The following is a 72,089-nucleotide window of genomic DNA, read 5'->3' on the forward strand; positions in this document are numbered from 1 at the left end:
AAGAAAGAGGGGGTTATGGAGAGAACACATTAAAGACAGGAAAAAGGGGAGATAGAAAGAACTACAATCTCCTCAGCCACCACTACTTCGGGAAAGTCTGTCTGACCATTTCCTAACACCAAACCCTAATAGAAACTTCCAGAATTTTATTTCATGTTCCTCTAGCCTTCAAAAATTATCTCAGTAACAACTCATAAGACTTGTCCTTTTCAGTTTGATCATTTAAACTCGACAGACAGCGATGGTTCCCCCGGTAGTCCTCATTTTGGGGAATAAGCCAGTTTGAGGCACGCTGTGTATTCTGCCAGAAAAATTGGACCAGCAGCATTAAAAAAGCAAATGTTAAGGCAATTATATTATTTACTATCATCACCAAGAAAATTATGATAATAGGTGTCATTAATTGAGCAATTTACTATCCATTACGAGTTGTATGAATTATTTCACATGCATTACATCATTTAATCCTTTCTGTCAGCCTGCCTCAAATCAGTTTGCTTTTTTTATTTTTGTTTTGTGTATATATATATATATATATATATATATATATATATATATATGCACACACACACTTTTTTATTAAAGAACCCATCCTGGCTTTTTGGAACAACACACAACTTATCACACTGTTTATTTATGAGGAAGACCCATCTCTTGGCTAGAAGGCTGAACATATGACCCAAGGATGGTTAATGAGAACTCTATGACAATGATTAGTTTAGAAATTAACATGTGGCTACAGCCTGGCCAGTGTGACAGAATCCGGGGACTTCTCTTGAAACTATTCAACTGAGTGAACAGTCCTCAGGTCACCTGTGGATCTAAAGTCATTTCCTTCCTCTCTATCTCCTTATACCCCTCTTCTGCCCCTCTTAGTCATACAGTCAGACTAGCAGCTAGCTTATTCACCATGAAGACAACTATGGATGAGTCATTTTTGTATGCAAATGAAATATTTCAAAGCTTTAATATACTTATTTTGAAAAGGTGGTGAGCCCTGGGATACATAAGAGTGAAGTATTATTAAAGCGTAGAAGCAATTCTAGAAGAGTCAGAAAGAATGATTAGAGTTTAAGTGGCTATTATTAACATTTAATTTACAGAGGTGGATAAGCCACTCACCACTGATATTAAAGAGCCATTACTAAGAATGAACATATGTGCACATTACATCTAAATGGCTCCTCCACCTCGCTTTGGAGAGCCTCTAGAAACCACTTCTATCTACAAGAGTGTTAATTGTGTACCTCCAATAATCATTCATGCTGAAATTCTTCCAATCAAATGACCTGTTATATTTGGGGATTTAATAATGGCTTGATGACTTTTAATATCAGAAGAAAATAATGAATCACCTGTGCTTATGTGTATCAAGAAGAAAAAAGTGTTCTAACTGACACAAAAGGAAAGTAAAAGAAAAAAATCATGTAGTAAACTTCATATTTTATATAAGACCAACAACAACAAAACTCTAACCAGTATTTTGTTCCAAAATTTGAGGATATGTGCACACACAGAGACAAGACTGCATCAACAAATTTCAGATTTTGACTTAGTATGAAAAAAATGTCGTGGTCTAAAAATTATTTCAAGCTGAAGATACCAAAGTGAACAAAAATACTTCACATTTATATTCCACCTCTCAACACTTGCGCAAATACACAGAACCCAAAATATCTTTTGCAATTATCTTAATTACTGTTACCTTTGATTTATCTTACAAGGGTAATGCATTTGAAATTGTAATTTCTCATTAATGCCAGCTAGATTTTACTGGATTTTAAAAACATTACTTCTTTGTTGGTTGGTCTGATATTTTAAATATGTGTGATTCAATGAATAAGAGATGTTAAAATAACCAGTTTTCACCTCAAAGGATGTTTTTGTAGGGCCATGATTTTGTAATGCTAATAATTATTAAATTACGTTAAAGATAGATGCATTTTCCCACAGGATATTGGTATATATTGGTAGGGTAATCAATATGCTAAATATTGATCCAAACTCAAGGTGACTTCTTAATGCTTTGTACTTTCTATATGTTGGAAGTATTTCTCCAGATAGAACAGATAGAATAATGGGATGTGCATCAGCAAGAGAATCTGGAAAATCTCATTTTTATTTAAGATCTGTACCGACACTGCTATGTGAATTTTGGCATGTTGTTTAACCTCTCTGGGGTTCTATCTCCAAGTTGAGAATGTTTTTATTTTCATTATAGATATCCTTATATGAGAACCGAATGGAATAATAAATATGAAAGGCAGTAAAAATCACAAAATGCTAAATTACCAGGTAGCCCTGTCCATCATTTAGCAATTGCAAATTTAATGAGAAACTACTAAATATACAGAGACAATTTAGAAAACATACTCAAATTTGAGAATGGGAGAGGTACATAGAATATACCAACAGCTATAAGAACAGTTTAGTTCAAAAGTTACAGGAGCTTAGAGGAGGGAAAAGATGATTTTGAGTAGGAAAAAGGGATAAGAAGAGAAGAACAAAGCAAAACAACTTGAAACGGGTCTTGGGAAATATTAGGACCAGGACTTCAGACGAGAAGACATATGGCAGGTGGAGAAGGAGGTTACAGGTTTACAGAGATAGGAAGATCACACAACATTCTTTCACCTCTTTAATCAACTGAGGGTATCACCTAAAACTTCTGAAATAAAAGGAGAAGAAGAAGGAGGAGGATAAGAAATAGGATGATAAAATATACTTTACTGAATAACTAATACCCATAAGACCTTAAGTGTTTTTATCTAGTACCCTAACTTGATGATAAAAGTATTATCGTCATATATTAATCTATGGGTTAAAAATTGAAAATATGCCAAGAATTACCTGAACCTAAGATCATGCCCCTCTACCAAATTTTACCTCGTTATACTCTTTTGCAAGTAGATTGTAGTTCATTTTATTTTCGTAAACCTTTTTTTTTACATTGCTGTTTTATGTGGTTGACTGATGACTGCAGAGATATGCTCAAACGGAAAGTAGCAAGCTGACCAGAGCGGTCCTTCTTCAGTAAATTAAATCATGAATCAGGGTTTAGAAATGAACACTCACATGCACTATCCACTCCTCAAAAGACTAAGTGGCTAATGTAGATGGAAAAGCTCTCACATCTTGAGAAGGACGAACATAGGACTCCCCTTCCACCTGCCCCTAGAAGCCTAGGTATTTGGGAAATCCTCCATCTGTCTTCTCACACTCAGGTCCCTGCTCATTCCCAAACCTGCCCATATGTTGTCAGTGAGCCACCAGAGCATATGTGAGAGAAGCATAAGCTTTAATTCAGACAAATGTAAGGGAAAGTCATAATTCTAGTTACTAGCTGTATGACCTGAGTCACAATGCAGAAGATGGAGATAAAAATACCAAAGAATCATTTGAAGCTTTCATAAATAGGAATATGTGTACCGCTTAGCCTTAAGCCTGGCATACAAGTACTCCAAAGTGGCAACTATTTGTGTAATATGGTTGTTCATGTTTTATATCCACGTCAGTACCATCTCCTACAATATGCACCTAAAGCAATTGATTTGTGCATCAGTGACACCCATTATTGTTTCATATCTATTCAGTAATCATTTCCAGAGTACCCTACGTGTTAGGCACTGTATTGGGTCCTAGAGAGGAAAAGGATATAAAGAGATGAGTAAAACAAAGTCCCTACCCTTAAGAACCTCACAGGATGGTGAGGAGTAGACAGAATTCTAAATAAATGACTGGAATATAAATTGGGATAAGAACATGGAGGAAACGTGTGTCTAATTTCTGCTTCAGAAAATTAATAAAAGCTTCAACGAGAAGTGACATTTCAGGTGAAGCTAGATATCCACTTAGAATTCCTCTACTAGCTAGGACAAAGGGGGAAGGATTCTCAAGATAGAAAGAATAGTATCTATTAAGCAAAGATGTGGGAACAGCAAAGAATTTTAGGGAAACTCAAAGACATTTGGAATCATTGGAGCAGCAGTCACATATACAGAAGGGTAAAGAAATGAGAGGATGGGGTGCCCAGGTGGCTCAGTCAGTTAAGCGTCAGACTGATTTTGACTCAGGTCATGACCTCAGGGTTGTGAGATCTTGTCTGTGTCAGGTTTGCGTTGAGCATGGAGCCTGCTTAAGATTCTCTCTCTCCCTCTGCACCCCACCCCAACTCACATTCTCTCTAAGGGAGAAAGGGAGGAAGGGAGGGAGGGAGAGAGGGAGGGAGGGAGGGAGGGAGGGAGGGAGGGAGGGAGGAAGGAAGGAAGGAAGGAAGGAAGGAAGGAAGGAAGGAAGGAAGGAAGAATGGGAAGATAGTTATGCTTGAGCCTTGAGCTCCGGATTGCAAAAAGGCCTCTTGTGCCACAATGAACATAGGAAAAACAAAAACTATTTCTAAGTTAATGTTGGCCACAGTGTGAAGGCTGGATTGGTCTGGGGAGAGACTGGCATCAAGGAGATTAGTTAGAGAAAAATGATGGATTCAAGACAGTAGTGGAAACAAAGAAAAGCAACACTGAGCGGTATTTAGGGATATAATCAATGCAGGCTGATGACTGGATATGAGGCAAGAGAAAGAAGAAAATGTTAAGATTTCTAGTCTTAGCAACTATGCATACGATGAAATAAAGAATGGAACCAAAAAATACGAAGAGAGGATGAGTTATTTGGAGTTCTGTTAGCCTTCTTCCCAGTTTTTCCTGGCCTCTAGCCCAATTCATATTAATAAAAAGGATCTGGACTTCTTGTTATATATTTCTTGAATGTAAATCATGTCTAACTTAAGCTGGTAGCCTTCTACATTATACTAAGATCTAATTAACGTCCCACAATTAAATATGTGATAGCTCTTACTATTAGACCCTAGTTTTTAACTACCCATGCAAGGATACTGGCTTTAATTCATATGCAACAAGATTTGTATAACTTGCCCAAAAAAGACCTTGAATCCTTTTCCTGCTGATCCTCCAAATGACCCAGTGAGCTGGATAAGAGGACCTAAAGCCCCCATCGGAGGGTGGATTAAGAGATTTAGTTCTGCTGAAAAAAACAGGAAGGCAGACACTGGCTTCTGGGGTACAGTCACACTTTCTGACTGGAACATCAAGGGACCCAAAATGCAGCCTCACAGACATACGGGACTTTTGGAGACAAACTGCAGAGATAATACATCAGACTATCTCCATACTGTGTAATGTCACATTTGTGCAAGTCAGTAAGGAACTGCCAGGCTCCCCAGGGACCTCCCTGATGACTCAATAGTATGACAATTGTCAGTACAGGAAGCTGGCGTTCCCTACTATAATTTTTAAAAGTCATATCAATGGAATTCAATTATGGATAATAAACATTTATTAATTATCTCTTAGAATCACTGTGACAGAAATAGCTAATTACCAACCCAATATCTATTCTTGCTTCTACTTTAAGAACAGAACCCTGATTTATTGAGACCAGCAAGATGCCAATGTTTTTCCATTCTCTAATGAAACTACGAATGGCCAATGAGATCTAAAAGGAAGTCATTGAGTGGGGCATCTGGGGAAACTCTTTAGAGGAGGCTATGTGGAAAAGGAGCCCTTTTGCCTTCCCTCCATTCCTCTTTCCTGCTTCTTCTTTTTTTTTTTTTTTTTTTTTTTTTTGAGATTTTATTTATTTATTTGACAGGGAGAGAGACAGCCAGTGAGAGAGGAAACACAAGCAGGGGGAGTGGGAGAGGAAGAAGCAGGCTCCCAGCGGAAGAGCCTAATGTAGGGCCCGATCCCAGACCGCTGGGATCAGGCGTGACCCTGAGCCAAAGGCAGACGCTTAAAGACTGAGCCACCCAGGCACCCCTCCTCTTTCCTGCTTCTTAGACTCTATCTGTAAGGGCCAGAGTTCAAGAATGGAAATATATGCTAATCCTTGCAGAGCAAAAAGAAAGAAGGAGCTCAAGTCCTCCAAAGCGGCCTGCTTCAGCCTACTGCTGACCTTAGTGTACGTGATAAAAATATATAACACTAATTCATATAAACTAATGTTATTTGGAGTTTCTGATGTGTACAAACAGACATAATTAACATGTACTAGAGGCAGCCAGATGCTTAGAGCTAGGGAAAGCAAAGATAAGTAAAATTTATAAATGGTATGAGAGATTATAGGAGAGAGGCTAGAATTCTAAAAACAGTATTTTTTGGTTCCTCCCAAATAGTCAAATGTAACTGAAAAATGAATGAGGAAGGAAGTTACATTTGTAGTTACCACAATGCTAAGTATAAGGAGTGAGCACTCCACCACATACACTTGAGTGATCAGTCACGGGGTCTTATAAAGCCCTGTATTTTTCTAGGTACCAGTGGGAAAGAGACACCTGATTCTTACTCCCAAACAGTTTATAAACCAGACGGGGAGACAGACTGGTACTTAATAATAAACAGCATATATTACGGCCATTACAAGTACGGCTATGCAGCTTTCGAGTTGACAAATATTCTCCCTGGGAAGAGAGACATGAGTGAGAAATGATACTACAAGACTTTAAAACCTAGGTTCCTAGGGAGAAGAAAGATATAATTCAAGCGGTATTATAATTTAGTAGACTTGCATGAATTCATTAGCCATGGTTTCAACTTTTTTTTATAAGTAACTTCATGATGGGTAGAAATGTATCTCCTAAAATTCTTATGTTGAAGTCTTCACCCTCAGCAACTCAGAATACGCTCTTATTGAGAAAGAGGGTTGTTGCGGATATGATGAGCAAAGTTAAAATGAGGTTATACCAGAGCAGAGTGAGTGTCTAATCCAATATGACCGGTGCCCTTATAAATAGAGGGCAAATTTGGACACATTACACACACAGGAAGAACATCATGTGAAGATGAAGGAGACACGACTTCTTGCCTAGATATGTCAAAGATTGCAAGTAACCACCAAACTAAGATAGACGGAGATTCTTCCCACAGCCCTCAGAAGAAACCACGGCTAACACCTTAATAATCTCAGACTTCAGCCTCCCGAACTGTGAGAAAATAAATTTCTGTTAAGACACCCATTTTGAGGTACTTTGGTATGTTGGCAGACAAATACCAGCTTCAGTGGAATCTGTACATTTGCCAACATACTTTGTAACAACGTGCATTAATGGCTGACATTCTCAACAACTCAGCTAGTGAGTAGGCTCAAATGTTTTGGACTATTTCAACATAATGACACTTGAGAGTAAAAGGCAGGGGAATTTTGCTGTTTGAAAAGGATACAGCCCTCTTCAAAAATTGATAACAATCCGTGCTAGTGTGGGAGCTGAATAGAAAGTATAAAAGTTTAAAAAAAATTGGTGGTATTGTCTGAATCTGAGGGTTCATGAAGTTCTTAGGATACATTTTCAAAGACTAAGAAAGGGTTTTTTGTACAAAGCAAAGGAGATGAAATTCAGTAAATGACATAAAAATAAGCACTCTGAGGGGTTAAAGGCAGGAAATATCCATTGTGGGGTCAGGAAAGGAGGTGGCATTTGAGAACAGCTCAGAAAGACATTGCATCAGTCAGGGTCCAGTCAGGAAAACAGAAGCCATGACTGGTGCCTCAGACAGAGGGGATTAGATCCTGGGCATTGGTTACTCTGGTGCTGAGAGCTACAGAAGACCAGAAGGTCTTCTACACCATGCTGATATGATGCAGAGGTCAAAAGCTTTAAGAAGCAGTTACCATCCCCTGGGCTGACAGAAGAAATGGTGGTTGGATGTCTCACAGAGGGGGCCAAGGCACTGCAGGTACTGGACCACAGAAAGGCTTGGCCATTTTCTCAGGCCACCCAGAGGGGCACAGCTGGGTGCTGGAAGGACTGGGTGGTGGCTGTCTGGGACTCCTCCCACCTCAGGGGGAGTAAAGCTGGGTCAGAAAGTGTCCACAGAAGTTAGGGGCTGAAGCCAAAGTTTTCTCCTTCAGAAAAAAATAGATGTAGGGTGTGTGTGTGTGTGTGTGTGTGTGTGTGTGTGTGTGTGTATGGCAGGGGCAGGAGGTGGTACTTGGAGCTAAGAGTCTATAGGTGAAACAGGAAGAGATGGAAAGGTTTTGATGAAAAGAAGTCAGTCAGAGAAAGATAAATACCATATGATTTCACTCGTATGTAAAATTTAAGAAACAAAACAAATGGACGAAGGGAAAACAGACAAACCAAAAAAAAAAAAAAAATCAGGCTCTTAACTACGGAGAACAAACTGAGGGTTGCCAGAAGGGAGGTGGGTGGGGGGATAGGAGAAGAGGGTATGGGGATTAAGACCACACTCGTGATAAGCACTGAGTACTGTATGGAAGTGTCGAGTCACTGTACCGTACACCTGAAACTGATAAAACAGTGTATGTCAACTACACTAGAGTTAAAATAAAATAAAAAAAGAAACAGGGTTAAAGTGGTATTTGAAGTCTCTTGAAGTGCCTGGATATAGGCAAAATGTCTGGAATATATGGAAACGTCAGTCAAATATGCTGATTTCCTGATATATGTCAGGAATGAGTCTAGGTGCTGGCGGTATTAAGGTGGACAAAGGAGACAATAGTGATTAGTGGATTATGTAATTTAACTTGAGCATCGAATGTGTATTAGTGAAAGAAGTAGGAAATAAGACTAAAAAGGGAGGAGAGGCGCCTAGAACCGTATTCTGGATAGCCTAGGAACCATGAGGAGGGAAGTACACAGAATTCAATACACCATGGTTAATCTTCAGTGCTTTGTGGAAGTGGATCTCCATGTCTGTCAGTGGGTCAGTGGCGTTAAAGCAGAGTAAAACAGATTTACTGTTTCCTAAATAGTCAAATGTATTATTTTACCATCATCATCGTCATCACCATCGTCATCATCATCATCACCATCGCTATTATATTATGTATCCAGCACTTACTACATGCCAGGAATTGAGCACTTTTCTTACATCACATCAGTCCCCCCCGACAGCGCTTACAGAGTAGGTTCCATGGCTCCAATTTTATATGGAAAGAAAGTGAAGACCAAGAATATAAATTATTTGGTTGAAGGCATGTTGATTATAAGTGGCTGAACTTGGATTCCAACCCAAGTCTGACTCCAAATCCCTTTCTCTGAAGCATTATACTCTACTATGTCTCAGAAAAGTCATCCAGACTCACACACTCTTTCCAAATATTCAAGCCAGCAAGGTCACTTCAAGACTCAAGTACTGCCTGGCAGCTTGAGCCAGCCCTCCATACTCTTAGTTCAGCTCATTTATAATCCCCTCCAAGTATTACCTCCATTCGTCTCACTTTTAAGGTTTGTCCCAGCCCTCAGAGATGACAGGTGAATGATGGTAATGAGAATGTGGTAATATGAAGTTCATAAACAGGAGGGGTTGCCAGCAGTGGGCGTGAAGAGGTTCACAGAGGACGCATCTGGGAGAGAGCAGCCCCAGCTGTTTTAACATATGTGCAAATTACCAGCGTGCCCACACACCCATGCAGACCTGATCACAGTTGTTCAGAAGAAAGCACAATTAAACTCAGAAATGAAAACATACGGGCTACAGTTGCTTTTTTCCCAAGCCTTAATGGTTTGGCTCTTTATCTTACACATATAAACACAGTAAACAAAACCTCCAAATAAATAAGCAGCAGGTGCACCGGTATTATCTTGCCAAGATATTATGCAAGTGGTACACCCAGCAGAAGCACATATCCATTGGTTTCACTGAAGAACGTGGGAGGAGGCAGGCAATGTTGAGCCGGCAGGTTAAATTAAAACTCATCTGGCTTTCAGAAGTACCTGATTGCCCAGAGTTGGAAGGTGCCCAGGGGCACAAGAGGTGTAATTGCCCTGAAAGAAAATCCAGAGATTGTGAACTCTGGAAAGTTTAAGATTTAATGGGGAGTATCCAAACACATGCAAAACTATTTAGCAAAAGGGAAGCGACTGTAATAATCTTAACAACTTCTATCCAGCACTGCGCTGGGAGTTTTGCTTATAACGACACCTGATTATCTCACCAAACTTCTAGAATATGTACATCGCATGATTTTCCTGATACAGAAACTGAAATTTAGATATATAAAGTAACTTTACTACAATATGTTTTAGATATATATAGATAGATAGCTATTATACATAAGGAAAATAGATGCAGAAAAAGAATTTGAATCTAGAACTAGGTTAGTAATTCCTATAACAAACCGCCATATCTCACGTCTTAATTGCTAGAGATTCTTCCACTTTAAAGATTACTTATAAGCACATGCTTGTACCCTAAACCACCTCCACCTATTTCTAAAAGAGCCTGATATTTGTCAAAAATTCTGGCAAATATATGCGTTGGCGGTGCATGTATTATGACCACTTTGATATTATTTTACCAAAATCTGCTTTTTCTTTTTTTTTTTTTTTCAGATACATCAGCAAACCTTAGCTTGTTCTACCTAAAGAGTTTAAAGTACATTTACTATGGCTTCTTTTTTTATCCTGTATGGCGCTCAAACTCTAGGGTGAAAGAAATTTAAAGCACACACCCAGGGGATGCCATTTTGAAAATGTGTATGGGCTGTCATGTAGATAAGCCAATAAAACAATTTTGTCAAAATGGGTCTTAATGTCTTAATGTCTGCATTCTGATTCAGGCAATCACTTCATTTCTTATCTTCTTCCTTTTAAGCCTGTGCATACTTTATATATTAACAGTATTGAAAACTATATGGGTCCACTGGGATCTCTCCTCCTTCTGGGCCTTTGTGCCTTCCGTTCTTGGACTCCAAATCCAGTTTGATCTTCATCTCTTCGGTAAACCTTCTCTGCCTTCTCCAGCTGGATGAGGCATCCATTTCAGATGTTCCAAGAGCATCCTGGACAAGTTGCTATTAGCACTGTTTAGTTGTAACAATAATGGCGGTAGTACTAGTAACAGCAGTCGTGTTAATAGTGAAACTAACGCTAAACTTAGACTACCAGCAGCAATAGTAATTGTCATGAATTGACTGCCTCCTGCGTGTCAGGCACAGGATGAGGAGCTTTAAATATATTAACTCTAATCCATGTAAGTGCTATGGATTGGCATGAATTCATTACGCCCACTTCGCAAATTGAGGGAAACCTAATTTGTTTTCATTTCTCCATTATCGGTAGCTATCTCTCCATTACCATTTCTTATTTTCAGTCTTCATGCTGCCCTCTTTGCTTCCTTAAGTAATTTAGCTATCTATTTATATTTTATAGATTTTATTTTTATATATATTTCCCCCGAAGAACTGTGGGGTTTTTTTGTATTTGTTAGTTCACTATTTTTCTGATTTCTAAATCACTGATTTATGTTTTTTCTCCTATTAAATTGTATCCCTCTTCTTTCCTTAGGTTTGTTTCCTTTTTAACGGTTTGAGTCTAGATGCTTAATTCATCTGATTTTTCACATTCTCTTAATGTGAGTATTTAAGTCTATGAATTTCCCTGGAGCAGTGCCTAATTGGATCCCATACTACCTAAATCTGTATTTCATCAATTCTAAGACACAATTCTTCTTTTTTTTTTTTAGGATTTTATTTATTTATTTGAGAGAGAGAGCACAGAGGGAGAGTGAAAGGGAGAAGCAGACTCCCCACCGAGCAGAGGCCCTGATGCAGGGCTCCATCCCAGGACCCTGAGATTATGACCTGAGCTGAAGGCAGATGCTTAAATGAATGAGCCACTCCAGTGTCCTAAGACACAATTCTTTAAGGTTATTTCAACTTGTAACACTTCTTTGAAAATATTTATTCATTCATTCATTCATTCATTCATTCATTCATGAAAGAGAGCATGAGCCCGTGCGCAAGCTGGGGGAGGTTCAGAGGGAGAAGGAGAGAGAGAATCACCAGCAGATTCTGCGCTGAGCTTGGAGCCCATTGTGGGGCTCTATCTTAGGACCCTGAGATCATGACCTGAGCCAAAATCAAGAGTCAGATGCTTAACTGACTGAGCCACCCAGATACCCCTTTAACACTTCTTTGAATAATAGATGCCTTCATCAAAGGGTGAACATATGCATCTGTTAATACACTAAGCTCCATTTTGATCATACTCCAATGGTCATCAGCCAGGCTGGAGTCCTGAAATAGGAGCCCTTCAGAGGCCTGCACACGCTTAGGCATGTGTTCCTCCTGGTATCACTCCTGTTGAGTTACATGCATTAGTGGTATTCTAAGAGCTGAGTTCAGTTGCTGTTTCAAATGCTTTCATTTTGTCGATCGAAAACATTCTATGAACAATTTTTAAGAAGATCAAGAAAGCACTACCATCAACACTTTCCAAATGGGTATCAGTGGCTTGAAAGAAAATTCTAAAGGTAATAGTGACCACTCTCTGAAGTAATGCCCCATCACTAACGTACTTGATGGCACAGAAGAAAAGTTCTACGGAATAAAACAGAGTGGAGGCATAGCTTACTGGCCGAAACTGTCCTCTTCATGAATATAAAATAGCCATGTGCCCCACAACCGATATGATGAAGTTACATTTGAGTCTTTAAAATTATGACTTGCTAGAAATTTACAATATTGCTCTCATTTCCATTTGATCTGTGTGTCTTTAAGAAGGGATTTTTAAATCTCCAGGTTATACTGGCTTTTTCCTTTCCGGCTTTGCTTTTAATTTGCAGCTTCACTGTAGGGGGACCAGAGAATGTTAATGTTGTCTTCATTATTTATATATTTAAATAATCTAATGAACTTGTGTGTGTGTGTGTGTGTGTGTAGTTCTAAAAACAGCCAGTCTTGTCAAGGTTATAGGGACATTTGAAAAGAAGGTGGTTTCCATCTTTTGAGCGAACAGATCCTTTTTTTACTTTTAGGAGACCCTCAGGAAGCCTTTAATTTAAAATCGGACAATAAATAAAATAAAGTTCTGTAATCCTAGTAGAAGATAAAAAATTAGAGAAAGAGGGGACACCTGGGTGGCACAGCGGTTAAGCGTCTGCCTTCGGCTCAGGGCGTGATCCCGGAGTTCTGGGATCGAGCCCCGCATCAGGCTCATCCTCTGGGAGCCTGCTTCTTCCTCTCCCACTCCCCCTGCTTGTGTTCCCCCTCTCACTGGCTGTCTCTCTGTCAAATAAATACATAAAATCTTAAAAAAAAAATTAGAGAAAGAGGAAACAAGATTTGAAGGAGACTGATTGTCTTTAGTTGTTGAAAGTGAGTTTTCAAACCACGAGTCAAAAGCAGAACATCAACTTAAGGAAATAAATAAAATAAATGGAGAATAACAGAAGGTAAGACTGGGTTTGAGGACAGAATAGAAAAGAAGTGTCTCTAAAACAGAATAAAGCTTATGTCCAGTCACCTCATGCTCCTTTTCCTGTGTCTGTCTTACCAGCATTTCCAGTATTTCTGCCTTAGCTTTTTGTCATTTACGAGAATCTGAGAATTACCTCTACTATTATTAACCTAATAACTTTTTAAAAATCTGTTTCATATCAATTCACTCTTTACATAGCATTGCTTTAAGTAATAATACCCATGAGCTAATAGAATGATATGACGTATATACATGCCATTAAATAGGATGGTTAAAAAAAAAAGCTTGTCTATGTATCTTCTAAAATAATCTCACTCTTTGTGCATAAGACTGATAAACACTGCAAGACCAGTAAATGTTTTATACTTTAGTGTGGCGCCTGTGGTAGAGCTGGTATTGCCCTCAAGCTGACTGCAGGGAGGTGAGTCATGGAGGTGACTGATAGCCATGCGGTTTGAATTATGAGCAACCTGAAATAAGTAGCAATAAGAAGAGAAGCTAGGGATCTAACATTTGTTGAATTAAGAGTCCAAGATGATTTGGAAGTCTTGAGATAGACAAGTTTAGGGCAAAAATCACTTATTCTGTTTTGAATTAAAGCCGACACTGTCTACATTAGAGGTCAGATTCTCAAGAACCTAAGAAAGAAAATATTTCTCCTTCTGGTTTCTTGTCACTAAGGAACAATCTGGCTATTGAAAGAGAATAACGTCCAATAATTTGCTTTCTTTTCTTTTTCCCAGGGCTTATTTCTTAGCAGGTATTTAGGCATAAGTTGAGTTTTCCATCATGTACAAAATACAATCGTCATCTCCACAAGGGACTACCACCATACAGTCTCTAGACTCATTGTCCTCGACTGATACTCACTGTCAAATATTTAAAGTACATTTTATTTTTTAATTTCTTTTGTAAGTAAACTCTACCCCCAATGTGGGGCTTGAACTCACAACCCCAAGATCAAGAGTTGCATACTCTACCAACTGAGCCAGCCAGGCGCCCCAAGCATATTTGTATCACAAGTCTTCGTGTTAGTTTGTAGCAAGCCAATTTTATTTCATTAGTTAATGACAGAAGAGGTACACGTGGCTTTGCTAGTGTGAAAGAGACCGTAAATTATAGGATTAGAAAAAATAAACGCTAGTTTCCAATTATTGAGCATTTTGTGCCAGGAAAAATGAAACATGAATGTGAATATTCTAACTTTGCCAACAAAAATATTAAAACTTACGTAGGTTAATATACTAAATGTCACACAAATAGTAAACAGAAGAACTGGGGTTGCAAATCAAGCCAGTTGGGCTACAAAGCCCACGCTGCTATTAGACCTCCAGATGAAATGATCCAATAGACCGTAAACTAGATTCTTGTCTTTAAATGTTTTAAGTGCCACAAAACAGTTTCTTGGGCTGGTGCTTACTTTGTTAGTTTGTAGTGAAGATGAAATGAAGTCATGTGAGCAAACATGCCTATCAGCCCCACGTGGCATGTGTCAGTTCCATGAGCTTGAGTTCCTTTCCTTCCTCAGAATGAGTAGCTGGTACTGGCAAGCTCTTCACCAGCCCTGCCTTTCCTTCCTTCTGTGCATGGAGCTAGAGTACATTTACCAGACTTTAGCAGTGGCCGCATTACTGAATTCCAGCCAAGGGTATGTGAGCAGCTATGATGTATTCCACTTTCAAGTAGTCCCATAAAAATCTCCTGCACGAGCTCTTCCAACGCAGGTGACCTCTAGAGTGGCCCTGACAATCACTTCACCAAGACGGTGGAGTCACAAAATAGAAGGAGCTTGGGTCTCTGAGCTACCACTTGGAGGAGAGCTATTTAATTGGGTATAATTTTGGACTGTAGATAAGTTAAAAAAAATATTCTATTTGGTTAAACCACTGAAATTTTTGAGTTTGTCTCTCACAGAATTGGGCCTATTGTGTTAGCTTATGAATGTCCTCTGGCTGAAAATAATTCAAAATCCTTGAAAAATCTGGATATCAAAGTAGAAACATTAGACATGGCTTGCACACTGACAAAAACCAAAGTCCTAAAATTACTTAATGCACTCAAAATTATTTGAAATGCTGCCCAAAGCCATTTCTGGAAATATAACTCAGAGGTGAATTATAAGTCTCTGATTAGTAATTTATCAAAATCTTAAAAAATTTTTAGAAGACTTCAAAGTTATTTCTTTAATTTTGATTATTCATTTTATCAAATTACTACTTTCTTTAATAACACATTTTTCTCTAACCCTTGAATTCATGACATTTGAAGTGCTATGATTATAATTATCTCATATTAATATGTTAGTTTCTTCAGAAATTAGACTCAATTGAAACACTTTAAGGTTTTAACCACTGTAGACTTAATTAGGTTAATTAAAATACTATTGTGTTATATTTTTACTTTATGATTACCCCATTATCATTAATGATTTTGATAATAGCAATAGAATTTATTATTTATGGAGCATACTTTCTTTCCTAAAACATTAGTTTTATGGTTACCTTCATTAAAAAGAATCAATCAGGTGCATACCCAGAGAGGTTTTTGCCTACTTTTTCTTTAGTTTAATAAAGTCTACTCTATAAACTAAGGCTAACATAGTCTCCTAGTCATAACCTGTATTATGCACTAGCAAATCACTTTAGCTGAAAGGAGCTTACCTGTGCCTTATAGGTGTTTCACTGGATGCTAGCCTGTGACTTCAGTCAAGCAGTTAGGCATGTCTTGAAAAACCCTGGAGTCTGCCAAGGAATGTAATAGTAATCTCTCTCAAATGTCAATTTCTAAAGACTGCACAGATTTCAAGACCCTTTATGATCTTGCCTGGCTTAACTCCTCTGCCCCCTATTACTTTCAGCGTTGAATTCCATAAATACACTCTCTTCTCTGGTGTCTCTATGCCTTTGCAGTTACTCCTTCCTCGGCCATAGCTGCCATTCTCTGCCTTGACCACCTATCCAGCTCCTCTCCATCTTTGGAAACTGTTCAGAAGATACTTTCCACGGGGGCGCCTGGGTGGCACAACGGTTAAGCGCCTGCCTTCGGCTCAGGGCATGATCCCGGCGTTACGGGATCGAGCCCCACATCAGGCTCCTCCACTATGAGCCTGCTTCTTCCTCTCCCACTCCCCCTGCTTGTGTTCCCTCTCTCGCTGGCTATCTCTGTTAAATAAATAAATAAAATCTTTAAAAAAAAAAAAAAAAGAAGATACTTTCCACGGAAGAATCTCTTATTCTTTTCTTGGTACTATTCTTTTTGACTCTACTTGTTTCCAAAATTGTATGCTGCATATTATATATCACTGTTTGCCAAACACTAAACTAGAGGTTTATGTATATTCACATGAGAATTCTTCCAACTTCCACAAGTTTAACACTGTTGTCACATTTTTGAGGCGAGAAAAGTTCGCCTACTTGTTCATACTAGCTAATGGATGGCTTCTTAGGGCTCATGTTGGCTAAACATGAGTACCTCTAGATTCTACCCAAGGTCTGTCTGCTTCTAAAGCCCAGAATCTTTTATATTCAGGCAAACAGACATGCAAACAAACACATATTTGCTTGTTTCCATGTATGTGACTGAGAGAGGCTATCAAGGAGGGAGAAAGAAACGAGGGAGAGGTCAAAAGTAAGAGATTGAGAAAAAAAGATTTAAATATGGCAGATTCTTTAATACACCATTCTACTCAAAACGTGAATGACCAAGAGTGAGTGAGCCTGAGAGAGGAAGGTAACTCTGCTGCCCACCCATGTCATCTCAATTTGTGGGACCTCACAGAATATGAGCATTTTCTAGTCCTAAGTATAACTCTATTTTTTAATTATGTACATTTATTCCACCTCTTGGCACCCACAGACAAGCCAATGACTTCAATTTGTATTCAACCAAAGAAATGGTGATCTTTTTCCAACATGCAGATGACACACCCCAAGCTGGAATAATGCAAAGGCAGTCCTCTGTCTGTAATGTCATACCTTCTTAAAGTATGCTTACGTTCTGACGTGAGAATCCTACCTTTTGCATATTGCAAGTGCTCAATAAATACCTATAGAATGACTGAGTCAATAGATAAATGCTACTACTCATCAACTTTTGCTCCTGCTCACACAAGCCTATATTTTTTAGCATTTCTTCCTTCCCTAACTTAAACGGTCCTACATCAAAGATTCTAAAGGATCAACTGATTTAATGCTGTTTCATATAAAGTATCTTTTATGAGGTGAAAACCCAAGAAGCATGAAAATCTAATGCTTTGCTTTGCTGCTTATGATGGCTTCCCTAGGCATACCATAAGCCAAGGTCACATCAGCGCTAAGCCAGAACACAGTTGTCTGGTATCTTCTGATAGTACAGAAAAACACACGTAAAGTCACTGTGTGAACATAACAAAAGCACAAGATGAGCCTGTAAATGTGTCCAAAAGAAAGAAAACTACTTTGGAGAAAAGTTGACACATCAAATTTATTTCATGCAAGAAGTCTGCATTAAGAATATCATTTGCATCCTTTGTATGCCTTGTTCCTATTTAGATTTTTTCATGCCATGTTAAATATTGATTTGATCTTATTTATTTATATCTTATTTGTAAATTGCTTGCTATGCAGCCTATTAATGTGTTTTAATTGAATTACATATATTCATTTATGTATTTGTTCATCCTCCCATGGATGCATTTTTAGCATCACTCCACATTTGGAATTCTGGATTCAGGGACCCACGAGGATCAACTCTCCTCAACCACCCTGCTTTTCATTGCTGAAAACTCTTATCCTATATTGAAGGCAAACCCTACTGACACTCTCTGTATCCTCAAAGTCAATGGATAACTCAGTACATGTTAAATACAATGACATTCCAGTTATTATTCTCTATAAACTGGCCTCCAGCATAGAGATAAAAATGTCATTTAACTAAATGTTTCCATCTTATCCTGACTCATGTAGCAGAACAAGAATATATAACACAGTAAAAATTACTTTTGAAAAAATAATTTTTTAGCTAACTTGGACACTATCGAATAGAGCTCACGGTTTCTATTGCAGGAACTCTTAAATAAGTTGAGTTCCATTATGTTTTACAAGAATCGTCAACCAACCTCAACTACAACTAAATGTGTCATTTCCAATTATAATAATAGCCCAGATCTATGCTATAATAAAATATCTTTAGTTTTGGGGTAAAGTGACAATATCTTTTTACAACTGAATTTTATCTAGGTAACTTTAAAAGGACAGGAGTTCTAAATATATAAGTTCGCAGTGTTTGCAAAGAAAAAGGAATGAATCTTTCTTGAGAGTTGACCTTGAGCCAGGAACTCTTTTAGGCTTTATTTATCTCACTTAATATCCACAGTACTCCCTTTGAGTATTATTGCCCTCTGTTGCTCATAAAAACACTTCAGTGCAGAAAGCTTAAACACCTAGTCCAAGGTTACACCATTAAGAGGTGACAGAAACTACACTGAACTCTAGATATGTCTTATTCTAAAACTAGCCTTGAGAAAATTCTAATCAAGATTTTTTTTAAATAGCTTCCTATAAAATGGAGAATTACACCTTGAAGAGATTAAATACTATCCAGATGTTGTTTTTTAAAACTAAAATAATAAATACTATTGAATAAAAACTGTATTTACCGTAGGGCGGCATGGGATAGATACTCTCTTCTATGCAATTGTGTAAAAAGTTTCCAGCAAGGTAATCAAATGCTTAAAAGTTCTCCCCAACTCATCTTCTTACAATTGCCAAGTACACATTTAAAGAACATTCTTAGTGAAGGATGGTGAACTCACAACCCGCCTTTCTTTTCCTCTGGAAAATCAACTCAGCCATACTGTCTACAAGTGCCTTACACGGTGTCAGGAGGGGCCATGAAAGAGGGTTATTAAAAAAACTGGATTTCCTTTCTCGAGCATCACAGTGAAGAATGAGAGAGAAAAGGAAAGCCGGTATCATGTGTGCTTTTATGAGGACATGTCAGCCCGTTCAGGGAGCAAAGGACCAAGGTCAACGAGTGCGCTGAGAGTTTATCCCTGAGAAATGACACTCAACCTGAGCTAAATTTATCAACTCTAGGGCACATTCAACTTCTTTTATCTGCTACATTTCACCCTGTCACCCTTCAGGACGACATTAAGTGCAAAACTGTAGAGAAAATAATATCTGTTTCTGAAATGTTTTCCTGAAATTTCATTATATTTCTAAACAAATGAAAACAAGCACCTTGGTGGAGAAATGCATAATAACAGACCTGCAGGAGGTCTATTTTGTGATTTTCAAGGGAAGTGACAACTTGAGTAATTCACAATTCTAAATTCAAACTGTCTTTCTTGCGAGAAAAAGTCCATGACCCCACTCGTGAGAAACCTGGAAGAGAGTGCAAACATTTTTTTGGATGCGATTACTGACGCATAACAGAATGTGCTGACCTTTGCACAGTAAAAGACAGCATATTTTGGGGGGACGCCTGGGTGGCTAAGTCAGGTAAGCATCTGCTTTCGGCTCAGGTTGGCTCAGGTCATGATCCCAGAGTCCTGGGATCAAGTCCCACAGTGGGCTCTCTGCTCAGCGGGGAGCCTGCCTCTCCTTCTCCCTCTGCCTGCTGCTCTGCCTGCTTGGGCTCTCTCTCCCTCTCTCTGTCAAATAAATAAAATCTTAAAAAAAAAAAAAAGACAGCATATTTTTGAGATGAAAGGGAGGTAGGAATGAAATGGATGAGAGTTTGGGCTCTAGTAATGAAAGTCTGGGCTCCAATTCTGGCCTTGCCAGTTACAAGCCATGTGAATGTGGGGAAAGTCTTTCCAAAGCTTCAGCTTTTATAACTGTGAAACAGGGATAATAAATAACACTTATTACATGTACTTGGTTGTTAAAGGGCTTACATGATAGAATGCACTTAAAGCAATGTCTTTAATGGGGAATTCAAAATGCAATTGTTCAAAATATGTAGAGTCTCATTATTCTTCATATTATTTGGTCCAGACCTGCATTACCTCTCTTGGAGAACTGCCTCCTTCAGTCTGTCCATCCTAAACACTTGGCCAAACGTTTGTTATCATGTCTTTCTTCTGTTCATTCACCTCTTACAATTACCTGCTCTTTACACATAATTTTTCATACTGTAGGTCGTGATCCATTAATGGGTCAAGAAATCAATTTAATGATGAGTAAGGATGAAACTTAAAAATGAAAGAAGAGGGGCACCTGGGTGGCTCAGTCAGTTAAGTGTCTTAACTCTTGATTTTGGCTCAGGGCATGATCTCAGGGTCTTGAGATCGAGTCCCGCATTGGGCTCCACGCTTAACGTGGAGCCTGCTTAAGATTATCTGTCTCTCTCTCCCTCTGCCCCTTTTCCCCTGTTCTTGCTCTCTCTCTCAAAACATTAACGAATGAATGAATTAATTAATTAAAAAATAAAATAAGAAAGAATGGTATGGAATTAGAATTAAAATAGAATAGAATAGACCAGACACTATCAGAGCACATCACGCATCATAAGGGTAAAGATTATCGTTGAAACCTCTTACTACAGTTAGTAAGTACATGTATGCATGTGTGGGTGTATGCTGAATTGTAATGTAAAATATATTTTCTTACTAGGTGATAATCAAAAGCCTCTGAGAGGCACTAGACAGGAGGATACCCAAATTTTAGAGCTCTATTATCCATATGGCAATCAGTCTTGGCTACTCTCTGCTCGTGGCCCACTGAGTAGGAAGAGAACATCATGCATTCTGCCTCTCTTTTGCTTTTGAAGTGGAATAAGCAGTTTAGTATAATAGGAACTAGAATATAATAAGACCATGATTGTATAAGTTGGTGATTTTATTACCTAAATTTACTGGTTCATTAATGGAAATGTATATAATTTAGAGTTCAAATGTTAATAGTACCATATCATGGCCCTTCCCACTCCATCCACACAGAAAATGAATATAATCATTGCTGAATATATTAAGTGCCAAGAATAGCACACAAATCGCAGTTTAAAAATTTCAGTGACCTGGAAATTCTAGAATAATGATTTTACATTTGTTGGATGAAAATATTTATCTCTAGAGATGCATTTTCTTTTTTTTTTTTTTAAGATTTTATTTATTTATTTGAGAGAGAGAGAGAAAGAGAGCACCCACAGGCAGGGGGAGGGGCAGAGGGAGAAGAATAAGCAGACTCCCTGCTGAGTGGGAGGCCTGACATGAGGCTAGATCCTAGGACTCTGAGATCATGACCTGAGCTGAGGTCAAATGCTTAACTGACTGATCCACCGGGGGCCCTGAGATGCATTTTCAAAGGAAAACATTTCCAACACAAATCTATGTCCACCTTGTAAATAAACCATGAACACATAATACAAAGAATGTAAATGGGGCATCTGGTATAAAAATATAACCCCCCTGAAATAACCAAGAAGTCTGTATTGTACATTTAGATAGTTACTCAAGCATGAGGAGAGTAGTCTTTGGGGACGAATGAGAAGAAAGAGGGTCAAATATATTAAAATTAATGTGTCTATCCCTCCCCAGATCATAATATTCTTAGTTTCAAATATCCTCATTGTCTTTCTTTCTCTGTAATTTCAGAGAAATCAGGGTAATATTGAGTGATATTCATAACACTAGGAATTTTCTTCCATCACGCCCTTAATTAAAAATCTGTAACTGCCATGACTAGTAAGAGAGAACTCAACTGCAAAATCAGACTCATGTACATTCTTGAAGTACTTTTTCCTCTTTGAAGATATCCCCCTTTGAGGAAAAACTGCCCTCAGAAAAAATGAAAGTGAATTTTAATGCATATCCACCATCTTTAAAAGCTGAGTTTACAAATCAAGCATTGTGAACAATTTATAAGCATGTTCATTATAAGCATGTTAATTACAGAGAACAAACTGATAGTTACCAGAGGGGAGGTGGGCGGGGGATGGGCTAAATAGGTGATGGGGATTAACCAGTGCACTCGTGGTGAGCACTGGGTGATGTATGGAAGTGTTGTTGAATCTCTATATTGTACACGTGAAACTAATATAACACCGTATGTTCACTAACAGGGATTTATTTTTTTATTTTAAATATTTTATTTATTTATCTGAATGAGAGAGAGAGAAAGTCAGAGCGTGTGTGAGAGAGAGAGCACACAAGCAGGAGGGAAACGTAGAAGGAGAAGCAGACTCCCTGTCAAGCAGGGAGCCCAATGCGGTACTCGATCCCAGGACCCTGGGATGGTGACCTGAGCCGAAGGCAAATGCTTAACCGAATGAGGCACCCAGGTACCCTAACTGGAATTTAAATAAAAACTTTTAAAAAAGAACTGTGTAGCATATTTAATGCCAAGGATTTTAGAATTTGATAAATCTGAAGTAAAAAGTCTTGAGATCAAATGGCAACTCAATTATTTTTCAGCTTTGTGACTTTGGGAAATTACTTAGGCTTTCTGTGCCTCAGTGTCCTCATGCATCAAATTAGGACAACATTGACTTTAGAAATAAAGTAAAGAAGTGACGCTTAAATAAGACAACATATATATAACAGTTGTGTCAGGACCTGACATATAATAAATGCTCCATAACTGGTAGCTATTAAGTGTGAGAACAGTCACCAACAAGTCCTAGGAAATAGCTACTTGATACAATGCCAGGATTATATACTCGGCCTTCCACAAAATAAATTATATTCGGGAAAACTTCTTAACTTTTGCATTCAAAATTATGATGTATTATCTTAATGAAATTGTAATATGGATTTATGTTGGAAGGATAAATGTTCATAGCTGAAAAAAAGCCCATTATAAAAATGCTTTCATTTTACCCATTCTTTCTGAGTTCTGAGCAGGGGAGAAGTGAAGAAGAAACAGAATGAGCAGATGGTTTGATTTCATGAACTCGAGAGAATCTGAGATTGTGCTCTCAAGACACAGAAGAGTTCCCTGCACAGAGAATCAACACTCGTTCACTGAACGAAGACTCCATATAAATATTGCATTGTAAGATTATTTTTGCAGAGTTAAATTTCAATTCCTTGCCTGCTTTTGTCCATTTCAAAAACAAAATATGGCTCACTCATCCTCATACCACCAGGGTCCCGAAGGTGCCTGGCAGTTAACTGGCACTCATTGGACTTACAATGAATGATACTGACACATGATATACACCAAAAAATCAAACAAGGGTTTACTGCTTAGCAATTTGCCTAGCCCTGGTTAGTGAGCAGCTACGGTAAGTCGCTGCTCTCATTTTTATTTTCTTTTCCCTCATTATCATTTATACTTTAGTGAAAATAAAGTTAGGTGAGTGTATTTTTCCTCCTAGGGTATTTAGATCTTGGGTCTAAAATGTCTGTTTCTCCTTTAAAATAAAAAAAAATCAACTTTGAAAGATGTAATCAAGCTTTAAATTTTGTTTAATTCATAGAGGGATGCTCTTGTCAACCTGAATTATACTATGTATTTACCCCAAATTATTTTATCATCAAGAATTTACACGCCGTAACAGAATCTGCCCTCAAGAAACTAAAAATCCAAATCAATATATACACACTAAGAAAATTGAGTAAAATGACAAGGCAGAGTATAATTAAGTGAAATTTGGATAATTTAGAAAGTAAATTGTCTTGATTAATAATAAATACCATATATTGACCTAAATACCGACTATTATTACTGATCTTTAAAATAACCAGTTAGCAGACCTTCACCCCGATTGAGAGAGAGCAAGCCTCCAAACTTGGAGACTGTGCCTTGCTCCAGGTCCCACAACCAGTGAGGGGCAAATGCTAGATTCAATCCTACATCTGCCAGCCTTCAAAGATTGATTTTCCACTACACTCGCTATTGGAATAACAAATGGGAAGAAACAAACTGAAGAAGGAGAAGGAGGAGGAGGAGAAAGGAGGGAGGGAGAGAGGGAAGGAAGGGAAGGAAGGGAAGGAAGGGAAGGAAGGGAAGGAAGGGAAGGAAGGGAAGGAAGGGAAGGAAGGGAAGGAAGGAAGGAAGGAAGGAAGGAAAAGAAAGAAAGATTGTTAGGATGAGAGAGAAATAGGAATTTGAAGGAAAGATAAAAGAATAAATTTAAAGGGTTGGAACTTTTGTAGAAGAGCAAGATATATGACCTTCTCCAAGCAAGCCTGACCATTTCCTATGATTGACTGAGTTTCATTTTATTTCATTTTTATTTTTTTTAAAGATTTTATTTATTTATTTGACAGAGAGAGAGACAGCCAGCAAGAGAGGGAGCACAAGCAGGGGGAGTGGGAGAGGAAGAAGCAGGCCCATAGCGGAGGAGCCTGATGTGGGGCTCGATCCCACAACACCAGGATCACGCCCTGAGCCGAAGGCAAACGCCTAACCGCTGTGCCACCCAGGCGCCCCTATTTTATTTCATTTTTAAAAAGAAAACAAACCAGGCTGGAGAAGGCAAGTGGCCCAAGGGCAGAAATAGCCATTGAACAAAAGCTTAACACAGTAAATCCTACACTTAGCACAGAACTTGGCAAATATAAATACTTAATAAATATTCCTGAAATATGCAACAGCAATAGCAAGTATGCAGTGAGTACTTACTATGTACCAGCCCTGGTTAAGTATTCTTCATGTATTAACTGACATGTTCCTCGTGACAATGCTGTAAGTGGGTGCTATACTTATCTCCATTTTCCATGAGAAATGAGGAAACTGATGTTCAGAAAGCATATGCTACATGCTCATGTCCCAAATCAATGGAGAATGAGACCCAGGAATTCAAGCTTCACATCCTCAGTCACTACCCACCAGGCTTCACTGAATGAATGGAATAATGAGGACTTTCTCAGTTTATTTCAATTACTCAAAAAACAAATTTTTGGCTTTAAAAATATATTACCAGACGTACACTGTTTTTGCCACTTATACAACTGAAATGAGGTGGAAACAAAGGGAAGGAATTGTAACATATTTCTTCGTATCATGAAAGTGACAACCATTGATTCTGGCAGATCTGAAGCTTCCTCTTTGCTCTTTAAACAACATGCCATGCGGTTGTCAGGAAAAAATGGAAAATATGCTTGAAAATTCATCAGTTCACATATATTCCAGGAAGCATTTGCCATAAAAACAACTGTACTTGAATATATAGTAAAAGTATTAGTGTATACAGTCCATTATTCCAGAAATCATAAAAGGAACTTCCAAGAAGCTTAATTTATTGACTGTTATTTTTATGAAATGAGAGTGTTGAAAGGAAAGCAAAGCTGAGATAATGGAATAGAGACACATAAGAAAGAAATACCGGTAATGAATGTCAGTTTGAAACACTACGATGGACCATGATGATGATTAAGAAGAATGATTGCCAATGAATCCTCATTGATGAAATGAACATTTAACTTAGGAGGGTCTCCAGCCTTTGGTGAAGAAGTGAAACTGCTTTTTAATTTACGAATAATAATAGCATTGATTAAAGATAGTGCATTTTTGACATGGTACTAAGCATTCACTCACATAGTCTCAGTTAGTTTTCTTAGCCATGATGCAAATACCAAAGTTTCCACTGTATAAACCAAGATGAAGAAACTGAGAATTGGACTTATTCTAGAAAAATCCTATAGTGAAAACTATATATATAACTCATCCAACCCAATTAAATGTTTGCATAACTAATATCCAGATACCTCCAAATATGGGGGAGCTCACCACTTTGTAGATCAGCTATATTTCATTTTTCTTGTGTGTGTGACTATTTGAAAGGTCATTTTTTAAAATTCTCTTGAAATCTAGCTTCCTGTTGCTTCTATACATTGATCTTAGTTGTACCTTTTGAGGTCCAATTGTACCAAACAACTATTCCTTGTGATACCCCTTAAATATTTAAAACTATCCACCATATGTTAGCTAGTTCTTTTCCTTATTAAAATGACCAAAACGGGGTGCCTGGGTGACTCAGTCAGTTGGGAAGCTGACTCTTGATTTTGGCTCAGGTCATGATCTTAAGACTGATCTTAGGGTCGTGGGATCGAGCTCCATGCCCTGCGTGGAGCCTGTTTAGGTTTCTCTCTCCCCCTCTGCCCCTCACACCTCCTCCCTCCCTCTCTCTCTCTCTCTCTAAAACATAAATAAATAAGTAAAAAAAGCAAAATTACTATCAACATTATTTCATTATTCATTTTCAGATGTAAAAAAAAAGTAAAATAAATTTTATATAGATAATTGCTGGCCTCTGCCAATGGAATAAAAATTATTTATTGAGCATCTATTTAATTTTAAGAGAAACTGGAACCCTCTCTATACACTGAACTTCTGAGCTGCTGTATTTGACCATATGTATTTATCATGCTATGAGTGGTAGGCAATTGTTCCATCAAAGGCTGGTATGTGAGAGAAAGTCTTAAAAGACAGTTCATTCTCAATAAGTTGTCCCTGATGTGTCCTCCTCCCCTCATCAAAGCAGCCCTCAAACCAAAGAGGAAAGAGGAAAGAGGAAAGATTCTGATGCTGATTAGGGATTGGAGCTTTCTACTTCATTTTCTCTGACATTCCATTCATGGTATATAACACCATCCCAGATGCCGCAAGATTAGAACCCTAAGTATCCCAAATCCTACATCAGACACCGAATTACCTAGCTTTCAAAGATCATATGCAGGATACTTCTACCTTCTACATCTTCATGCACAGAGAGCTATGATCCTAAACCCAACTGAAGGGAACCCCCCCACACACACTTTAGCAGAGGTACTCTAAAACATGCAGCTGGTAGTGAGAGAAATAGTAAAAACACATTATGCAATAATTGTCATTGAAATATAACTTGTCTTTAGGAAATATTGTCAGATGCCCAGCCAAGATTGAGGTTTTCTGTTCATGTGAATATTCCTACTTTTTGTTTGTATATTAGAGTATTTATAATTAATAACATAGCCTATAAATCAGGATTCTGCCACCATTATTTGGAATATTCCCCAACATTTAAAATTCAGAAGCATGGCCAACTTAGTAGAACTAATCATTTCTTCATCCTTTCAAAAGCTGCTGAGCATCTCCTATTATGAGCCTGGTGCTAGGATAAGCACTTGTAAAGGATGGTCTCCAGGGGCACTGGGTGGCTCAGTTGGTTAAGCGTCCGCCTTTGGCTCAGGTCATGAGCCCAGGAGCCTCTCATCAGGCCACTGCTCAGCGAAGAGCCTGCTTCTCCCTCTCCCTCTGCTGCTACTCCCCCTGCGCGTGCTCTCTCTCTCTCTCTGCCAAATAAATAAAATCTTAAAAAAATATATGGTCCCCAATAGAACAAGCACACAGAGAAGATACGTATACACATAACTTATACTGCATTCATGGTTAGGAGGAAAGGGCAGTTAGGCAAGGATTTCAAAGAAGGTAATAGCTGGGCTGAGTCTTAAAGGACAAAAAAGCATATGAGGCATAGTCTAGACCACAATCTAATTGAGGAAACAAGAAATAAAATATTAATGAAGAAGGTTGAGTTGGATAAGCAGACTATAAATACTGTAAGCAAGAGAGATAAGTAATAAGAGACTACATGTAAAAGGCAGCCATTTATCTGGGTTTTGAACTAAGCATGAGGTTTAAATAGTTAGAGGACAGAGGCAAATTATGTTCCCTCTTACTTTCTCCCATAATTCCTAATTATCCCTTTCCATGAGATTCTTAACAAGTAAATAATCACTTATTAAATATCTCTATCCCTACTAAGCTGTAAATCACATGACGGTAAAAGTCAAATATGTTTTTGGTCCCCTTTGTATTGCTGTCATTCTTAACATAGTACTTGTCAAGGAGTGTGTGTCTAGTAAATTTTGTTCAATAGCTGAAGGATTGAATCAGTGAACTGATTTGCTCAAGATGCTAAAAAACGTAAGACATTTTATAACATACCCATGTTAATTGATAATACTATAGAGATTAAAAATAAAACTTGGGGGAACAGCAGGAATTAGAAAAGGTTTAATCAGAAGATGTGAGCAGAGGACTATTTGTAGATCAGGCAGAATTTAGACCTGACATGGTTGAGACTTTTTGAGTGTGAATGTGATGGGATGAAAAAGGTAAATTAAGAGTTTAGTCAAGTCCTGTATGCCAAATGAATTAAAGAGAGAGTCATTAGAGTCAGGTAAAGAGCTAGATACGTGCTTTCTCACTCAATCTAGTTGGAAAGGGAAGAAACCCTGTCCTAAAGTGTTTTCGCTAAAGGGTGGACAGGGAGGAAAGGAATGGCTATCAAGAAAACAACTGCTTGTGAATAGGCTAGCTTAGACTCAAATTGGTAAACAGATCCAGCTACAAAATATGCTAGACCCCTATCAAAATCAAATTGCAAGGTACCTTGTTTAAAAAGTATTAATAATTTCAAGAAAGTGACAGCAGAGCATTAAAATAAGTATCAGTCCTTCTAATCCTGGGCATGGGCTGCATAGCCATGAAGCTGGCCCTGTTGGTAAACATTCCATATTAGGGAAGGAAGGAAAAAAGCAGGAATGAAGGGAAAAATGAAGAAAAAAGAGAAGGTTTAGGGATTTTATTTACCATAAACTCAAAATGACACAGATACACAAAATTTTATTTTTTTTATTTTTTATGTTTTTATTAATTTATTTGAGAGAGAGCAATAGAAAGAGTGGGGGTGGGGGGAAGAGGTAGAAGCAGACTCCCTGCTGAGCAGGGAGCCTGAGGCAGGGCTTGATCCCAAGACCCTGGGGGATCAGGACCTGACCGGAAGGCAGACACTCAATTGACTGAGCCACCCAGGTGCCCCATTAAAATAACCTTAAATTATGTGGTCTGGCATATTTTTCAAGTTCCACTAACATGTAATTCCAATAGGTTATTGCTGTCTTTGATGCACACTAGATGTTATTAAGTTTTTGTTTTGTAGTTTGGACTAGTGTATCAGTAAGGCTACCCTTAGAAAACTGGCCCCCGCCACGGTCACCTCAAAATCAGGCAGTAACATTTTATGCTACATAAATAGCAACAGTATCCAGTACATATCCCACTATCCCACTGAATCCTGCTCATCTCAGAACCACTTTGGCCATGTACTTATAAGGATTCTACTTTATTTTTTTTTAAAGATTTTATTTATTTATTTGAGAGAAGGAGGGAGAGGAAGCACTAACTGGGTGGGGGGAGGTAGGGAGAGGGAGAAGCAGGCTCTCCACTGAGCAGGGAGCCCAATGTGGGGCTTGATCCCAGGACCCCGGAGTCATGACCTGAGGCCAAGGCAGACGCTTAACCGAGTGAGCCACCCAGGTGCCCCAAGCATTCTACTTTAAAACGCATTGACTTGACTTTTAATTTCTCACGTTATTCTCACTGGTTCTCCATAGACACAAGACAGAGAATGACTGACTGATTGGAGTTTTAAAAGGCCCACATAGCTTTGTTTGGGCTGATAATCACTGTTAGGCAAAAAGGAGAACTTTGGTATTTTGGCTTCTTTTGAAAGGAACTCTCAATAATTCTGTTTAAGGTTGTTTGTATTCTAGGAATTCCTGAATCCAACCTCACCCCTGAATTATCCTCATTATAAGATACATACGTATAATGAAGCTGCATCTTCAATCTTTTATCTCATTGAAAAAAGGTATAATTCTAATTCTTCTAGCAATGCAAACATGATGGCCAAATTAATAATTCTCACTTCCGTTTAGGGATTTAGCAAGAAAGAAATTAATGAAAGAGATGGCTAGGGCGGAAGAGGAATAGAAGAGGGATTTTTGCTGTTTGGGATGGGGAGGGTAGAAAGAACAATTCACAGTTAGGAAGCCATATAGTTTGTCTTCAAAGAGACAATCTCGTGGTTACATGAGATAGCAACTGAAATGAGATGAACAGGAAGGAAAAACACATGAATTTATTGATATCACCGTATTATATTCTTCCAAGAGTGCTGAGAAGTAACATCCAATCACTCTCCAAATCCTTTTAACCTCCTCTAAAATGTTGCATTGCATATGTTCATCTTGCAATTTAAATAATTTTTTCTTTTTTTAGAAAGTGAGGAAAAAAACAGAACAAAACAAAACACCCCTCTACTCCATAAGTAATGGGGAAGGAATGGAATGTTTGTGTGAACACATCAAAACTATAAAATCCAGAATGGAATCTTTAATTTACATGGCCACTACGGGCTAACTGTCCATGCTGGTTTTCTTTACCTAAACGCTGCAGGAATTAAAAATGTAATGCATTTATTATCTATCAAAAGGTGGAGAGAGAGTGGGAGCCTCCGGTGGTTTTGTGGTCTGGGCACTGGGCTTGTGAGCTGACAACCTGTCAATGGCCTGTGTCTTTCTCGACCTTAATTACGATTCTCGATTCAGAATTGCTGCCTGAGCTACTCTAGTGACTGTGTTGTCTAGAACTGGCACAAACATGGCGACCCCCTTGCTCATAAAATGATTCATTACGTTCTCCCGCTGTTACCTGTTACCACAGTAGCTTCTGCAGCCATCTCCAGGCCAGGTCAGATTTCCCACCGTCCCCAGTGCCGCATATCACACTCAAGCCAGCTGGTGCGAGTTTCCAAACCTTGCTTCAGAGCACATTTTCTTGACACATCAAGACAGATGTATGCCCTTAAGTGGAGCTCGGCCAAGACCTGAGACAGGGCAATTTGTCTAATTCTCCTCGTCGTGGAGGTTTTGAAAACTCTTGCTCCCTAGCAATATTAATGCTTGTCAACAACAACAACAACAAAAAGGAAGAACACAAGGAATTGTCAGAGGTGTGTCATGACAGGCTGTTCTTCCCAGTGGAAGAATCTTTGTTTCTAGTGGCATCAAAGTAAAATAGGAAGCATTTGTGTTCAAAATAGCTTTTAAAAATCTGTCACTGAACAATCTGCTTACTGAGTAGATCCTGGGGCCTATATGTGTGTGCTCTGCCTGAGGATGGAAAATGAGGTTTGTGGAGTAGCTGAAGGAGAGACAACTCAAGTGACTTGAAAGCTATGATACCAGGTTTCTTGCAATTTAAAGTAACTCAACAGGAACAATGTGAGAAAAACAATAACAACAACAACAAAGGGAGCTGTATTCGTTCTGTGAAGGAAGATGTATTCTGTGCTTTATATGTACTGCCTCACAAAATTCTGGGCTACACCACGTTGGGAGTTTGCAATACTATTTAAGACATGTGGAAATAGTTCTTTTTTTTTTTTTTAAACAAACTATCAGTCAAGGTTGCAAGAGAATTCAATGAACAAGAACAAAAACAACTAACAAACAAGAAAGGATAGCATAATAGTTATGAGCAAAGGCTTTGAGGTGGAAAACATAAGATTAATTACTTCACGACCTTGAGCAAGATTTAACCTTTATGTAAACAACAATAGTATCAGCCTGCAAGATTGACTGGTAGACTGTTTAAGATGCAAAATGCTTAGGGCAATATTTGGCAGAGAAGAAGGCATTAGTAAATGGAAGGCAGCATTAGAAACTATAATAGCGAGGACAGGAGAAAGCAGGAGGAGAAAGGGAGACATGGAAATTCAATCAATCAATCAGTCAGAACAGAACAAAATATGGGTGAATATTTAATTTGATCTCGGGAGGAAAAATGCTGCCTAAGCTTAAAATTAATGGAAGGAATCACAGGAGATTTTTTTTAAAAAATCAATAAAAGTGCCCACATAAAAATTTAAAATTTCTGCACATAGGAATCATAAACAGAATTAAAAGGCAAGTCAATTACAATTATCGGGACCAATTATTTGGAGAAGAGGAAAGAAGAGTAATCAGAACATGTGAGTATACCATTTTTCCTCCTGTAGGGTGCTTTGCATTTAGTTGAAAATTCAGACCACATTAACATAAAATAGTTTAGAATTAATTATAGAATATCATAAATATGCAAATATTAGAGGGAATTAACAGACACAAGTCTGACTGGATATTGGTAAAGAAACACACTATACCAAATGGGACCAATGCTGGGTGGCTTCCTGGAGGTGAGTGAATCACTCATGGCATCCAAAATGCAAGGAACCGTGTGGGATCCTCGACCCGAACCCTGTGAATTGCACAAAATTCCTGTTTGTCCTACCTGGCTGGGCTTTATGAGGTTACAGTAAAGTCGGACACTGGGAGTTCTTCTTCTCCCTCTCTTCTATTCAGAGTTTGGTTGACCACTTTACAAATATCATAAAAGGCTTCCCTCCATTTTATGAAGACTTGGGCTTGACAGTGAATAAGGTCCCAGGCCTACCAACTATACCTGGTCTCTTCCTATCTCACTCAGAGGCTGAAACGCATCACAACGCAAATGCGCAATTGCAGATGTCTCTAGGCCAAGACAACAGTTGTAACAAGTGGATTGCTTTCACTGATACACTTAGAAAACCTTCCACGCATTTTGCCTACACTACATTTTGGGCTTTTTAAATTAAGCTTCTAAATTTACAGTCTGATTTCCCTGACAGCTCCTCATAAATGGTAAACAATGTATATAATCCTCTAGTTCCTTGTTAGAATTACATTCATATTTAGATCTTCATTACTTTCCCATCCCAAATTTGGTTTTGCACCCCAGTTCTGACTTATGAAGCAAGCTCTCATATTTGGACAGGTTTACGATTCTAAGAATACACATGTACTGCCCAATGCCTCAGTTTAATTAAGAGAAGTTGGTTACTAATAACATTCATACTTAAGCATTCTGCAGACAGTGAGCTATAAATCTTTCGTGTCAGCACACGTCTCAGTATGTACTACCAGAACAGTTTCAGGGTAAGGAGGTACCAGCTCATGAACCTGTCATGGGGCTGATTTGTTTCTTCGAGATCAGCCAGTGAGTGGTAAGACATCATCTTCATCGGGATCTGAAGCATAAATCATAGTTGTAAGAAGTTGCCTATAATAGAACGATTACACCGATAACCCTGAAAAACCAATTGGTAAAACCAATGGTTTATGTTTTAAAACATAAAACATAAAAACATCTGTATATTTATTATAAATCACAATATCACAGAGCTGCTGCTGGTCAGTTTGCCACCAAGAAGTGAGGGAATAAATATTTGGAGCTCATGTATTCCAACTGTGGCATTCTGACAAGTTTATTTTTTGTTTTAGAATGTGGACTAGTGGTACAGAGAGGGTACCTACAGATGAGAGGAGCGCAATGCTGGATTCCGCTAGCATCCTTTGGGGGACTTTTAAAATAATACCTATATCCCGGATGCATACCCGTTCTAACACGGAGGATCACTACTAACCTCATAAACGACAGGAGAAGAGCCAATCTGCGGAGGTAAACGCTGCATCTCCTTAACACTCCAACTGAATCATCAATGGCTTTAGCATAAACTATATGGCAAAAGCCATGAGGTTCTATGACTGAGAAGAAGTTGCAATAGAGATTGTGAATTCGCTTCCTTGTAACCTATGGAATTCTGGATCCAAACAGACGTATTGGCAAAATCGTTTTTGCATAGTATCACCATGATCACTGTGTCAACATTTCATTCCCTACTGAGGTATCCAATACACTTGGCATACTTTCTACTGTTAAGAAAGCAGCAGCTCACTCTTCTATCAACTCACCTGGAAATAGAATAGGGAACCTTTGGGGAACTCAGATGGGGCACAGGATGAGCTTTGAGGAAGACAAAAAGTTTCTTGGCTTCCTTCTTCCTCTGAGTCACAGCAAACGCTTTCCTCTAACATTTCTTTACCTACTCCCAGTTTCTCCTCAGAGTATCTCATCACTGGAGCCTCATTGACTCAGAATAATTCGATATGTCCTGTTCTGTAATGAGTTGGCTGCTACCATGATAACCACTGCATAAATACCTAATGAAATGAGGACTGTCTGTCTCCTCTATCCCCAGCCAGGCTTGTTGCCTCTTAGCCAAGAGAATATCCTGAAGGAAACTGCCTAGACGGAGTGTCTTCTGCAATAGTTCATGTTAATAACATTTTAAAAGAAGGACATTTTTTCATAGTCCCGGGACCTATGGCACAAGCAAGGATGCTTGCTTCTGTCTAGTATTCTCCTTATGAAGCGCTCATTAGTTATCTCCTTCGGGGCTTATCACTTTTAAGACCATCTCACCAATTGGGCAACCAGAATAAAATCAAAGCCTAAATGCAGAGCAATATCTCTGTAATAAAGCAGAGAAAGTCAAGTCCAATTTTTCTGGTCAAGAGCTCCACATACACTACTTTTTCTATTCAGTGTGGCAATAATCAGATCTCTGCTAAGACACTGTTTCTCCTCTAAAATAGAGAAAAGTTGAAATGTGGTATTTATATATAAAAATATAAAAAATAAAAATAAATATATTTGTGTGTATATATACATATACATATATATGTATACATATTTATACATTTATATGTATATGTATATATATACACATAAATAAAGTGTGGCACTTTACCAGAGGTCTTTAGCTGCACACCATAGAAAGAGGCTGGCTACCTTAAATGGAAAAGACGCTGATTGGCTGGATTTGTGGACTACACTGGTTTGACAGGAACACTGGCTTCTAAACAAAAGGTAAGAAGCAAGGCAATAATGAAAATCCAAGTATCATAAACCACTTAATAAACTTGTCGGAATGCCACAGTTGGAATACATGAGCTCCAAATATTTATTCCCTCACTTCTTGGTGGCAAACTGACCAGCAGCAGCTCTGTGATATTGTGATTTATAATAAATATACAGATTTGGTCTTAGACTTCTTCTAGGCACAGAGCTCCTAAAAACCTTGGAATTTCCTGTGATACGAACAATGAAAGTGTCTTTTGTGATGTTAGTGAAGTGATTTTTGAAAAGTTCTCAGGGAACCTAAGGTTGGGGGCTGGTTGTCAGGGGAACCAACCACAGGATTAGAGGGTGAGAACTTTCAGTTACCACCCCATCCAGGGAGGGGAGAAGGGCTGGAGGTTGAATCAATCACTAATGGCCAAAGATTCAATCCGTTATGCCTATGTAATGAAGCCTCCATAAAGACCCCAGGACAGGTTTAGGAGGGCTTCGAGGGTGGTGAACACATGATCTGGGATAAAGAAGTGTGCATGGAAAGGGCATGGAAGATCCACACCCCTCCCCCATATCTTGCCCTGTGCATCTCTTCCATCTGGCTGTTCCTGAGTTACACCCTTTCATAACAAAACCGGTGAACTAGTAAATAAAATGTTTCTCTGAGTTTGGTGAGTCACTGTGGCAAATTAATCGAACCTGAGGAAGGAATTATTGGAATTTCTGATTTACAGCTAGAAGGTAGAAGTACATGTGAGACCCTGGACTTGTGACTGGCATCTGAAGGGGGAAGGAGAGGGAGTCTTGTAGGACTGAACCCCTAAACTTGTGGGGATCTGATGCTATCTCCTGGCAGAGAGTCTCAGAATTGAGTCGAATTGTAGGACACCCAGCTGGTGTCCAGAGAATTGCTTGGTAGTGTGGAGGAAACTCCCTCTCCACACATCGGAAAGTGAGTCTCAGGACACCAAAATCACCCCTAACTTTATATCAGTTCAAGTTCAGCAGGAAAGAAAACCTGTTGTCTTCCTGACAGCATTGAGGTAAATTTCATTGTGTCACCAGCTGCCTATCCCTAAAGCAATCACGGTGACCAGAGAACTCAATTCTCCAATTGGCCAGGCCTCTCTTCTTTACTCATTCCTGAAACAAGGGAAGGAACATAGTCAACTTTGTTGGAAACCTGGAGTCTGAGAACTGAGAAGGGATGGTTCTCCCAAGGAAGTTTTCATAGTACTCTCATAAAAGAAGTGCAAGGAAGCCAAAAAACAAATGTGCACCGCCCCACAAAAGATAGTCTCCACAAAGGTTTGGAAGTAGAATACAAAGGTAATGAAAGGCAAATAAGCACATTGACAGATGTTTGATATCATCATAAGCCATGTGGGAATTACTAATTAAAACAAAAGTGAAACAAACGAACAAAAACCCCAAAAAAACAAAGTTAGAAAACATAGCCCAATTAGAATGGCCAAAATCCAAAGCACAGACAACATCAAATACTGGCAAGTACATGGAGCAACAGGAACTCACATTCATTGCTAACAGGAATGCAAAGGGGTGCAGCCGCTTTAGAAGACAGTTTGGCAGTTTCTTACAAAATTAAACATACTGTTAACCTTACAGTCCAGTGAAATGAAAACTGAAGTCTACACAAAAACCTGCATGTGGACATTCACAACAGCTTTATTCACAGTCGTCCAAATTTGGAAACAACCAAGATATCCTTCAGTAGGTGAATGGATGAGTAAACTGTGGTATGTCCAAGCAATGGAATACTAATCAGTGCTAAAAGAAATGAGTTATGCCATGAAAAGACATGAAGGAATCCTAAATGCATATTACTAAGTGAAAGAAGCCAATTGGAAAAGGCTACTAATTATATAATTTCAATTATATGACATTTTGGAAAAGGCAAAATTATGGAGACAGTAAAAAGACCATTGGTTGCCAGGAGTTGGGGGTGGGGAAAGGGAGGTATGATTGGAAGAAGGGAGAGAATTTTTTTTAAAGATTTTATTTATTTGGGGGTGCCTGAGTGGCACAGTGGTTAAGTGTCTGCCTTTGGCTCAGGGAGTGATCCTGGCATTCTGGGATCGAGCCCCACATCAGGCTCCTCCGCTGGGAGCCTGCTTCTTCCTCTCCCACTCCCCCTGCTTGTGTTCCCTCTCTCGCTGGCTGTCTCTATCTCTGTCGAATAAATAAATAAAAAATCTTTAAAAAAAAAAGATTTTATTTATTTGACAGAAAGAGAGAGAGAGAGGAGGGGCAGAAGAAGGGGGAGAAACAGACTCCCCACTGAGTGGGGAGCCTGATGTGGGGTTCCATCCCAGGACCCTGAGATCATGACCTGAGCCTAAATCCAGAGTCAGATGCTTAACTGACTGAGCCACCCAGGTGCCCTGGAACGCAGAGAATTTTTAAGGCAGTGAAGATATTCTGACACCATAGTGACAAATACACGTCATTATACTTTTGTCCAAATCCATACAGTGAACAACACCAAGAGTGAAAGTAAACCATGGCCTGTGGGTGATTATGATATGTCAGTGTAGATTCATCAATTGTAACAAATATGCCACTGTGGTCTGGGATGTTGACAGTGGGAGAGTTTGTGCACGTGTGGGGGTAGAGGATACATGGGAATCCTCTGAAACTGCCCTCGATTTTGCTATGAACCTTAATTTGCTCTAAAAATAACACTTATTAAAATAATAATTAATAATAATAATAATAATAATAAAGGTCTCAGAAGCCAATAATCCTAACTTCCTTCTTTCCCTTCTCATTAACGCCAATGTCCCTGATAAACCATAAAAAGCCAAGGCATTTTTCTTCGGTTTTAATTCTACCAGTCACATTTTCTTAGTGGTATAGCATTGAGTATAATGCCTAACCTCCAAAATCTAGGATAAAATGTGATAACTTGTCTAGATTATATAGCTAAGCATCTAGAAATCTTAATAAACACTTATTGAGCAATAGTTAAGTTCTAGAAACTGAAATGAGCACTTTATATATAATAACTCACTTACCAGTCCCTTAACCCTATAAAGTAGGTATTACTGTTCCTCCTATTTAAGAGAGACATAAATAAACTGAAGCAGAAAGAGGTTAAGAAGTTATACAAAGTCACATGTCTGATAAGCATGAAAGCTGGAATATGAACCCAGATGATGTAGATCTGGAAACTTTGTTTTTCCCAATATGCTAAACTGCCTTTATGTCCATATTCCTATAGAGAAGAGCAGACAACTCCTAATTTCCTTTTTCCCCTCCATTTACTCCATTGGATGATTAGGTGTTTTACCACCTGTGATAGTTTTTCAAGCTTACAGGTAAATAAGTGGGGACAAACTAAGGTAGTATTAGGAATTCTAGTGTCTAAATAACTATTTTGATTGATTTTGATAGATTTTGGCTTTTGAGTAAGGAGATGTGCAGCTAGGCAGCATGTCTGAGATCAATCCTGGGCCAGTATTTCAATTACTACTTAACTCTTTCTATTTCCACCTTTCTATCCATCTTCTCTTTCAGAAGTAGGGAAGAGTAAAAATAATGTCTAATTCATGCTCTTGATATGAGACAATTCTGGTCTTTGAAGGGTAATCCATTTATGGAACAAAAGAGTCAAGTGAAATTGAACAAGAACTGAAAGAGAAATAACACTTAACATTAATCTGGAAGTGATGAATATTCAGAGAAGGAACTTTAGCTTCAATTTCAGACAAAAACACCACTGCTCCTCTCTTCTGCTCAGAGATGCTGGTTTATACAACAGATTTATTTCTGTGTCAAGTATATTACATGCTGGTTAACAACATTCATTCTCAGAGTTTTCGCTTCAGGTAAAATGAAATCATTTTTTAAAAGCTGTTAATTATTTTCTAAGGCCCAGAGTTTGTTGATGTTGTTTTGTTTTTTCAATTTTCTGACTGTTGCATATGCTCTCCTTCAACTGCGAAGTTCTCAAAGATAAAGCATGCCTTCTTCTTTTCTTCCTTCCTTCTTTCTCTCACGAGCATTTATTGAGCACCTACTATGATCAGTATTTAGGCCTTGTGGGAGATATAAAGATAAGATATGGCTCTTAAAAGATCAGAAATAGAGCTAAACATGATTAACATACCGCAGTTTACTCCTGGGAGCAACGACATTGACTAAACTGTAAATTACCCTTTACAACTTGAAGCATAGTAAATGGAAGTAAAGCCTCTCTTTCCAGGCCAAAGTATTTAAATGTTGATGCAAGACTTTTCAGCGTGTTCTTTTTTGTCTGGATGTTCTCAGTTGTGCTGTTTCAAAATGGGAAAGGAGTCATCAGCCGGGGCGGATACGTGAACGTGAGGAACTTAGCTCCCTCAATGACCATGGCTGGATATGGGCCATGAATGTGCACGCAACCTTTGTTGCTTTATGAAACTGAAACTTCAGGGTGATTTTGGGGGTGCAGCATGGACTATTCTATTCTAACACATTCATAATGGGAGTTAGAGAACAGAAGAAATAATAACATTTATGTAGATCTTACTAGGGCCCAGAACTATTTTAAGCAATTACCACATATCACCCCATTTTATCCTTACAACAACCCAATGAAATAGGTACCATCATCATTCCCACTTTAAAGATGTATAAATTGAGGCACAAGCAGATAACTGACTTGCTCACAAATATATAACTAAAATGTCAGACCAGAAGTTTCGAATGAGGACAGGCTACTTTGGCCATCCTGCAAATTGGTCTATAATCATACTAATCTAATTCTTATTTACATTTTGCAATTTTACACTAAAATTTTTCAACTTCTTGGATTCATTCTAATGGGCAGATATTTAAATAAGCCATAACTGTCTTTCAAAAGCAACTTCATTCATGCTTCATCTATAAACACAAGAAGTCTACTGACTCAATAAATGATGACAACCGTTAAAATTGCTTTTTTTTTCTTCCTATTGCTGCTTTTAGGAGTTGCCCTGCTTTTCCTGGGATAAAGACCACCCCATTTAACTTGAAATGTTGCTGAAGTCAGAGCCATATCGAATTACCTGCAGGATGTTCTGATAGAATTACCTGCAGGATGTTCTGATAGCTTCCCGACCCCATCTACTCTTCTGGGAAGAAAAAAAATTTAAATTTAAAAAAAGAAAAAGGAAAACAAAGAAAACAAAGCTGCCTCCACCTGGCATTGAGCCAGGGAAGCACAAAGCTTTTGTTATTGGTGCTATTTATATCCCTGAATTACTCTGTTAGAAACATGGGGCCTAATGAGGGATGGCCTTCTGCTTGCTTAACACAAACCACATCACCCCCTCAATAAAAACCTTACTTAAGATGGTACTCAAGAGGGACAGGAGGTGCCAGGTATGCAGCTAGAAGCTGAGAAAGAACCAAGATATTGTGAAGAAGATATGGAGAGTGAGTTCCAGGCAGATTCAGGAGCAGGAAAACTGAAGCTGAGGGGATGGAGGAATGGGGGTGGAGAAGGGGCTTGTGGGAGTCTGAGAGGAAAAGAAGTCTCTAATGTGATTTCATCAAGTGAAACATAAATATAAAGCCAGCCCACCTACAGGATCTCTGATAAAATGCTGTTCAAAAATACCTTAGTGCAACTTTCTAGGAAGAGGGACTGCTTCAAAATTAGCCCAGGATGAAAGTCAGGCTTCCCTCAGAAAGCTGAGGGGAGAGTCACAAAGCCTGCCATCAAAGGGCACTGCCCCTCAGTCCACAGACTTCATCAAAGTGTAAGGAAGACTTTTCTTTTGACTGGGCCCTTCATTATCCACACCTCACTTGGGCCCCTGGCCTGGTCTACTGTATGCTTCCACTTAGAGCTTCCTTTTCCTGGCAGACTGGGGGTGACCCAAAATAAAAGGCTGAGGGAGTTCTCTAAAAAAGAAACAAACAAGACCCTAATGCCCCCCGTACTGCTTCAACAGCAAGATGTCCTGACATCCCAGGCTTTCATGATATTGTGTCTTTCTGGAGAAATGAATTAGATTCCCTGTAGTCAATATCAAGGTAAAGAGAGTTTATTCACAGGAAAACAAACATTTTGCTAAAAAGGAAAGAAAAAGAAGACAAGCAAAGAGAAAAGAAAAAAAAAATCTTGATTCAGGACCATCATAAATAATTAGAAACCACTGATTCAATTAGGAGAGTGAATTATTTCTGTATGTCTGAAAATTTATTTATTTATTTAAAAAGATTTATTTATTTATTTATTTATTTATTTATTTATTTATTTATTTGAGACAGAGTGAGAGAGAGAGCACAAGCAGGGCAGAGAGGCAGAGGGAGAGGGCAAAGCAAGCTCCCTGCAGAGCAGGAAGCCTGATGTGGGACTCGATCCCAGGACCCTGGGATCATGACCTAAGCCAAAGGCAGATGCTTAGCCAACTGGGCCACCCAGGCGTCCCATGAAAGTTTAGAAAGCTATAAAATCACCAGTTAGCATGTCACTGATTTTTCTGGATAAAAGCAACACCTGCCACCACTAAGTGAAAGGAGAAAAGGAAGAAGAATGAAATATTATGTTTTATCTATAAGTCATATTCTAGGCACTAGGTTAGAAATACGCAAAGGTCATGTTAGGCTGGTATCATTATATCCATTTCAACGCTGAGGAAAACTGAATCTCAGGGAAGGTGAATCAGCTTGCCCAAAGTATACAGCTGGTATACCTTTCAAGTCCATTTAAGAGTATTTGAACTCTTAACTCTATGCCAGGCTGTCTACAAAATCATGCCCCCAACACTTTTACTGCAAAGTACCAGAAGGTAAGTATTTGAAGTTTTGCCCGCCATACTGCCCTGTGGTAACTACTCAACTCTGCAGTTGCCGTATGAAAGCAGCACAAGCAATGTGTGAGAGAATGGGAGTCATTGTGGTGTGCCAATAAAACTTTACTTACAAAAGTAGGCAGCAGACTGAATTTGACCTGTACCAGATGATGGGACAGATGATGGGACATGATGGTGACAGTCACCCACCTCACTAATACGTCACAGGGTCTAACTCTAAAGGCCTTGTTTTTCTTTTCTCTCTCTTGTTTAGAAAATACTTACCCAGCAAAAGGACAAATCTGAGATTTTTTTTAGTTAAAGTGGTTTAACCAAACAAATGAAGTATTTGCAAATCTACCCATCTGTACCCTGGTTCTTTCCCATTCATTCACCCGTGGGACTCCATAAGTCATCCAATTTATGGATTTTCAGTCTGTCTCCATTTCTTCTCAGTTTCTGTATCCAAGTGCAAACATCCTCTGAGCTGATTTTCTATTAAACGGAGCCACATTATAGCTCCTGGAAGGCATATTAGGTTGGTTTATTAGACTTCACTTCAGGGGACCGCAATCTCAGAACACATCAGAGTTTATAAAGTTGATACATTTGATTAACTGCACCATCCCTGCAGCCCTATGTCTGGATTATCACTTCACTGTCAATATTCTTCAAATCATGACTTTGGCATCCTTGTAAAACGTTTGCCCCTCTTTTTACTCAGCTCATATACTGGAATAAGGACCCTTAAGAGAATGTTCTGGTACCTCTTATGTCCTGCTTTAAACACTCATCCCATCCCCTATCCACATGTTAAAACAAATAGAACATTTTGAAATTAATACACATTTTTGAAAATTATGTTTCAGTTCTGTACAATTTTTATTTATCTATACTTTCCTTTCTTAGATAGGGAAAAAATAACCGAGAGGGGCTTTTATGTAGTTTCTATTATGATTTCTTATTTGTATAGCATTTTACTTCCAGAAATTTCTTAAATTGCTCTCCAATCTTACAACTTCCACTGGAGGGAAAAATGCAAAGAAGAAGAAGAAGAAAGAAGAAATGATAGTAGCTAGTAGCTACCATGTATTAAATACCTAATAGGTGTCACAGACTGCATTTAGCACCATATACATATTTATTTATTATGCAAACAAAAGCAGAGGACTACACCATAATCACAGTGAACAGCTCAGATGGCAGAGCGGTATGAAGGCACAGTGCAAACTTTTCTGACTGTCATCCTCAGTTGCTTCTTCTATAAAATGATATCTAGGGTTTGGATTTTTTGTGTGTGTGTGCCCTTCGGTTTTTTAAGTGTGAATGCATTAACTATTTTGAGCAGACTTGCTCTGACCAAGCTGACTGCTGTCCTAACTTGCCTTGTTTATCTACCAGAGGTGAATTGTTCCAGGTGCTAGGAGACTTGACTTTAAGAAATGACAATTTTGAACTAACCTGTAAAAATTGGGGGCAGACTCAAAGAATGTTCTAGGGAGTACTAAGTATCTGTCTTGATTACAAAGGAGCTGTATGCCCACTCTAAGAGATGTTGACAAAGCAGATCTCAGTAATATTAAGGATTGTACATATTTTTTTTTCAGAAATGACTAGTGACTTGGTTTTAGGTGGCCCTGAGATCACATTTTTAAAAATATGGATCTAAACAGAACTGTCTGAAACTGCCTCTCTGTTTCTCAGTCCTTTATTTTCTCTCTGCTTACCAGGTCTTCCCACTTAGTCCACCAGGAGGGCCTGGCCTGATCATGCTGAGGTATTGCCTTCCCCCTAAAGGAGATAAACGATACTACGCTTACAGGCTAAGACAAGGAGTTGACTCACTGTCAATTTATGACAACCTTTTCTGTTTGGTGCCTAGATTCTTGATACAGAACAATCTAAGTTTTGAGCAACGTTGCCCAAACTTTCTGAATTATTGTCTTTTAAGGTGCATCTTATTTTCCAGTTTTGCCTACATTCTTGACCAAGTACTAGAAAAACACCCATGCAGTACATGTCCTCATCATGCTTTTTGTTTCTACGTGGTTGTGAATTATTCTTCAAAGCTGGGTTCCTGAATAGATTTCCCCCAGACCACTACATGCTCTATGCCATTTCCACCATGAGTACTTATTTCCACAGTCCTCCTCACATCCATAAACAACCTGTATTCCCAACCATGAACTGGTCTCTTTGCTCATCTTCTGCCTAGTGGACGTTTCCCTTTGGAAATCCCAGAGATCACAAACTCAGCCTATCACCACCTCAAGATTGACCCCCTTTCTTTTCATTTTTTATCTTATTTAATTGTACCATCAACTCATCCAACCACTAATGGGAAACAAATACAACAAAAAAACTGGATGACATTTTGAATTCTTTATTTTTCCTTTGCCAACATCCAATCAATCACCAATCTATATTGATTATATATTATTTTAAAGCCACACTTGCCATGTCACTTTTACCCTATGTCTCTTAGTTTAAACTCTCAGCATTTCTCACAGGCACTGATGTCACTGGATTCTGTCTGGTCTTGTTGGACCCAATCTCCCTCTCCTCAATTCCCGCTCCACAGCACAGCCTGGGTGAGGCTCTATATCCCAAATCTGATCATTCTGTGCTCTTTTTTCTTTAAGACACTTTGTTTTTATATTGCCAGAAGAATAAACTTCAGTAGTCAAACCATTAAAAAATTATAACCTAGACTCTGCCAACTTATCCAAATTAATCTAATTCCACATATATGAGATAGATAGATAGATAGATAGATGATAGATAGATAGATAGATAGATAGATAGATAGATACATACATACATACATACATACATACATACATACATACATAGAGCAAAAATCCAGGCATTATGCTTTTGGCTTTTACCATTCTGAACTGAACCACCATCCTGTCCTTCTGGCCCTCTGCATCACCCTCTCTTTTCTTCTACTCATCTCTAAATATATTTGCCATTAGCCCTCAAAGTGAATTTTTAAAATATAATTAGATTATGCCAGTCCTCTGGTTCTCCAGTGATTTCACATTACACCTAAACTTCATCCCTTGGTCTATAGGCCCTATATCATCTAATTCCTACTTACCCCCTGCCCTCTTCTTTCCATTCTCCCACTCATTCCAATCACTCCAACCAAACTGACTTTCTTTCTGATCATAAAATGAACCAAGCTAATTTATTCTTCAGGGACTCTGTATTTGAAACATTCCTATAGCTTTCCCCTATTGCATGTACGTCTGGTTTCCACCTGTTCAGCTCTCAACTGTCACCTCATCGGCAAGGTGCTCCTTGATCGCACCAGCAAGTGCTAGCTGTCCTCCCCGGCGCAGTAACTTTGTGTTACGTTATTCTTTTATTTTCTTTATAGCTTTTCTCATTATACAAATCACCCTTAATTAATTAGTTTACTAATATATTTATGCCCCTCACCCAGTCAATGATAAGTTTACCAATGCTCAAAACATCAGCTGAAAAAGCATTTGTTGAATGTCAATGGCTTTGTATAGATTATTCCTTCTGCTTAAAATACGGTTGTCCAACCTGGTCACTACTACTTGCTAGGCTCTTGACTATATTTCAACCCTTAGTTCAAATAGCTCTTATGCTGGGAAGTCCACTATCACCCCAAATACAGTTGATCACATGCATCTTTGGCTCTGATACATATGGTCCATGCCTCTATCACACCCTCAAACTGTTTCATAATTATTTCTTTGTATGTCCTTCACCGTAACTAGGACTCTCTGGAATAGAGACTGTGTCTTAATCATCTTAGTATCCTCTGCATAGCCCAATGAATGTTCTGCCATTATCTATACCATAGTACAGACAAGACAGTATCATAACTGTGATGGTCATAGTGTTATAGTCCCAAAACTAATAAATAAGCTGAATTTAAAAGCCTCTCTCTGTATGTGTGTGTTAGTGTGTCTACTTTTAATATATATAAAAGATACACAAGTAAGTAAAGCATGGATAATCCTCAGGTACAACCATCTACAGAAATTATGAATAATTGATCCTCATATTATACAGAAAATATCTCTTCAATGTATTTGATCAATTACTGCTGAATCTACAATTCATTGTAGCTATATTCATCTTGTTGATTTACAAATTTACAGACTTTTTGAAAATGATAGGTTTAGAATGAAGGAAGATTCAGAATCAACTATAATACTTGGTCCATCAGAAATGCTTAAAAATGCTTAATTGTATAAATAAATGAAAATATTCTGTGGGGAACTAATTATTGGATTTAAATTCTTCCATTTTATTTTTTTTAAAGATTTTATTTATTTATTTATTTATTTATTTATTTATTTATTTGACAGAGATAGAGACAGCCAGCAAGAGAGGGAACACAAGCAGGGGGAGTGGGAGAGGAAGAAGCAGGCTCATAGCGGAGGAGCCTGATGTGGGGCTTGATCCCAGAACGCCAGGATCACGCCCTGAGCCGAAGGCAGACGCTTAACTGCTGTGCCACCCAGGCGCCCCCTAAATTCTTTCATTTTAAATCCCGTTAATGGATAAGAAATAATGCCCATGTTTATTTGCATTCTTATAAATGTTAACTGTATGCTTGCATCTACAAACCTATTCAGTTTCAATTATCTTTTCTTTTTGGCATTTGCATTCTACGTATTTATTTTCAGGGGGGAAAAACAACTTTAACAATCCTTAAGAGACTCATGATCATGTCTCTCTGTTGCTACAGCCAAGAGCTTTAAAACATCCTTTATCACTCCTTCATTACATGGATGGATAACTTATTTGGGCATTTATATACTAACTTTTGCAATTTCTCTAGTTTTCTAAATTCTGTGTTTTGAATCACTCTGCTTTGTCAGCAAAATGACTTTGGCATGGAGTTGTATCCCTTAGCTAAAAAAAAAAACCCTAGAGAAAATGGAAATTATTCAGATATTTTGAATAGCTGTAAGAATATGTGGGAGGAAGAAGGAAGGAAGGGAGGAGGGAAGGAGGGAACAGGAAAGTAAAGAAAGAAGAACAGAGTAAAAAAGCAAGACCTCCAATGCAAAGAAAGAAAAAAATGCAAAATCCAATGAAGTAATTTACTTGGTTAGGAGATGAGAGCAGGCAGGGAGTTGTATTATAATATAATATTATATTTAAACATTTTGAAGCCCATGACACCTGCAACTCCAGGTACCCTATCAGTGGAATGGAAATCACTGGACCCAACCTCAGTCCATCGGGGAGGCATGAGTGGCCACTCATCATCCAATGCTAAGAGAATTAGAACTAAGCAGCAATGATTGAAAATAATCTCATTGAGAAATGTACAGAACTGTTGAATCAATATGTTGTATACTTGAAACTAATATTATATGTCAATTATACTTCAAAAAGAATAATAATAATAACGCCAGAGAATAAGAATGGTAATGGTCTCCCTGACTAGGAATGTTATCTTTCCATCCCCGAGAATATATAAAATCAAAAGTAAAAAGATTTAACAAAGTCAAAATTATTGTACCTAAAGTTTATAGAATTGATTTCTCATGTCAAAGAATTTGCACATCTAGGCAATTTATGTCCCTGAAATCGTGGGTGGGGGGAAGGTCTATTGGAGTGATAGTATTGTATTACTGAAAATAAGAAACTGAGTAATTGACATAGATATGTGATTTTACATTGAAATTTTAGTAGACTTATGCATAGTAAAGGGAGACAGAAGAGCATTTTTCTAATCTATTGATTATAAATGGTTAGGATTTTTTGTTTTTGTTTTGTTGTTGTTGTTGTTTTTGGCTTTACAATAATTATTTAGTGCATGGGGAAATTTATTAAAGCCAGTTATCTAAAAATGAAATAAAACTTATTATTTTCATAAATATATATCTTCTATTACTACACATAATTGGGGCTAATAAAATAGTAGTATCTTTTGCTGTAGTACAGAAGTTGAGCCTTTTTTTTTTTGCCTCAAGCCAAATAACCTGCTCAGCAGCTTAAGAATGCCAAGTAAATACCTACTCTTATGTTATTAACTACACCGATGCTAAGCTTTCCTTACTGCCTTTACTCCATGCTAGATGGTACGCCAAGCACTATCCATCTGTCATCCGATGAGATTGTTGTTCTTATTGTCTCTATTTGTAGATGAACAAACTAGAGAACAAGGACTGTAAGAAACCTCCTCAAGTTTCCACACCTAATCATTTTGGGAACCAAATATTTTATTTAGAGTTGTGCGATTTCAGAGTAAAATGCTTAAACACCACAATCCAGCACTAAATGTCATACCACCTCCATCTCGTTTAATACAAAAATCCGTAAGTATCAGGTACAAATGGAATTTTAACAAATCAAATTAAACTGTAGGTCCCTTTGCTGCTTGACTTTTTCTAATAGTGAACAATGACCCTCACTGATCTTTTTATTTTAATACAGATTTTCATACACTGGCTATCTTTAAAGTAAACCCAACTTCTACATGGACTACCGAAAAAATAGAAATTGGATGCTCTTTTGTCTTCAGAAATTAAGATAAATTTGGCTATTCCTCTTAGCACACTGAATTTAGACAAATTCAAGCAATTCCTTTGAAAGTCACTGTGGGACAGTGATTGAAAGACAAACTCAGAAAAAATAAAGGATCAGAGTGGAAACAGCTTTCACTTTGATCAATTATTTCAAAAGCCTCAAAGTGGTCAAATTACTTCCCTCTAGGTCTCCAATTGTATTAGGGCATCTCCAGTGTAAACAGGTATATAATCCAGTTGGCTTAGTCTCTGTGTTGTACCTTTAGACTTCTCTAAATTTTAAAGGAGTATTTCTGGGGGGCAGAATATCAGGCCTTCTTTGGTGGCTTTTAGGGGGTTTGGTAACTGGAAAGCAAATGTAAGTCTTGATTGAAATGAGGAGAAACTGTCTGCCTAGGGCTTAAAAGCTAAGACACCAAGAGACCAGGCATGTCACAAACACAAGCACCTGTTCCTCCAGGGAACAATGCCATCTGGTTTGCTGTAGACACACTTGTCAGAAACAACAGACTCCTAAGGTCCTTATTCGCTCTGTTGATCTGGGCTGTGTTTAAAGTAGCATATTGAGAAAGGCTTGCAATATGGCTCAGGGGTGAGTCAGCTTTCCTTGGAGGTGACAGGCTCTTTCCCAGAGTAAATGAGCAAAATGCAATAAGAGGCTAGTGAATTTCAGAAATTAGTCTTTATAGAGTACTTTTGAATGATTCAGTCTCAGCCTCTGCTCTACCACAGGTCAAGGTCAAAAGCTTCCAGGGTATGATTAATATGTTGAGTTTTAAAACATTCTATTTTTAATACTCCCTTTTCAAATCCTTATTTACTGACTTTAAAAATGAATACCACTTAGTTCCCATATGAAAACAAAGAGTTACCCACTTCCAGACCAAAAAAGTGAATTTGTTTTTGTATATAAACAAGGATAGGTCACATATCCTCCCACCACTCACCACGAAAGAAAGAAAGAAAGAAAGAAAGAAAGAAAGAAAGAAAGAAAGAAAGAAAGAAAGGGGGGGGGAGGGAGGGAGTGGAGAGAGAGAGAGAGAGAAACAAACAAACAAACACACACAAGGAGAGAACCAATGGCACCAAAGAGTGGCTGGAAGTTGAGTTAGTCCCCTCCAAGTCAGAGGAAGCCACCGCTCTGCTGTCCTAGAAATCCTGCCCAATAAATTTCTTTCCTTCCACAAACTTTTCTTGGGGCAGAGAAATATGGAGAAAAGATAAGAAATTCCTTAATCATGAAAAGAAGCACTTTGGACAAAAAGTTAAAACCACGTATGAATAGCCAAAGAAAATATTTGGGTGGTAGATGGGAGTGGTGGTCATGCAGATGTGGGAACTCAGAGGAAAGATATCCATTGACATAACAGCTTCCTAATTTCTAAATAGTGACCATTTGACTGGGGACTATAGTAAAATGTTAATCTTAAGATTTCACATAGGGGGCAAGCACTTTTAACAAAGTCTTGAGGATGGGTGGAGATGAGGAAAGTTTTCTTTCTGAGAAACTCTTATATGCCCTGAGAACAGTAGTTGGCAGATGTATTAATTTCCTATTGTTGCTGTACCAAATTAACCCAAACTTAGTACCTTTACCTGGCACAAAATTGTTATTTTACAGTTATATAGGTCAGAAGTCTAATGGGAGTCTCACTGGAGGTGTTGGCAGGGATGTGTTTCTTTCTGGAGGCTCTGGAAAGAATCCCTTTCTTTGGCTTTTCTAGTTTTTCGTGACGGGCTGCAGTCCCTGACTGTCCACCTCCTTGCATCTGCAAAGCCAGAGGTCGTGGGCTAAGTCCATCCCACATCACATCACCCTAGCTTTTTCTACTACCTTTCTCTTCCACTTTTTAGGACTCTTGTGATTACACTGGGCCTACACAGGTAATACTCTTCATTTTAAGGTCAATCTTAATTCTTTTTTTGCCATGTAACATAATATATTCATAGTTTCGAGGGATTTGGGATGTGAATATCTTTGAGTATCTTTATTCTGTCCACCATAGCAGCTATGAGATGCATAAAGTCTGTAATCACGTTGTCTAGATTCAATTCCAGTGCCACCACATCTAGCTGGGCAACTGGGCTAATGATATAGTCTCCCCATACCTCAGTTGCCTCATTTATAAAATGTGGCTAGCTCTTAGCTATGGTTAAGATGGCACCTATCTCAGAGGGTTCTTATAAGGATTAAATGAGTTAATGTATGAAATGTGCTTAGGACATTACAAAGCAAGAGCTCAATTACACTCTACGGTTCTTACGTCCATCTACTTTTCCAAGATAAAAGGTGAAATCATTCTATGTATAGTGAGTATCTAAAGGCTTCTAACCCAGAAAGGGGAACAGACTACAAATGCAGAGAACAGATACTCACAGTGCTTGCTCACATGTCAACACTCCACTACCCATGGACATGATTAACAAGACCTAATTTGTTCCCAGAATTTCCCAAGCCATTCATTCACTCTGGGAAGCTCAATACATGGAGGGTGCTCACATATAAATAGTGCCTTCATGCAGCTATGCTGGTTTTCTTAGTCCTTCTGCATTGATGGTTGGCTCACAGCTGCCCACGATATGCCATCCAAACCACTGTCCATGGTACTGCTGGCTGCTCAACAACACTTTGGCTTCTCTTCTAAGCCACTGCTGAACCTGTGCTTACCCAGGATTTTTCAGAGGATATTCCCACAGCACAGTGATGTGCTCCCTGGTAATATAATGATTTCCACTGTCCCACGAGTGTCTTCTTCACATGATAATCAGGCTTCTGAGAACTGGAGAGCAGAGATGCTTTAGGTGATGGTAGTACACAGCTATGCAAGGTGCCTGAAACCACTGTCAGGTTCTAATTCGGACCCAGATGCTCATCTAGCACACTTTGCCAGCCTTTACTCATGGTACTTTTCTTTTAAGGGCCTCACTATTTTTTTTTCCCCACAATGCTCTTTATTATGGACTTTTTCCTCTTACTCCTATACTAGTTTTCTATTGCGGCCATTAAAAATTACCATAAATTTAGCAGGCTAAAGAAACACCAGTTTATTGTCTCATATCTTCCACAGGTCAGAAGAATCCAACAGGCTCAACTCAGTGTCTGTTCAGAATCTCACAAGGCTGAAAGCGAGATATTGGCAGGGCTTTCTAGGGAAACATTCTTTTCCTTGATCATTCAGGTTGCTGGCTCAATTCAGTTGGTGTCACGGTAAGACTGAGGTCCCCATTTCCTTGCTGGCTGCCAGCTGAGGGCCATCCTCAGATTCCCAAAACTGCCTTCATTCCTTGGCTTGTGGATCCCTCTTCCAAATTCAAAGGCAGCAATTACAGGTTTTATCCTTCCTACATCACCTCTCTCAGACCAATTATTTTGCCTTTCTCTTGTACTTTTAAGGATTCATTCAATGGCATTGGACCCACTGGGATAATCTCTTCATATCATGGTCCATAACCTTGCTCACATTTGCAAAGTCCCCTGAATGTGTAATATAACACATTCACAGGATCCAGAGATTAAAACATCTTTGGGGGCCACTACTCAGTCAGCTACCTATCCTACTCCCTCCAGTCCATTAGGCCTATATATGTCTGAACCCCTTCATTCTAGTTCTTTTCCACAAAGCCTCTCTCTCCATGAAAATCTAAGTATATAGCTGAATATCTCTTAGCATCCCTGAACAGTGTGTGTGAACTCCAAGAACGCAGCAACTGAAGTCAGTTCACAGAGACCGTGGGTGGGTGGTGCTTTCTGATAGCCAAAGCTTGGCCTCACCAAAGGCCAGAGTTTTATCCTTAGTAAGAGATACACAAAATACTGTGAGAACTGGGAGAGAGAAACTGGCTTTCCTGAGTGAATTAAAGAAAAGGCTTCTGGGAGATTATATTTAACTTGGACTTTGAAGTATGAACAAAGTTTAGTAGGATGGAGGGGAATGGGCAGGAGAAATCATTTTAAGTAAAGAGAAGAGCAAATATATGACTATGAATGTTGAGGAAAAATAAATTTTGGAGAAAAATATATTAAAAATGTGTGTGTTTATGTTTAAATCAGGCACATGAATATTTTCAGTTGGTCAGCCTCAACAAGATAAAATGGATAGAAAGTTACCTCTCTCACACAGATTCACAGGTAGTCCTCTCTTTGTACAACACCTGTACTATATTAATTGAAACTCATTCATATTGACCGATTCCTTATTCTGCAGGAGTTTCAGTTACTACAGTCCTGTACAAAATAATGACTACCTGTTTGTCTACTTTCAGTCAAAGATGAGAGTAACAAGTAGAGGGCATATTCATTAATTCAGAGTTCCCTAAAGATAGGAAAATTTGCTAATGCTAAATAAAACAGGCCTAGATTTGAAAGTGAGCTTGAAAAACTAGAACAATTTATAATCAAAAGGAAGATGATATTTCTTAACAAGATGTCACCAGGGTAAAACAGACAAAAGAGAATATTATCTAATCAAAATAAGGACAATGACAGGTTAGGAACAGGAGTTACTGAATAATCCGAGTTCTACGGGCCTACACAGTAAAGCCAGAACAAGGAAAACATGTAATGAACACCCTACTATATGCCAAAGTTGAAATAATCTAAGTTGTCTGGTGCTTATTACATTTAATACTTGAAAATCTCTACAAGGTAGGTCTTATTATTTCCATTCAATATATGAAGAAATTGAGATTCAGAGAAGTTAGGTAAATGCCTTGGTGCTCCTGGTCATAAGTTGTTTTTTTTTTAATAATAATTTTTTATTATGTTACATTAGTCACCATACAGTATATCCTTAGTTTTTGATGTAATGTTCCATGATTCATTATTTGCATATAACACCCAGTGCTCCATGCAATATGTGCCCTCCTTAATACCCATCACCGGCCTATCCCAATCCCCCACCCCCCCCTCCCCTCTGAACCCCTCAGTTTGTTTCCCAGAGTCCACAGTCTTTCGTGGGTCATTCCCCCTTCTTTTTTTTTTTTAATTTTTTTTATTATGTTAGTCACCATACAGTACATCCCTGGTTTTTGATGTTAAATTCAATAAGCTTTGAACTAAAACTATTTGACTTGAAACATAATCCCATTTCTGCTATCCTTCATGTCATGCCAAGAATATTGGCATGTATAGTGTATGACATGCAGGACCAGGCAGAAACTGTTAAACCCTTCAGATAAAATATATTGAATAGATAACACCATTGCTATACTACGGATCTCCTTTGGATTCTAAAATGATTTTCGCTACAAACTATTGTCCTGTTGCAGGTTAGGATGGGTTATACTCTTAGGAAAACATGCAAGTTTTTGGAGAATGGGGTTCCCTGTCTTAGCACTGCAGATACAAAGACAGTAAAAGTATGAGATAAAGATTGGTAAAGGATGTTTGTATGAGGAGGGAAGTGAATCAGAAAAATACATTAAGCCTTCTCTTAGAGAGTAGAGATATAAAAGCACAGCATATTAAATTAGTTTGTTAGGACCACCATAACAAAGTACCACAAATTGAGTGGCTTAGCCAACAGAAATTTATGTTCTCACAGTTCTGGAAGCTAGAAATTCAAGATCAAGGTGTCAGGATAGTGAGTTCCTTCTGAGGGCCATGAGGGAAGGCTCCTTTACAGATCTCTCTCTGCTTGGCTTGTAGATGGCCATGTTCTCTTTGTGTAACAATACTGTCTTCCCTCTGTACATATCTATGTCCAAATTTCCTCTTCTTGTAAGGACATCAGTGATAGTGGATTAGGCCCTATGTTACTGACCTAATTTAAATTTAATGACCTCTATAAAGATCTATTTCCAAATATGGTCACCATCTGCAATACTGGAGGTTAGGGCTTTATGAATTTTGGAGGGGGATACAATTCAACCTAAAACATAGAGGAAAAAATAATCACATTAGGAAATTTATCTCTATGAAATTAAAATGTATATTAGAATTCATAAAAATGCCAATAGGAATATGAAATCATTTATGTAACTGAGCAATCAAGGAATTATCAGGGTCTTGTTGTGGCCTATTAATACTATTGATGAAGACGAACATATAGCCACTAATATCAACTCTGTATCTTCCCACATGGTTTAAGCTTTTTTTTTTCCTCCCATATCAAGAGGTGCTCTAACTCTTCATTCTGTAAACCTAAGAACAGCTACATAGAAACACCATACATTTTTCTTGAGAAATAATATTCTTCAATGTACTGGGCTTTTGTTGGGCCAATTCATGTCTAGAGGTATAGATAAGGGGAGGAGATCAAGAATATAATGCCTCCAAGACTCTAATTGGAAGACTCTAATGCCTCCCGCATTACATAGAGGATAAAGATCTGGATCTATTTGAGGTCTTAGTAAAATAAACTCAGAGAAACTGCATGTTTTGACTTTTCTCAATGTTCTAACCTTTCTTTAGTCATTATACAGCCTTTAGAATAGCCAGTCATGAGAGTTGTGACATTATTGCTTTTTTAATAACAACTCCTCACAATGTAGGCTATAGGCCTGTCAACTCAGAGTTAGGGGTGAACATTCCACTCTCATTCTATTTATTTTGTGAGAATGAGACAGTTTTGGTTTTCTTTTTTCTTTTTCTTTTTCTTTTTTTTTTTTAAACCAGAAGCCTTTTCTGTTTTGTTTTATTTTAGACTGAAGTTGGTTTTCAGGATTGGGCTTAGTTGAAAAATTAGGTGCAGAGAATGAATGGAACTGGGCTGTATTACACAGTATGTCACTAAACTGAAAACAAAACAGCATTTTTGTACAGAAAACTACCATACTGATAACACTGCACTGATTTGGGCTAAACCCTCAAGTGTTGTCTGTGGTGGGCATTTAATTTAACTCAACGAGATAGGATGTATTTGATAAAAACAATTAAGCCCTATCAGCATATTTTAGATTGGCATTGAATGCGTTATGGCTATTTAATGAAAACCTTGGTTATTATGTTTGACAGATCAATTATTAATCATATAGATGGAGCAGAAAGGGACATGCAACATCAAAGCTGATTAACTCAGCAAAGTCTTCAATAATATTGTCACTTTTTATCAAAACCAATGGCTTGAAGTGCAGCAGTTTGATGGAAGAAAAAGTGATCACAATACAAATCATAATAAATGGCAAGTACAAATCATAGGAAGCACTATGTAAAGGGTATTATGAAAAACAGAGGAGGTATAGCTTGCCTTGGTGATATCAGGAAAGTCTTTCTCCTTATAGAGGTAATGTTCTTAGTTTAATAAATGGCAAGCAAAGAATACAATTTTTGGGGGGGGATGCCTATTTTTTTTGGGGGGGATGCCTATTTTAGTGTCCCTAGGTCCTGTTTTCATCAGTCTAATCTTGAGCACCTGCTGTCTCAGGGCTGACTTCACCATGCTGTAAAAGGAGGGCCATTTAATACATTTTCCTTAATCCAGGATATCCTAAGTTCATTATGATGGACTGCCACAGTCATGGACCCCAGTGAGGCAGACCCCCTGTTCCCATTCCCTTGGACAGACCTCTGCCACACTGAATAGGACTGATGTATGTTAATCACTAGGGTATTACAGAAATGAGGTCATACAAGATATTACAGCTTCTGCCTTGTTTTTTTCTCTCTGAGTGAAGCCAGCCACTATCCATGGGACGTTCAAGCAGCTCTATGGACAACTTCACATGGAGAGGAACCAGGCCTCCTGCCAACAGCCAGAACCAACTTAGTGACAGTACAAATAAGCTTCCTTGATAGAGAAAGCTTCATGCCATCAAGCCTTGAGATGACTTGTAACCTCATGAGAGAACCCAGGTGAGAAGAGCACAGCTAGGCTCCTGGATTCCTGAACCACAGAAGGAGAGAGATAATGAATACTTATGTTGTTTTGAGCCACTAAATTTTGAGGCAATTTATTATGTGGCATTAGGTAACTAATACACTGATATACTCTAACTCTGAAATAATCTCTTAAAATTCCTCAGTGTTGCCCAAGTACTGCCATTAAACATGACCTATTTCCATAACTGTATGTGGTGAGGAATGTTCTGTGCACATATTAACATTTGTCTCTGGAAGACTTTCTATGAGGAAACAATTCATCCATTTCTCAATGGAGCCAGGTAGGGCTCCATCGACACTTTCATTTCTCCTGCTGTTCAGAGAAAATTAATTCAGCCTTGAGCTGAACAGAATAAATGCAAACTAAAAAGATTATTAGAGTGTGACTTTGTATTCATGCAGACAACACTCTCCTTGACATGAGGGATGCAAGTGTTAAGGCATATGATATAAACCTGCCAAGGTATAAAACCGTGCCTGAAAAACATATTCTGGCCAAGCAAGCTCACCAGCTGAATAGAAACTCTTTTACAGCTGACAGAAAATGGATGTACTCCTATCTTCATTGGTGACTATTTTCCCCTTTCCAGATAGAGAGAGAAAGGGAAAGAATAAAAAAACCAAAAAACTTGATTATATGAAATCTAAATCTCTTATGGATATATATTATTAAAACCCATCAAAAAAGCTAACAAGGCAGGAATTAATTTCCAAATACTTATGGGCATATTCTGTGAAAGGAAATATTGCCTCATTAATCATTAAGAAGTAAACCCCATGGTGCCAACCAGTCCCAATAAATACAACCACTGGTCTTATGGGAACACTGAAGCCACTCCACATCTCTCTGAGGTAGAACACACCTGTGCGATGTCTGGAGCTAGAAGGTTAGGCTGTCTTTTGCTGAGTATGGCCAGGGGATGGGTTTTCCTGATTCAAAATTAGTTAGTTAAAAACGAGGAAGTTAAGATCAATGCAGGTAGAATGAAAGAAAGAAGGAAAAGAGGGAGGGAAATCTTTGGAAATGAATGTTATAAAAAAGGAAATAAAAAAAGAGAAAAGATTAGTAATCAGAGTAAAATTAAGCAAAAATAATAACATTAAAAATAGGCATTTTAGAAACAGAGCACATACTTCCTAACTTATTCTATGAGACCAACATTACCCTAAGACAAAGGCATTACAAGAAAAGAGAACTTCAGACCAATGTCTTACACATATAAATGCAAGATATTACCAAATTGAATCTGACAATATACAAAAATAATTATATACCAAGATCAAGTGGGATTTATCCCAGGTATTCAAGGTTGATTCAACATTCAAAAATCAATTAATGTAATTCATCACATCAACACATTAAAAAAGAAAAATCACATGATAATATCAATAGATGCAGAAAAATGTATTTGGCAAAATTGAACACCCATTCATGATAAAGACTTTCAGCAAACTAGGAATGGAGAAAAACTTTCTCAGCTTGATAAAGACTATCTACAAAAACCTGCAGCTAACATCATACTTAATGTTAAGGAACTTGAAACGTTCCCTCTAAGATCAGGTACAAGGTAAGGATGTCCCCTATCACCACTTTTCAACATCATACTTAAAATTCTAGCCAATGCAATAAGACAAGAAAAGGAGATATATAGATATAGATATAGATATAGATATAGATATAGATATAGATGATATAGATATAGATATAGATATAGATATAGATATATATCTGCACACACACACAATATACATGTATATAATATATATGGAATGAATATATATGGAATTCCATTATTCCATATAATATATATGGAATGAAGAAATAAAGCCATCTTTGTTCATACGCCGTGTCAATGTAGGTCCATCAGTTATACCAAATGCAGCATTCTGTTTGAAGGTTTTGATAATGGTAGATGCTATGCATGTGTGGGGGTAGAGGGCATATAGGAACTCTGTACCTTACCCTTGATTTTTCTATAAATCTAAAACTACTCTAAAAAATATGGTTTTAACAAATTTTTTAAAAATAGGTATCATAAGAAAGCAATAAACCTTACTTGTTTTTCCTCCCTCTTAAGAATATAAACCCAACCCATGCAGAAATCTTAGCCTGTGTTTTTTACTGATGTATTTCGAATGTCTCCAACAGTTCCAGGACACATTGTTGGTGTCTGTATTAGCTTCCATGACAAATAACCACAAACTGGGTGATTTAAAAGAACAGAAATATTGCCTCATAATTCTGGAGGCTATATGTCTGAAATCAAGGTGTCAGCAGGTACATGCTCCTTCTGATCCTATAGGAAAGGATCTTTCCTTGTCTCTTGCCAGCTTCTGGTGGTTTGCTGCTATCCTTATCATTCCTTGGTTTGTAGTCCTTCAATCTCTATCTCCATCATCACATCATCTCCTCCTGTGTGTCTCTGTGTCTCCTTTAAAGACAGCAGTGATACTGGATTATGGGCCCACCCTACTTCAGTAGGACCTCATCTCAACTACTTCGTCAGTTATATCTAATTATTTGATCTAATTAATGGCCCTATTTTCAAATACGATTACATTCTGAGGTACTAGCAGTCAGGACTTCAACATATCTTTTCGGAAGACAAAATCCATCCCATAAAAGTGCCCCAAACTATTTTTTTAAATCAATCAATGTAAGAATGAAAGTGACCCAGATTGTTAGAAATATTCTTTGGCTAATGATGTGGGAGTTCCCTTACTATGGCTTAAGTACACCTGAGTGAATAGACCCATTAAAAAGGCAAATATAGTTGCCTTGATAGTTACTTTTGAGTTTATAAGTATATTCACTTTTTTGATAAACACAAAAGCCTTGTGTATTATTCCTTCTTTTAATTGACTGATAAATGGATAAAGAGGATGGGTTGTGTATACACAATGGAATATTATTCAGCCATCAAAAAGAATGAAATCTTGCCATTTGCGATGATACGGATGGAACTAGAGGGTATTATGCTAAGTGAAATAAGTCAATCAGAGAAAGACAATGATTTCATCCATATGTGGAATTTAAGAAACAAAACAGATGAACATATGGGAAAGAGGAAAAGAAAAAAAAAGGAGAGAAGGAAACAAACTATAAGTAACTCTTAACAATAGAGAACAAGCTGATGGTTGATGGAGGGAGGTGGGTGGGGGATGGGCTACATCGGTGATGGGTATTAGAGAGGGCACGTGTTTTAATGAAAAAAATATTGCTTTTATATAACAAATAGGAATCATGATTTTTAAATGTAAATTTCAATACTGAATATGTTTTTACAACACATAACCACCACCCTGTATTCTGTCTGCTATGAAAATCACCATGAAATGGGCTTCAGTTTCAGAAAATAAGATGGAAACTGCAGTGATTTTAATCCTTAAGTCAATGAGAGAAAACACCAACATGCTTTTACAACAATTATTGTTGTCTTGTTCATTGGTAGACATATACTATCTTTTAATTTCCCTAACGTGCTGTAGCTTTATCTCTAAATCACATGCCACCATAATTTCTTTTTGGAATTTTAAATAAATCATTATTGCCTCATAAATAAATTATAGTATAATTATTCCTCTCCAAAGCCCATGATGATTTTCCTGTTTTTTACTTTAATGTCTCTTATTTCTCCTCAAGTCAATCTTTATATTTACAACAGGCACAAGTTTTCCTTAAAAAGAAAAGCTCCTGCAAAGTTAGGACTAGGGAATATCTTATTCTACCCTCCATACTGTGAATAAAAATGTGCAGAAATTAATCTCCTCCTCTTCCTAGATCCAGCCTGTTCCAAATTCCTACAGGCAAGAAGAGCTCCCACCTTGACTTCTGATCATTTGTATTAACTTTTGACATTAGCAAAGTTGCACAGGGAATCTAAAAGGTTCTCTCTTCCTTCAGGCTTCTGTGAGTTTGAATTACCTGACAGTTAATAGAAAGATAACATTTTTTTTTTTAAACAACAAAACTCTTATAGAAGTTAAAATGCTGATGACAGAAGAAACTTCAGAAGAGACATCTTGTCCATAATTTTTTGCATCGTGATGGGTTGGATGCCACAGGTGGCACATAGGATGCTTTTAGGTAGTAACACCCTACCTAAAAGTTGATTTTTAATAAGAATGTACTTGTTTTACATGGGTATTAATTCATTTTTCTGAGGTAGCCAAATACTCAAAAAGCTAGTCTGTAAAGCTCCTAGTTTGGGTGGGGTGTTTTACCAAATTCAATACAAATATATTAGAAAGAAGTATCTTCCGGCCTGTGATTTCACAGATACTATTGTTTAAGAGAATTGTATTAAAAAAAAAAAAGTGAACTGATTTAATGTCCATTGAAAAGAAACAAATAGTATAAAAAGAAACACTTAGGTCTATCAAATACATGAAAATGGTACCAAAAATTGCTGAAGTTCAGTAGACATTAATTTAGCAGGTAAGCAGGCTACAGAAAGAGGTAAAATGACTCCCCCAACTCAAGAGTTACTGTTCTAGCTGGAAAGTCAATCATTCTTTCCTCTTGTTTTTTTTTTTCTTTTTTGCCTCCTTATTCCTCTCCATTCACCTCTCCCTCTCCCTCTCTCTCTCTCTCTCTCTCTATATATATATATATATATTTCCTACATATATATAGGAAATATGTATACATGTATTTATACATTTTCTATATTATTATAATAATGTATTATTCTATATAATTACCATCTGTTCGTTTCCTCTACTAATCTGTAAGTTACTTGATGACCCCAAGATCTCACTTCATTTATCTTGTGTAAGTACCAAAATTGAAAAGATGCCCAGAACATAAGAGAGGCTCACTGTACGTTTGTTGAATGAACAAATAAGTAAGAGCAGAGATGGGGCCTCTGCTCTTTTCAGGCCTCTGACCTCCCTCCCTAATTCCCCTGACCTTCTCCCACTTAGTCCAGAACTAGTTCCATGATACCATGCAGCCTACATTTAATGTTTAGATATCCATTTCCAAATTCAGAAGTTAAAAAATAAGGACGCATCCTACATTAACAAAAGAAAAACAAGAGAAAAAAATCACAGATGATTATCCAACTAAAATATTTTAATGTAGAAACATTTTTTTAAAAAATTAGTGTTTGTCCAAGCAAATATTAAATATGACTATGCAGCTGATTTAGAGAAAAGCAAGAAAAATGATCACCAGTATTTATTCTTTATAAGTTTTGATCATATCCTACTTGTCAACTGGTATTATAAGACATGTAAACAGTCCAAATTCTAATCTCAGCTTTGCTCAGATTAATACCTTTCAAGCCCAAGAGAAGTAACAATTCTAGGTGACCAACACCTGAAATAGACCAAATAATGCCTGGGTCCCATGGCCAGGCTCCTCCTGTGAATTGTATTAATCAAATACATACATTGCCATCACATCTTTCATTTCATCTACTCAGTCATTAATCCCCATACTCAGGAACCAGGGCTTTGCCCAATATAGAGGATATGAAAATGTGTAAGTTGTAGCCATTGCATTCAAGTTTTTCACAGTCCAATGGAGGATGCAGCACGCAGTTAAGTCAGAGATATCGCAAAGTGCCGTAACAGACACATTCCAGTATGTTAGGAGTTCAGAATCATTAATTTTGTTTGAAAAGACTTCACAGGAGTAGGGGGAAGTTGATCAAAAAGTCCGAACTACTTGGAGCTAGATGAGAGTCCAAATTAGGAGGTATGATACCTTGGGCTCTCTATAATTATAAAATGTATTTACAAAAGTATAAATTTGTTAGTATAAAATTATAGTTTTCTGAGATTCCATCTTGTCAACACCATAATAATACCTACTTCCCAAGACTGTGGCAGAAATGAAATGAAGCAACATCGAGAATGCAGTACTCAGTGTTCTCTTGAGGAAGGAAAGGTAGAGAGCATGCATCGGGCTTTCTAGCCTGAAGGGGCAGTATGGCTAGGCATGCCACTAGTCAGTCCTGTAGCTCCAAGAAAGCAATCCATACTAGGAGTTACAACATGCGTTTAAAAAATATGCTAACAAGGATGACCATCAAAAGGGGAGAAATCATAAGTAACTAAAGGACAGGTAAGTGAATAATGTGGTAGGCAATAGAAGAAGTTCTTGAGGCACCTGGGTGGCTCAGTCAGTTAAGTGTCAGACTCTTGGTTTTGGCTCACGTCATGATCTCAGAGTCATGGGATTCAGCCCCATGTCAGGCTCCCTGCTCAGTGCAGAGTCTGCTGGAGATTCTCTCCCTCTTCTTCTCCCTCTGCCCTTCCCCCTGCTCTCTCTGTCTTTCAAATAAAGAAATAAATCTTTAAAAAACAAAACTCTTAAGACTTCTGCCCTTCTTTCTAAAGCTACTCTCAAATGCTGCAACTTGAATAGAAAAATAGAAAACAAAAAAACAGGAGAAAAAATTCATTAATGACTAATAGTTTAAAAAAATTTGCTTAGCTAACTAGCCCTAACCAGTCTCAACTTGTCTTATGATGTATCCCAACTAGTCTCAACTTGTCTTATGATGTATCTTAAGCCTGAGAAGGGAAAACAGGAGAACCCTACTTTCCTGCTCTGGTTCCTGCATCTGTTGCTCATGATTTATCCATGGTTTGGGGTTCAGTCATCCAGTCCTTTGGACTTATATTTATCACATTGACTCCTCGTCTTTCAGGTCTGGCTTCTGATCTCCCACCCCTCATCAATCTCCATCAATCCTCCCCACACACTCCTTGATGTTCTACTAGCCATCAACCTGGTTGCAGACTGTCATTTTGTTGACACCCTGACTCCAGTGGTTTAGCTAATAAATGCCCTACTTTTTTCCATCAGTGCAGATATTCCAAGATCCAGAAAGAACGCTTTGCCAGGACTTACTGTATAAAACTGGGAACACAGACAAATGCCTATAGAGGATATGAAGTGGGCCAAGGAAAAAGCAATACACAGGGAGTTTCAGAACTATGGCAAACAGTAGCCATGGTCCAACCAAAGATATTCAAATTCAATATAAAAATGCAAAACACCATTCCAGCCAAACTACCCGTGTCTGCAAGCCTGGGGGCTCAGTCTGCAACACTTAGATAAATATTTGATGCTGCCTAGATCTCTCCAGGTCAATCTGCAGCTGCCTCTGACCAAGAGGGTGCTTTTCATATGAAAATGTACCATCTTACTACCTTTTTTTTTTTTTTTTAACAGCCTAAAAGACTTAAACTGGCTTTCCCAATAGACTACAAGACCTAAGCTGGCTTTCTTAAGATCCAGTGCACTTGGGCACAAAAGCCTGAAGCCGACCCACTAGGGTTACGTGGCACACAGGAAATAGCTGTTTCATTCACCACTGTTGACACTCAGAAATGTTCTCAGGTTGGTGCCGATACTTTTCTTCTATTGGACAAGCAGGCATAACAATTAGTCAGAATCACTTAGGAGGGCATTGCCCCTCTACCCCCACAAAAATGGCAAATGGCACACACCTAAGAAGACCCTGAAGGTATCCTCATCCTAATTAGGACACCCCCAGGACTTAGAGATCAGGAAATCTTGCCCCTCAATTTTTAGTGCTGGTCCATTCCTTGCTCTCCATCTCTGTCTTCCTGCCTTTACTTATTTTAAAGATGTGTCCTTTGCCTGGAAACATGGGTAGTTTCCTGTCAATCATTTCACCTAGGCAGCAATTGCCAGGTAATTATTCACAGATGTACACATGGTGTGTAATTAAAAACTGCTTGCTACTCATTTTTAATGACTTTACCTCATTTTATCTCTGGGGTAAGAAAAAAAAAAAAACACCTTACCAACATACTGAGTCCATAACTGGCCAACATGTATAATCAATTCTTCCAAAGGTTTCTCAACATTTTGCCTCCCCGTTCCATACTTCCTTCCCAATTAAAAACTAAGTTTATTAAATATGTGTGTTCTTTTCTCCTAGTAAAATCTCTGGACCCCCGAAGTACTACAGAAAAAGGAACACATCCCTGATTTTCCAGCTGTTGGGGGAGATAGGCCTATGAGTCATTATGCAGAGCTCTTTATGAAATCAAAAAATGTATTCATGATAACTGTTAATTTAACATGTTTATTTATATCACTGGAGCATGACTCCTGCATATAAAGAAAGACAGGGCGTGTAGTGGAAAAAATTGATTCGAGACAATTTATGAAACTGCATAATTCTCCATTTTTATCATTTTTAAGATACCAAAGCCTGAATAAGAGGCATCAACATTAGGAAGTGCTTGAAAATAACTTGTGCCAAGGAAAGGGAGACCTGAATGTCCCAACTTAAAACTTATGGAGTGATACCTGAATTGTCAGGGCAGATTCTAACTAGAAAATTCAAATCCATCTCTGAATGTGACTTGTATTTTAATATTTCTGCTGTCTCCACTCAGAAATTACTACCTGAGAAAACCTTCAAAAACAATAGGTGAAAACATTTAATCATTCATATTTTTGTATAAATATTTAACATTCAATATGATAGGTCTTATATAATTACTTAAATGGGATTAAGGAAGTTTAGGTTTAGCCAAATACAATACTAGGAGTAAATGATTCCTGATGTTCTATGTCATACTATAGTTTCCAATGCACGGTCAGCTAGAGTGTGGGTCTTTGTTTTAAAGATTAGGAAACCAGATTTAGAAATTTTGAATGGCTTACAGATGGTGAATGATATCATACACCAAGTCAAGTCTGACTACTAAACAAGTACGAAGAGACCAGATAGTGAATGACATCATGCTACTTGCTAGAAAAGGTATTAAATGAAGACAAGCATTATGTGAAAGGAGATTCTACTTTTTTTTTTTTATTTTTAAAAATGTTTTTTATTTGAGAGTGTGCTTCAGCAGGGTGAGGGGCAGAGGGGGAGGGAGAGAGAGAGAGAATCCTCAAGCAGACTTCCCACTGAGCACAGAGACAACAGGGGGCTTGAACCCATGACCCGAGATCATAACCTGAGCCCATATCAAGAGTTGGACGCTTAACTGACTGAGCCACCCAGGCGCCCCAAGGAGCTTCTGCTTTTGAGGGCAAAAACAATGTCTCATTCATCTTTTCCATTTGTATCCTACAAACCCCAGCTTAATATTTTGCAAACGGTAAGTACTCAACAAATGTTGAATGGAATGGCACTTTAAATTGCTACTGTAATATCATTCAGTTCTCTCTCTGCCTCTCTCTCTCTCATTCTTAGCTCTAGGCATATGATGGTTCTCAAACTTCAGATTTTAGTTTTCCTTTAGCATCACCTAGGAGTTCATTTTCTGCCAATCTCTAGTCTCAAAATTCTTTTCAATTGGTGCTTGAGCGGTTTAAGCAGCTGTAGTCTCTGGGCCACCTTGAGCAGTACTGCCTTAGGAATGGCCAGCTGACCTTTTTGGAATAATGGTCAGAACCACTCAGTATGTATTACATCAGAGTGAAATTTGAAAAAGAGTCTGCTTCTTTGCTCCATGCTAGTGAGGGTGGAGGGAGCGATGAGTACATGCGAACGCCTACAAGCACAAGATCTATGTAGAAATAACATTTCTTCTAGACACGTCCTGCCAGATAGCGATCAACCCTTTCTTTTCTGCCAGAGAGGCAATGCATTATGGTAGATTAGACCATGGCCATAGGAGCAGACAGATCCAAGGGACTTTAAATCTTGCCTCCAATACTTACCAAGAGTGAATTTGGGCAACTGATTTAAATTCCCAAGTCAGTTCCTAACATATAAAACAGGGATAGTGATAACTAGCTCATAGGTGGTGGTGGTTTATTATGGGGACAAAATAAGTCATTTTTCATAGCAGATGTTTCAGAACTCGACTACCATTTCTTTCCATTTATAGACCCTAAGTTAAAGAAACAAACACTGTATTATGAACCATATATGCTTGTACACTAAGTGAAAATATGACTGTGACTCCAGGAAATAAGTTCATATACATGACCTTTAACTTTTATTCTTTACCTGGGATTGAATGATTCAATGATTCACATTGATGTATTTACTGCGATAGTTGAAATGTTTGTGCCCCCTGTCCCCCAAGTGCATATACTGAAACCTAACCCTCAATGTGGTGTATTTGGAGGTAGTGCCTTTGGGGTATGATTAGGTCATGAGAGTGAAGCCCTGTGAATAGAATCAGTGCCCTTAGAAGAGAGAACCCAGAGAGCTCTGCTGCCTCTTCCACACCTGCGGCTGAATCAGCCAACACGCTCTTGGACTTCCCAGCCCCTAGAACTCTGAGAAATAGATGTTTGTTGTTTAAGCGACCCAGGCTGTGGTACTTTCGTTATAGCCTACCTGGAGGTGGCTACAGGATTTTGCTTAATATCGTCAGTTGAACGTAAATCACTTGGTGTGACCAAATAATTGCACAGTTCACCTTTTAAAAGATATTAAATTTGACTCCTAAAATGCCAGTGCCAAAATCTCCAGAAATAATGTTCAATTTTCTGCTGGAATCTTAGAAAATAATGAATAACGTTTTCCCTTTTTTTTATACATAAAACGGGAAGTACGAAATCTGAAAATGAGGATTATGTTTCAACAATTGAGGAGAAACACTGATGTGGAAGACTTTTTGAGGGGCGCCTGGGTAGCACAGCGGTTAAGCGTCTGCCTTCGGCTCAGGGCATGATCCCAGTGTTGTGGGATCGAGCCCCATATCAGGCTCTTCCGCTATGAGCCTGCTTCTTCCTCTCCCACTCCCCCTGCTTGTGTTCCCTCTCTCGCTGGCTGTCTCTATCTCTGTCGAATAAACAAATAAAATCTTAAAAAAAAAAAAAAAGAAAAGAAAAGAAAAAGAAGACTTTTTGACACCGTAAATTGAATGTCACCTTTCTTATCCACCTCACATTCTTCCCGTCTTCCCACTTAATATTACAGGCTTTGAATGACACCAACATGCCAATAACTTGGTAAAAACTTGAATATAATTAAATTGACTGAGACTAGTTTCCTGCCTTGTTCAAAAGTTGCCTAACTTTGTGACAAAGCAACTGACAGAATGTGGCAATGAAGCCATGATCACATTACACAGGACTCTCTCTCTCTCTCTCTCTCCCTCTCTCCATATATATATATTTAACCTGAATGATTTGAGGTTCCAAATTACTAAGCAGCAAACCAACAGTGTTTGCAGGGACCAACTGAATTGTTAAATAAATAATCATGGCTTTGTCGGTTCTTCTTTTCAAAGCACTAAAATAATGATGATGATGATAATGATGATAAAAGTAATATATACCAAACAATCTCTGTGTACCTACAATACTACTTAACTGCTCTGTACCTCTGTTCCTACATCTATAAAATCCAGATAACAGTACCCACCCCCATAGTGTATATTGAACATTAAGTCAACAATTGTTCCAGGCTTGGCACACAGTAGGGGCTATCGGGATGTCTGCTGTTACTAGCATCCCATCAATAAAATCTGGGTCATGGATGTATTGTAACCCCAGATGGAGGGCTGTGGAAGCTGAAGCCTGTCAAGGTTAATAACTTTCGAAGTCTATGCAGGAGGATATCCGGAACATGAATTTAAACCCCCGTCTTCTGGGGCGCCTGGGTGGCACAGCGGTTAAGCATCTGCCTTCGGCTCAGGGCGTGATCCCGGCGTTATGGGATCGAGCCCCACATCAGGCTCTTCTGCTGTGAGCCTGCTTCTTCCTCTCCCACTCCCCCTGCTTGGGTTCCCTCTCTCGCTGGCTGTCTCTATCTCTGTCGAATAAATAAATAAAATCTTTAAATAAATAAATAAATAAATAAATAAATAAATAAATAAACCCCCCTCTTCTGACCCCAGGTGCTCTGCCCTAATTCAGAGCCCTTTCCTGGGGGAAACACAAGAAGTTGGTTGAGCCACCCACCCACAACACAGACTATCAGTGACCTTAACAGAGGATTTCTGGAACACGGGTTTGGCCCTTAAGCCAGTTTTAAGTATGAGAGAGAAATAAATCTGCCTTTCGGTTACATGTACTTCAAGCAAAACTGTCAAGTGTTCCAAAGAGTAAATGAGAGAGGAAATAATGGGCACCATCAACAGCCAATACCTGAGACCAAGAAATCACTGTCAGCATGACAGCAGACCATTACAATATCCCAGTACCGATTTATAAAGCCGGAGCGATCACAGCTGTCAGGGTCTGTTCATCTCAGCCTTTTCTCAGTCCAGATGAATAATTGGTTAGTTAGACCAGCAAAAGCTTTTGGCCCACAAATAAGAGGCTAAAATTGCCAAATTTAGCAAATGAAAATACAGGCTGCCCAGTGAAACTTTAATTCCAGATAAAGGACAAATACTTTTGTATGTAGATGCATGTTCCAAAAGTTGCCTATTTACACTAAAACATTACTTTTTCTTTATCTGATATTCAAACTTAACTGTTTGTTCTGGATTTTTATCTAGCAGTGGCCTACTTTTGAAATTTCCTTTTCAGGGATGATTACCTAAGGAAGGAAGTTGCTGTGAACTTAGTATTTCTGCCCTCCACAAATTCATGTTGCAGCTCTAACCACCAATATGCTATTTGGAGATGGGAGCTTTTGGGAGGTGATCAGGGTTAGATGAGGTAATGAGGGTGAGGCCTTCATAGTGGGATTAACACTCTCATAAGAAGAGGCACCAGAGAGCCTACTCGCTCTCTCCCTGCGTGCACAGAGAGGTCAGGTGAGCGCACAGCAAAAGGGTGGCCTCCGACAAGCAAGAGAAGAGGCTTCTTTCCAGCACCCTAATCTTCAGCTTCTAAGATTCCAGAATTGTGAGGGGTAAATTTCTGTTGTTTAAGTCACCAGTCTGTGGTCTTTTGTGACAGAAGCCTGAGCAGACCAGGGTGGAAGTCCTGAGTATGGTGACTCATGTCAGTAGCAGCTACATTCTGGCCTCACTCAAGGCCTTCTCCATCTTGATCCCACACTGTGCAGACAACCCTTCTCTGCCTAAATGTCTTGGGTCTCCAGAACATTCAACCCCTAAGGGAACTAACAACTCTCTGTGTGAGAGGAGTCACACATGTTTCCTTTTCCTGTCTCGCTTCAAAGTCTTGCCACATGATTGGCTGTCCTCAGCTTCCATATTTTTACTGTGCATTTCCAAAACTGGGTTCCATTTTACTTTCCCCCCACCACACCCTTCCAGGTTCTAGACACTGTTGTACAGTCTTACAAGCTGCCTTCATTTTTCAATCCCGCCAATAATGGATTAAATACATAAGCCCTTGCCCTTCAATTTCAGCCCCTTTCTCTGTGGCCCCTTGAATGTGGTTTTCACCTGACAGTGGGTTTAGTGGATTCAGGCAAGACTGAAAGAAATTACCCTGGGCTTGCGATTGAATATTGAATTCCAATTTTCTTTTCCCCCTTCAAAAAATGTTTGTTATAGAACTGTCGGGAAACTGCCGACATTTCCAAATTCCTCGGCAAATTGTGTGCGCAGCCTGTGTTAGAATAAACTTTTCCAATTACTTATGCACACACACCCTGACCCTTGTAGGATTTCTACAATTCAATCTCCGCTAGTCAGTGAAGGTCTTGATTATAAACTGCAGTGTTAGTTTTTCTCACTCCTGACCTCTTTTTTTCCAACTACCAAACTCACTCTCTCTCTCTCACACACACACACACATACACACATTAAGCATTAACTCTGACTTATTTTTCATTTGCCTCTAAGAATAATTAGTGAGTGCTAATAAGCAGGTAGCAGCGGGCCCATACATTTGCTGCCGATTGCTTTCTGGCAACATTAACCTGAGAAATACTCAATTATTTCTGATTTGTGAAATTATTTCTGAGTTTTACCCTCTTAGTAATCTAAGAAGAAAACAAGAGAAAGATTTTTGCCTGGAAAAAACAATAAAATTACCCTGAGGTAATTTCCCATAAAATACTTGCAAAAACACAATATAGAAAGAATTGTATTTTATGAAATTTACTTGAGGCCTCCTGTATGTTGATCTTTTTGGACCAAAGCTGATTTCATTTTGGCCCTCAGCTTATAAGCACAGAATAATTTGCTTGCTTGGATGGTTGCAGAGTCTAATAAGTGTTGATCGTTAATAAAACCTTTCGGAACATGATAATGGCTTAGGCAAAGCACATTTATATACTAAAAGTTGAAGGAAAATGATTCTTGAGAGGAAAAGCTTTCAGAATTATGCAAAGAATGAAATTTACTCAACTTTTAAAGATCCAATGGGAGAGGATATGTATGCAGCTATGCTTGTTTAACTGACTTGGGCTGAGCTTTTCCACCCAAAATAGATATATTTTACATAAGAATGGTATATTTTGGTTTATTATAAGTTACATGAGCCTGGTTTCCTCAGTAAGCATTGCTTACTTTACTTCATTTCAAATTCATTATTGAATTCATGGCTCCTTTGCACTTTTTCAGAAAAAGATATTTCCCCAATGAATGCATTTTACTTTCGTTCAGCTTGCTTTTCCCCCTCCTCTAAGATTCTAAAGTCTGACTATCAAACAGGATTTAATGAGCTGAGAGTAGGCGTGCTCCTCAGCTGTGATTACCCAGTACCCAGGACATCCTTCTATCCTGCTGCGTTGCAATCACGCTTCGCTTGGCTGCCCACCCCCCCAATGCTAAACCTTGAGTGGCTCCAAAGCAAGCTGTGGCTGTTATTCTTCAAAAGTCCTAGCCCACAGCTGGTACTTGATATATGTTCAATGTACAAACCAACAAATAAACATGGGCTCTAAAATGAGCCCAATGACCCAGCCACTCAGAAGACTAGAGGCAGTAAAGTGGTTGAGAGAAAAAAAAAAAAATTCTGTACACTGGTTTCCTGGGCTTAAAATCCCATTCAAAACATTTCATTCCATCTAAAGGAATATCACCTTGAAAAGTTCTGTTATCTTCTGACATTTTTATATCCTTGTAGGCTGAACACAATTATATTCCTCCTGACAGCTAATATCCATGGTGCGCCAATGTTTAAGGTAATTCCTGTAACAACAGAGCAGAAACAAATGTCTCCCTCCCAAAATAATGAGTCACACAAGAGTAATGTTTTTAAGTAAATCGAAAACTGTGCAATATTTACCAAATCACCATTGAAACTTGGTGTTATAATAATTACCTATCCATTTGCATTTGATTAGCACTTGCAAGTTTGCAGTGTGTTTTTATATCAACTATTTTATTTAAAATGGCACTTCGTTTTTAATTATACAAACACTATAGGAACATGTGAGTTTTGAGAAAAACTGAAGTATAGAATTAAATAAATTTAAAAGGAAGCGTTCCAATTGACCTGAGATAGTAAAATTTCATTTCCTCAATGGTGTTATGTGGGCCGCAGGTCAGATAACTGAGTGAGCCAGGAGAGCTCACAGATGGGAGAGGGATTCATCAGGAGGGCGGGTCCCTGGAGTGGTGCAGAAGCGTAGCCTGGGCTGGACATAGAGAAGTTCTTTTAAAGGAAGGCATACTGTGTCAGTAGTTGTCACAATGAGACTTGGGAGCTTAAGCACCCCAAAAGAATAATAAATCAATGATCAGCTTTATCGACATAACCAATTATATTGCATCACTGAGGCTAATGTACAAGAAAATTATCTGGGGGGAATTAACTAGCCTAATTTTATGGCCCCTTAAGGAAGCAATAATACTAACTGCTCTCAAAGCAACAAGAAGGCTGTCGGCTGTAGGCACTTCAGTGCGAAATGTCCTTATTTGATGCCCTGCGAGAGTCCGATTCACTGCTAGTGTTCTTAGCCTGAATATGCCATGGGCACTATCGGGTTTTACTATCATATCTTAATTACAGGAAAATGCTGAGATGTTCTTTTATGAGACATTAAAACTGAATGCGAAGGATGACATCATGTGTAATTTTTCAAAAACAAACTCTTTAAATTTGTAAGCAACCGGACACCCACAGAGAATTTAAAGGACATTTCTGAGTTTGGCGCAGCACACGCTCCGCTCCTGGGCAGCTCCTCCATGAGAGTTACTAATGTTCTGATGTTAGCAAAATATATTTTTCTTTTAAATACAAACTACTATCCCATTATGATTCCTCACTAACTTCCTATCCCTTCGGGTTGATACTGTCTTACAGCAGCATCTCCATTTTTGGAGATGTCACTGGAAACTCCTCAACTTTTAATGACTTTCTGTCATGGATTGGTTCCCTTTCTTTCCATCCTTTCTTATGCTTTTGGTTCGTTCAGAGTGATGACTCTTCTAACATGCAGATTCCATGTGTCTTGACATCCTGCATTAATGCTCCACTTT

This window comes from Ursus arctos, unplaced genomic scaffold, assembly GCF_023065955.2.
Source record: "Ursus arctos isolate Adak ecotype North America unplaced genomic scaffold, UrsArc2.0 scaffold_9, whole genome shotgun sequence".
In the NCBI taxonomy this organism is placed as follows: domain Eukaryota; kingdom Metazoa; phylum Chordata; class Mammalia; order Carnivora; family Ursidae; genus Ursus; species Ursus arctos.